The 72089-nt window shown below is 41.8% G+C and overlaps 3 protein-coding genes across 6 annotated transcripts; all 3 read right to left on the bottom strand.

Moving 5' to 3' along the window:
• Window positions 1-40803: 40803 nt before the first annotated feature.
• On the bottom strand, window positions 40804-50782 carry KCNE3 (potassium voltage-gated channel subfamily E regulatory subunit 3). 3 transcript variants are annotated; one of them, XM_036258943.1, is made up of 3 exons: window positions 50648-50782; window positions 43064-43121; window positions 40804-42157 (listed from the first exon to the last, which is right to left on the bottom strand). In XM_036258943.1, the coding sequence occupies exon 3, from the start codon at window positions 42116-42118 to the stop codon at window positions 41819-41821; it is 300 nt and encodes a 99-aa protein (XP_036114836.1). In that variant the 5' UTR covers window positions 42119-42157; window positions 43064-43121; window positions 50648-50782; the 3' UTR covers window positions 40804-41818. The 3 variants fall into 3 exon arrangements, with proteins under 3 accessions (XP_036114836.1, XP_036114839.1, XP_036114837.1); XM_036258946.1 differs by lacking the exon at window positions 43064-43121; XM_036258944.1 differs by lacking the exons at window positions 43064-43121; window positions 50648-50782 and adding an exon at window positions 43001-43059.
• Window positions 50783-51831: 1049 nt separating this feature from the next.
• LOC118628268 (thymosin beta-4-like) lies at window positions 51832-52364 on the bottom strand. The gene has a single exon (XM_036259110.1). It carries the CDS (start codon window positions 52310-52312, stop codon window positions 52178-52180), a length of 135 nt encoding a protein of 44 aa, XP_036115003.1. The 5' UTR covers window positions 52313-52364; the 3' UTR covers window positions 51832-52177.
• Window positions 52365-68466: 16102 nt separating this feature from the next.
• On the bottom strand, window positions 68467-70230 carry LIPT2 (lipoyl(octanoyl) transferase 2). Of its 2 annotated transcripts, XM_036259239.1 has the most exons (3): window positions 69726-70230; window positions 69582-69595; window positions 69165-69284 (listed from the first exon to the last, which is right to left on the bottom strand). In XM_036259239.1, the coding sequence occupies exons 1-3, from the start codon at window positions 70228-70230 to the stop codon at window positions 69165-69167; spliced, it is 639 nt and encodes a 212-aa protein (XP_036115132.1). The 2 variants fall into 2 exon arrangements, with proteins under 2 accessions (XP_036115131.1, XP_036115132.1); XM_036259238.1 differs by lacking the exon at window positions 69582-69595 and having other exon boundaries at window positions 68467-69284; window positions 69765-70230.
• Window positions 70231-72089: the final 1859 nt, after the last annotated feature.

The raw sequence follows: 72089 nt of genomic DNA, 5'->3' as shown, positions 1-72089 counted from the left end.
ATATTCAGAACTTGGTTGCATTTTTATACACCAAAAATGAACTATCAGAAAGATAAATTAAGAAAGCAATCCCCTTTTATACTTGCATCAAAGAATGGAATAAAATACCTAGGAATAAATTTAACCAAGGCAATAAAAGACCTGTACCTGGAAAATTATAGGACATTGAAAAAAGAAATTGAAGAAGATACAAATAAATGGAAGCATATACTGTGCTCATGGATAGGAAGAACTGATATAATTAAAATGGCCCTATGACCCAAAGCAATCTATAGATTCAGTGCCATTTCTATCAAAATACCTATGACATATTTCACAGAACTAGGACAAATAATCTAAACATTGATATGAAATCACAAAAGACCCCGAAAAGCCACAGCAATCTTGAGAAAGTAGAACAAAGTTGGAAGAACCACACTACCTGATAACCAAACTATACTACAAGGCCATAGTAATCAAAATAACATGGTACTGGCATAAAAACAGACATACAGATCAATGGAACAGAATAGAGAACCCAGAAATAAACCCAAGCCTATATGGTCAACTAATAGATGACAAATGACACAAGAACATACAATGGGTTAAAGGCACTTTATTCCATAAATAGCATTGGGAAAATTGGACAGATAGATGCAAAATAATGAAACTAGGCCACCTTCTTACACTATGTACAAAAATAAACTCAAAATAGATTAAAGATTTAAATGTAAGAGCTGAAACCATAAAATTTCTAAAAGAAAACATAGGCAGTCAACTCTCTGACACTGCTCTTAGTAATATTTTTTCTGATCTACCTTCCTGGGCAAGAGAATCAAAAGAAAAAAATAAACAAATGGAACTACATCAAACTAAAAGTTTTTGCACAATGAAGGAAACCATCGACAAAACAAAAAGACGACCTACTGAATGGGAGAAGAATTTTGCCAACAATACATCTAATGAGTTAACATTTAAAATTTATAAAGAACTTGCACAACTCAACACCAAAAAACCCAAAACAAAACAAATATTCCAATTAAAAATAGGCAGAGGACCTAAATAGACACTTCTCCAAAGAGGACATATAGATGGCCAATAGACAGACATATGAAAAGATGCTTAATATCACTAATGATCAGAGAAATGCAAATTAAAATGAGATAGCAACTCACACCTGTCAGAATGACTATCAATAAATCAACAAGTGTTGGCAAGGGTGTGGAGAAAAGGGAACTCTCATGCACTGTTGGTGGGAATGCAGATTGATATAGTCAGCATGGAAAACAATATGGAGGCGCCTCAAAAAATTAAAAATAGAACTACCTTAATACCCAGCAATTCCACTTTGGGGTATGTATCTGAAGAAACCTAAAACACTAATTTGAAAAGATATATGAACCTGTATGTTCATTGCAGCATTATTTACAACAGCCAAGAAATGGAAGCAACCCAAGTGCCCATCCATAGATGACTGTATAAAGAAGAAGTGGTACATATATACAATGGAATATTACTCAGCCATAAAAAAAATGAAATCTTATCATCTGTAAAAACATGGATGGATCTAGAAGGTATTATACTATGTGAAATAAGTCAGAGCAAGACAAATGTCATACGATTTTATTTATATGTGGAATCTAAAAAGCATAATAAATGAACAAATAAAATAGAAACAGACTCATAAATGCAGAGAACAAACATGGCTTCCAGATGGCTGGGGGATTGAGGAGTTAGGTAAAAAGGTGAAGGGATTAAGAAGTACAAATTGGTTGTTAGAAAATAGTCACAGGGATATAAATTACAGCATAGGGAATATAGTCAATAATATTGTAATAACTATGTATGGTGTCAGGTGGGTATTTGAATTATCAGTGGGATCACCTTGTAAATTATATAATTGTCTAAACACTGTACTACACACCTGAAACTAACATAAAATAATATTAGATGTCAACTATAATTGAAAAATAAAAAAAAAAAAGGACACCAACAAATATATATATACATTATAAATAACAAAGCTATTGGGGAAAAAAAGAGTAAAAGGTTTTTTCTCCTCTCATAGCTCTTTTTTAAAGAAGAGAATGACCTGTTCATGTTTGAAGACTGTAGATAAAGGTAGAAAACATTATACACATGTAAATATAAAGCTAGATGATAATTTTAAAAGGGAACAAATAAAATATATGAAAATATTAAAGATCCATCAATGTACTACATCACATCAATAGGATAAAGAAATCACATGATTATATCAGTAGATGTACAATTCATGAAAGAAAGAATTTGTTCACTGGGCTTCATTGAAATTAAAAGTTTCTGTTCTGCTGTTAAGAGAATGAAAAGACAAGCCACACAGTGGGAGAAAACATTTTCCAAAGACATACCTGATATAAGACTGTTATCCAAAATAAACAAAGAATTCTTAAAACTTGACAATAAGAAAATGAACACCTCAATTAAAAAAATAGACCAAAGACTTTTTTTTAATCCTCACCCGAGGACATTTTCCCATTTTTGGGTCAGATAGAGTGGGAGGGAGGGAGGGAGACAGAGAGAGAGAGAGAGAGAGAGAGAGAGAGAGAGAGAGAGAGAGAGAGAGAGATCAACATCGATGTGAAAGGGACACATCGAGTGGCTGCCTCCCGCATGACCCAACCAGGGCCGGGAACAAACTGCAACCGAGGTACGTGCCCTTAGTGGGAACCGAACCCAGGTCTCTCTGGACCGCAGGCTGACACTCCAACCACTGAGCCAAACTAGCCAGGGCTAGACCAAAGACTTTAACAGACACCTCACCAAAAAAGATACAGAAATGGCAAAGAAGCATATAAAAAGTGCTTCACATCATATGTCATCAGGATAATGCAAATTAAGACAACAATGAGGTACCACTACACACCTATTTAGAATAGCAAAAATTAAGAACACTGGCAATACCAAATGAACCCCTATGTTGACAAGGATGTGGAGAAACAGGTACTCCTTATTGCTGGTAGGAACATAAAATGATACAACTACTTTGGAAGACAGTTTGGCAGTTTCTTAAAAAACAAGCATACTCTTACCATCTAATCCAACAATCATGCTCCTTGGTATTTACCCAAAGGAGGTAAAAAAACTTGTGCCCAAAACCTGCACATGGATGTTTATAGAAGCTTTATTTGTCATTGCCAAGCCTTGGAAGCAAACAAGATGTCCTTTGGTAGGTGAATGGATAAATATACTGTGGTACATTTAAACAGTGGAATATTATTCAGTGCTAAAAAAAAAAAAAGAGCTATCAAGCCATGAAAGGACATGGAGGAAACTTAAATGCATATTACTAAATGAAAGAAGTCAATCTGAAAAGGCTACATACAGTATGATTCCAACTATATGACATTCTGGAAAAGGCAAAGTGTGGAGATAGTAAAAAGATCATTGTTTGCCAGGAGTTAGTAGGGCGTGAGGAATAAATAGGCAGACCACAGAGGATTTATAGGGCAATGAACCTATTTTATATGATACTGTAATGGTGGGTGCATGTCATTATACATTTGTCCAAACCAATAGAATGTGCAATACCAAGAGTGAACCATAATGTAAACTATGGATTTTGGGTAATTAAGATGTGTCAATGTAGGTTCATCATTTGTAACAAATTACTACTCTGGTGGGGGATATTAATAGTGGGAGAGGTTTTTTATGTGTTGGGGAATGGCGGGGGTACTTGGGAAATCTCTGTATCTTCTGCTTAAGGTTGCTGCAAACCTAAAATTGCTCTAAAGAAATAAAGTCTGTTTTAAGAATATGACTGTGCCACCTTAACATTTATCTAAATTCTAGGCCAGATGAAGGATAAAGGGCAAAAGGTATGTCAGCCAAGTCTGTCCACCTGTCTTTTTTTAATCAGGAAAAGCAACTGTTTTCCCATGAGCCCCTCCCAGCAGACTTTCCTGTATATCTCATTGGCCTTAAATATGTCATATGACCACTCCTGGGAAATAAAATTTCAAATGGTAAGGAATTGCCTTAGCATAATTCCTGTGGCTTCTATTATGAATTAATCAATGATATTTCTCAAACTAATGACACCACCCTTTGTCTCTCTTTTGACCTCCCAACCTATGAAGTATTTCCACTTGGATATCTCATAGACAAGTATTAAGTATTCTGATTTCATTATTTTAATACTACCTTAACACCAGTGTTTCAACCATGAGAACATCTTGAGTATAAAGAATGTCATCAGAATTAGGTCCATGTTGATGAATGTTCATTAAGAAAATAATTGTGGAATAAATTCTATCAAATTAATTTAATGTCATAACAAATTTTACATTTCAAACTATTTCTTTCAAGTTTTCCTGTCTTATTTTTAGTTTTTTAAAGTTATTTTCAAAATAAATTATTCTCTCACATTTTACAACAAAAATTTGATTCATTTATCAGTTTTCACCCATATCAAATGTTTTCATAATCTGTGCCATATTTTTGTAGCCATTATTTCCACAAAACCTATTTTTTCTGGTGTAGATATTTTTAATGTCGTTTTTTGAGAAACAAGTAAATTATAAGGAAAAACTAAGGAGAGAAAACTTTTTCTTAAAAAGACTTAAGAAAAATGTCAATCAAATGCAATCTGCATACCTTGTTTGATCCTGATTTGAACAAATCGACCATCAACCAAAATTATGAAATATCCTAGGAAATTGAACATTGACAGGACATTTAATTAAAATAATGAGTTATTAATTTTTAGGTGTGATAATTCCATTGTTATATTCTGAGTACTTATCTCTTAAGAAATAATTGCTAATCTTAGAGTTATTTCTTAATGAAATAATATAATAATAGGTTTTGGATTTACTTCAAAATATTCTAGAGGTAGGAAATGTGGTTGAGGAATAGAGGAAACAAAATGGACCTTGAGTTGATAATGTGATAGGTACATGGGATTTCATTATACTAATTTCTATACTTTTGAATATCTTGAATTTTTTTCACAATAAAAGAGTTAGATAAATCCTGCAAAGAAGATTTGATTATCTTAAAACAATTTTAGCCATTGTCAGTTTTATTCTGGTGTTAATTTTATCAATAATTTTTATTATAAGTTGTATAGAAAATAGATAGTGTATGTTTATTTCTTAGCTATCCATGAGAAACATGTGACAAATTTTGTTAGGATGGTTCGGCTGCCAGTAACAAACAAACCTTAACTCAATTGGTTACAACCATAGGGGAATGTACTATTTCCCATAACTAGAAATTCTGCATTGGGGCCTCACCAGGGTTGCTTTTTCAGAACTCAACTATCCTATGTATCACTCTTGTCCTCATAGTTGCAAGGAACTACTTCATTTCCAGCTATTACATCTGGACCCAATAATGTCTAAGGGCAGGAAAGGACCGTGTGTCTCTTTTTATTGGCATGAGAGCCCTTTTCCAGAGGCCCTTCAAAGCTTTCTACTTGCATCTAATTGCTCAAATTAGATACATGCCTAATCAATCCCTGGCAAGGATAATGAGACCACATGGGTGTCTTAGATCGGTCACAATTCCCTCCTGGAGTGGGCTGGAGCTAGAGAGCCTTGGGCAGGAATATGGAATCTACTCAAAAGTGGAGCTCTACCAGCATGAGAAAAGGAAGAAGTGGCACATGGAACAGTTCCAACAATATATGCTAAAGACAGGGAGAGACAGGAAAAATAACAAGGAGAGAGGGGGCAAAGGGTTGGGAGGAGACTAAAAGAGAGAGCAAGAGACAGAAGCTACACTATCCTAAGCTCTTGATGCACTGTGGTATCAAAATTTCCTGGGGAGGGCATCAAAACATCATACATCTCCCATAGGAACTTCAGGAGACAGACAAGTTAATGTAGAGATTAGTAGTTGCTCAATTCTTATTTTTGAATAAAATAAGAACTTTTACATTAGAGGAATAATTGGCCTTTTTCAAATATTTGGTATAAAGTCTGTCCCAAGAGCAGTCTGTTCACTTTCTGATATGTGCTCATGGAATACTTGGAGAAATTGTTTCTGTTTGATCTCAATCAAGGCAAAATAAGAAAGACGGAGTTCTGTGGACTACTTGCTTTTACTTAAATCATTCTTTATAATCAATAAATAAGATATTATTTGTCTGATGTGAGTTGAATTTCATTAAATTCTTTTGAGTCACTTTTGGAGTTTTTTTCATGAGGACTTTAAAACCTGAGGCAAGTAGTCTTAAAGGTTGGCTTGCAACAAGCCTCTTTAAAACAGATTGAGCCATTCTCCCCCACCCCTTTCTTTAACAATCAAGTTAAACAGTTAAAAATAACCTCACAGCCTGGCCTGTGTGACTCAGTGGATTGATCATCGTCCCATGGACTGAGAGGTCCCAGTTTGATTCCCGGTCAGGGCACATGCCCAGGTTGTGGGCTCAATCCTCAGTAGGGGGCATGCAGGAGGCAGCTGATCCATGTTTCTTTTTTCTTTTTTTAATCCTCACCCGAGGACATTTTTCCATTTTTTGTTCAGATAGAGTGGGAGGGAGAGAGAGGAAGAGAGAGAGAGAGAGAGAAAGAGAAACATCGACGTGAAAGGTACACATGGAGTGGCTGCCACCCGCACGACCCAACCAGGGCCGGGGACAAACTGCAACCGAGATACGTGCCCTTAGCGGGAACCCAACCTGGGTCTCTCTGGACCGCAGGCCGAACCGGCCAGGGCTGATCCATGTTTCTTTCTCAGGTTGATGTTTCTCTCTCTCTTTCTCTCACTTCCTCTCTCTCTCTCTCTCAAAAATCAATAAAAACATTTAAAAAGATTATCTCACAGATTGTAGTTTATTACATGCATTCAAGATGAAAAGAAATTAAGGGATCTCAGCAAGTCACCTGAGGATAGATCAAATTTTGTATCTGGCCTTGCTATGTGATTATTTCTTTGTACCTGCCTTTTGTTACTATGACAACTGGATAGCTCAAGGGGAGGAAAGATTATTTTGACTGCTGGACTGAAAATAGGAAGAGCTAGGACAGGTGTAGAAACATGGATTCAGGTCAGGAAACAATGAGAGCTACAAGCTATGTGAATGTGTCCATGTTAAGCATTTTATGTTATTTTGTAGGGAAGACAGGCATGATGCTGAATGATATTACAATGCAGAGCACACGTATAAGACATTGAGAACCTAAAGGCCAATGGGGCAGGAAAGTTTTGTGTAGCCAGGTGTTCCTTGATCTTCCCTACCACAGAATTTGAGTCCTAGTCCACCGGGACTACAAATGCCTGATCCACCCCACCCATCAGCCAGACAAGTAACAGAATAAAAATATATCCAATTAATAGCTAAGTAAAAATCTCCCCATCTCACTCCCTATTATCAGGGTGTCTAGTAGAAAAACACAACCAGCTTGAGCCTATTTTACTGAGGTGCCCTTCAGGGGAAGGGACTTGGGAGCAGAGTAGCAGCAGCTGGGCTTGACAGGGCCTTTCCAAAATACAGAAGCTAGCAAGTCCTCAACTTATGGAGCAGCCAAGGGGCATTGGGGAACATTGTCTCTCATAGCAACCCTGGGGATAGGTACTAGTAGCTGGCAAGCTGAGACTAACTTTGAAGAAGACTGTTGTTCCCAAGTTGGACCTGGCCTAATTTGGTGCACTGTGGTCAAGACTGGTCCTCACACAGGATGCCCTTTGTGGCAGTAGTTCATTCTGTTCTCTTCCACCCTGGGCACAACCAGCTCTTAGGCTCCAGCTGCCACAGGGACAGTTTCAGAATTGATTTTGGTTTCTATCCATCACAATGCAAAATCACTCCCTCATTTTTTATTTAGAAAAAATGTTAATGTTTAAAAAAACACACATTTTAATGTTTTTATGCGTTACTTTTTACCTATTGCAATACTGATTCCAACTAGGGGTAGAGCAATGTACTTGTTCCCTAAAATAAGAAAATTTTACTGCTGAAAATTGATGAGTCATTTCACACTCAGGAACTATTTCCTAATGAATCACTGACTTGAATTATGTCATATCTTTATTCTACATTTGTCTTTTGTGTAACTTCCTCTATTTCCCTGACCACTTGGTGAAAAGAGAGTTTGTATAAGCTTTGAAAAGTATATTCTTAGCACCATGTAATTTGAACATTATAATCCTGGCTTTTTATTGTATTTCTTTCCCACTTGTTCTCAGTTTTTATTCCTGAATATTCTGTAATCTCTCTTGCATGCTTGAATTACAAGTATACATAAAAGAAATGGCTTTTATTACATGCTAAGGCAGGGATGTTGTGTTTCAGCTTTATAAATAATAGCATTGGGGGAATATTTTATTTCAAAAAGACTGAATAGGTTCTATGTTAAGAGAATTTTGGCTAATTAAAGTTAAGGAGGTGAGCCCTGGCTGGTTTGGCTCAGCGGTTAAAGTGTCGGCCTGTGGACCAAAGAGTCTCGGGTTCGATTCTGATCAAGGGCGTGTACCTCCATTGTGGTTCATCCCCGTCCCTAGTTGGGGTCATACAGGAGGCAACCAGTAGATGTGTCTTTCTCACATCAATGTTTCTCTCTCTCCCCCTCCCTCCCACTCTATTTGAAGATCAATGGAAAAATATCCTCAGGTGAGGATTAAAAAAAAAGGGGGGGGAGGTGGAAAGCCTAAAAAATAATTATTTGACCCTATAGTATTTTAATTTAGCTATTAATTGAATATATTTTCACCCATTGTGTTTATAGCCTTATTAATACTTTGTTTTCAAATAGTCAGACAAAAATGGAGGTGCATGTTGGACTGATTTTATTGTATTTCATTATTCCTTTAGCTATATTATAACTATTAAAAATAATTTCATATTGGCTGATAAAGTATTGATGATACACATGTATTGCACAGTTAATATGAGATACATTTTGCATCTTTGAGTAACAAATTGGTCATCTGTTCTCCTGCCTCCTCTCTCTAGGCCATCTGCTTTCTCTCATAAAAGCTCTACTGTGTACATATTTGACATGCTGCCTTTGACAAAAATTTATTTATTCATTTACCAAACATCTGTTATGTCCAAAGCACAATTGTACATGTTTCAGGAAATGTAAAAAATAACATTACGTTATATACACTGTTGTAAAAAATATGTTTTGCAATGTGGGGTGGGTGGGAAGTAGTCAGGGGGGAAGGTAGGATTTGTTAGAGATGAACCCTGAAGTATATGGGTAGGATATTGCGAGGCAATTGAAAGGGAGATTTCATATGTAGAGATGTGAAATATCCTTGTCTCTCTCATCTTATTTCTCTCTTTTCATCCAAAGCTTGCTTCCTACATGCCTCCTTCTTCCTTACCCAAATGAATATGCACTTCAGGAGGGCAGGGACTTTGATATATTTTATTCATAGCTGCATATTCAGCACCAATAATTCCTGGCACATGTAGATGCTAAGTAGGTTTAGTTTTTGAATGAATAAGTGTATGAATAAACTGATAATTATCTGTAAGGTTTAGGGTTTCTGACCTTCTAAGATGTCAATTCTCTTTAAACTTTGGCCAATACAGTTTGTTGTCAAACTTCTAAAAAGTTTTTAATTTTAATTTATATCTTTAAAGTTGTGAGTGAGCCCTGATCAGTTTGGCTCAGTGGTTAAAGTGTTGGTCCGCAGACCAATGAGTTGTGGGTTCAATTCTGGTCAAGGGCACATACTTCGGTTGCAGTTTATCCCTGGCCCTGGTCAAGGTCATTTGGGGGGCAACCAGTTGATGTGTCCCTCTCACGTCAATGTTTCGCTCCCTCTCCCTCTCTCTCTCTCCCTCCCTCCCACTCTATCTGAAGATAAATAGAAAAATATCCTCAGGTGAGGATTAAAAAATAAAATAAAATAAAAAGTAAAGTCATGAGTGAGATTGTACATAATGTTAGATATTTTACAGTCATTTTTTAGTTTGCTATTGTTATTAACTTCTGTTTGTATCTTCTTCAATTTTTATATAGTTTTTCTCTTATTGATTTGTAAGTGATCTTTTATATTAAGGAAATCAATGTTTTGTCTATCATATGTCTTGCAAATATTTTCTCCAGCTTGTCATTTACCTTTTGACTTACTGTGCATTATTTATGTAGTCTTCTATGTAAATATTTTATGTTTTCTGAGTTTCTCTTTGATTATTTAAAAAAAAAATTACCCCATATTTTTTCTAGAATTTTATTTTGCTTTTTTAACTTGTATATATCTTTGATCTATTTAGGAAAATTTCAATTAAATAATCCATCTTTTATTGTCACTGATTTGAAATGCCATTATTATTAGATACTTAATTTCCATATGTATTTGGATCCATAACTGGCCTTTTCCCCATTTTATTGATCTCTTTGTCTCATTCATGTGTTTCAACATGCTTAGAATACTGTATCTTTATTAATATGCTGGTGTGTGTGTGTGTGTGTGTGTGTGTGTGCATATGCATAGGTCTATGCAATTTTATCTCATGTGTATATTTGTATACTCACCACTGCATTTAAGACACAGAACTGTTTCATAAACACAAAGGAACTGCCTACTTACTCCTTTATATTATCACCCCTGTCATGCTCCTGGCAACCACTAATTTGTTCTCCACATCTGTAGTTTTGTTATGTCAAGAATGTTCTTATTTTTTTAAGACTTTTTTTTTTTCTTTATTGCTCCCAGAAAGAGAGGAAGGGAGAGGGAGAGAGAGATAGAAACATCAATGAGGGAGAACATCAATTGGCCACCTCCTGCATGCCCCCCACTGGGGACTTGGCCCACAACCTGGGCATGCGCCCTGACCGGGAACCGAACTAGTGACCTCCTGGAGCATGGGTCGATGCTCAACCACTGAGCCACACCAGCCGGGCTCCATCCAGATTATTGTGTTTATCACTGGTTTGTTCCTTCTTATTGATGAGTAGTATTCCACTGAATGGACTTGCCAGTTTTTGTTTAATCATTCACCAACTTCAGTTGATGTTATTTGAGTTGAACATTTGGGTGATTTTCAGTTTTTTCCCATCACACTAAAATTGTTATTAACATTCTTGGTGAAGAATGTTCTTGCTCCTAAGTAGAGAGTATTGAGTTAAATATACTCCTCAGTTTATGATACACTATCATCACTGGTCCAGTGCAGAGCCCCGTTATTCAAATATTTACTTTCATTTATTTATCTGTACTAAATAAAAGGAACACCCATGAACCTACCACTTAAGCTAAGAACAAATAACTTACATCTCCCTATGTTCTCCATCTCTATTCCATCCCCTTAGCTTTTCCTCAAAGGTACCTACCCTCTTTAATTTTGTTTTTATCATTACTTAAGGAAAAGTAGTTGTTTTATTACATGCATTGTCTTTCTTATTTTTTAATTTATTATAAAATGATTTTAATAATCTATGTTATCTTCTGGGATTTTCTGTTACTAAAATTTTTTGTCACTTAATTTTCATTCCTGATTAATATTTACTATTCTGTTGTGGGCCCTGGCCTGGTCACTCAGTTGGTTGGAGTGTTGTCCTGTATAGCAAAAAGTTCGCGGGTTTGATCTTTGGTCGGGGTTCGTAGATTGATGTTTCTCCCTCACATCCATGTTTCTCTCTCAAAATCAATAAAAACGTATCTTCAGGTGAGGATTAAAATAATAATAATAATAACAGTAATAATAATAATAAATTCTGTTGTGAGAGCATAACATGAAAATTTAGGTTGTTTTCAGTTTTTTGCTATTATGAGCCAAGGTCCTGCTTCTAATCATTAAACTATAATTTAATAATAATAATGCTTTGCTTTAACAGTAATAAAAATAATTCTATAGTCTAATAATAATAGTAATAATGTGATTGCCCATAATGCCCCTGCTACACTGATGTGAGATGCTTTATGATAACCCTAGTCTTGTATTTAACTTCATAAATTAAAAAGGTCAGTGGAGACTTCTGGTCAAGATGGTGGTATAGGTAAACATGGTACTTGCCTCTGCCCACAACCACATCAAAATTACAACAGAACTACAGAACAAACATCCTTCAGAACTGCCTGATGTTGGTGGTCAGTGGGCACAGCCAGTCCTTGCAGCTGATCAGCCAGAGTAAATCCCTCCCATTGATGTGCCAACAGCCATCAAGACTCAATTACAACAGAAGGATGTAAAGTTCACACAAGGGGTGCACCTCAAGGGCTGAGCTGGGGTGACCAGGGAGGCTGTGCCACTGGACCCTACAGGACACCTCCTATAATAGGCCACCCTCAGAAGCCTAGGAGACATAGCAACTCTATCTAATACACACAAACAAACACAGGGAGGCAGCCAAAATGAGAAGACAAACATGTCCCAAATGAAAGAACAGAACAAAACTCCAGGAAAAGAACTAAATGAAATGGAGATTAGCAATCCAACAGATACAGAGTTCAAAACACTGGTTATAAGGATGCTCGAGGAACTTAGTGAGAATTTCAGGGAAGCACAGAGAGTCCCAAAAAAGATGAACCCGAAGAGGCCTACACCAACACACATCATCATCAAAATGCAAAAGGTTAAAGACAGAGAGAATCTGAAAAGCAAGAGAAAAGCAGTTAGTTACTTACAATGAAACTCCCATAAGACTGTGAGCCAATTTCTCAAAATTTGCAAGCCAGAAGGGAGTGGCAAGAAATATTTAAAGTGATGAAAAGCAAGGGCCTACAACCAAAATTACTCTATCCTGCAAAGCTGTCATTTGGAATTGATGGACATATACAGAGTTTCCCAGACAAGAAAAAGCTAATGGAGTTCATTACCACCAAACCAGTATTGTATGAAACGTTGATGGGTTTTCTTAAAGAAGAAGAAGAACAAAAATATAAACAACAAAACGGCAATAAATACATATCTATCAACAACGAAATCTACCAACCAAATGAGCAAGCAGAACAGAAACAGACTCATAGATACAGAGAACTTTTTGTTGGTTGCCAGATTGCGGGGGGGGGGGGGGGGGGGGGGTGTTTGAAAAAAGTGAGGAGATTAAGAAGTACAAATTGGTTGTTAGACTGACGAACTTTAAAAGGAAGGGGGGAAGTGCGGTGGGAAGAGATAAACCAAAGAACTTATATATGCATATATGCATAACCAATAGACACAATAGTGTGGGGAAGGCAGGAACAGGGTAGGGATGGGGAAAAGGAGGTCAAGGGGGAAAAAAAGAGGGACATCTGTAATACAGTCAACAATAAAGATAAGTTTAAGAAGGAAAAAAAGGTCAGTGGAAAACCTGTTAAGATCTAAATATTCTGCCTGTTCATGGTGATATTTATGTTTTGTAATAAGCCTCTCCTTGATATACTCTTCCAAGGTCAACTTTATGAAGTATTTGTTAGGAGTAAGGAATTATTTATATGTTTACACAGTTGGTCCAAGAAGTGAGCCACTGTACCAAATAGGACCAGAATCCTTTTACTGGTGTTGACATTCAGATGACGTGAAAAATAAATGCTCTCATTCTGTAGAGGTTGTCCATTTTATGTATTGGATGTTTTCCATACACTGCTCTAAATCTACCCTCCATGCTTTTTTTTTTTTTTTTAAGTATGTTTTTGTTGATTTTTAGAGAGAAAGGAAGAGAGAGGGAGAGAGAGATAAAAGAAACATTGATAGGCTGCCTCCACAGGTCCCCTACTGGGGATAGAGCCCTCAACCCACCCATTATGTGCCCTGATTGGGAATCGAACTGGTGTCCTCTTGGTGCATGGGTCCACACTCAACCACTGAGCCACTCAGGCTGAGCTACCCTCCACCCTTCTACAGTCTACTCTGTGCCTCAGGAGGTTGACCTGTGTGAGGTACATCCACAGGCTTCCTTTTCTCTTGCTTCCAGTCTAGTTGGCCAATGAGGAACACCAGCAGGTAATGCAGTCCAATTTATCCCTTAACACAGCTCATGTGAGGGGACCCCCTCCACACAGCCCTTAGGGTCTCCGATTACAGTAAGTCCTACGTCCCCTCATTCCTTCAGACTTTAGAGAGGTAACATCTCCCTACCAGGCTGATTCTAGCCCTGGGGCACTCTATTATCCTTTGTGGTATTTCCACCCATATCTTTATACATAATCTCTTTATTAAACTCTCCTCAGATTACTCAATCTGAAAGGCCTCTCTTTCCTGTCAGCATGCTCACTGATACACTGAGGTGGCAGGTGATCATTTACTTGCCACATAGTGGAAAAGGCATGTCTGTAGTAGAAGAGAATGAGAGTGAAAAATTAAGAGTGAAAGTCCTAGTGCCACAGAGATATGAATTCCAGTCCCCAAAGCACTCATGTCTGCAGCTCTTCTTTCCATTCTTTCAGTTACCTTAATATACTCCATGGCAAACAGGCAAGTAACAAGTCCATTAGTGTCTAGACCAAATTGGTCTAAGTTTGAGTTTAGATTTCCGTTATTTGCCATTAAGTATACTAAAGTAGCTCTTGGGTTAGTTAACTGCAAAATCCAGAGATGTGCTGTGCTACAGAATTAGTTGATTTAGAAGGTTTAACAATGTTATCAAAGATCCTGTTTGCCATCTACAGTGTCAGCTTCATCCTATGGCTGGTTTTGTAAGATGGCAGTTGTATCCATTCTCCTCACATCTGTTGGGAGACAGTTGCTTTCAGATATTTTTTCAGAAAATTTAGGAGATTCTTTGCCTGAAACTCTCAGCATACCTCTCCTTGCTTCTCATTGGTCCATATAGTGTCACATGCCCATCCTTGAACCAATAACTATGGCTGGAGGTGGGATTATGCTGATTAGTGTAAAAATCCTTCTCCTTGAATTAGGGTGGGTCAGTTTCTCCAAAAACACATGGGCTCCACATGGAGGTGGAGGGGGAGAGTGGGTAATAAACAACAAATAAGGGAGCTACCAAGACAAAAGGGAACAGGTTTGGGGCAGATAACCACAGTATCTTCTATACTTCCCAGTTGTATAAGCCAAAAGTTTATTTCCTGCTTAAACTAATTTATGTTAAGTTTTTTTTCTTGTCTTGGGAAAGCCCTGATTAATACAATTAAAAATATCCCAGTCCCAGAGAGTCCTGGGTTCAGTTCCCGCTAACCTCGGTTGCAGTTTGTCCCCAGCCCTGTTTGGAGTTGTGTGAGTGGCGACCACTCCATGTTCCCTCTCACGTGGATGTTTTTCTCTCTCTTCCTCCCTCACTCCCTCCCACTCTATCTGAAGATAAATGCAAAAATGTCCTTGGGTGAGGATTAAAAAAAAAAAAAGAAAGAAAAATATCCCAGTCCTCCCCTTGGCCAGTTTGGCTCAGTGGTTAGAGCGTAAGCCCATGGACCGGAGAGTCCCGGGTTTGGTTCCTGCTAAGGGCACGAACCTCGGTTGCAGTTTGTCTCAGCGCCAGTTTGGGGTTGTGTGGTTGGCAACCACTGGATGTGTCTCTCGCATGTCGATGATTCTCTCCGTCTCTTCCTCCCTCTCTCCCTCCCGCTGTATCTGAAGATAAAATGCAAAAATGTCCTCAGGTGAGGATATATATATATATATCTCCTGGTCCTGGTTCTAGCTCTGCCATTTCCTAGTTGTGTGACTTTGGAGATGTCATACAAGCCATCTAAGTCTTAGCTTCTGCTTCTATAAAATTAAGATGAATAACATCTCTGCCTCACAAGTTTTCAGGGAGCTTAAATGATGAGAGATATGAAAGCACTTTGTAACCCATAAAGGCTAAGCAAATGTAAGGGTTCTTTATTAGCAGTAGCTTTGTTCTTGCTATACCCTGGAGATCATGTCACTCTCTTTAGTGAGCAAATTAAATGCTCCCACCTGACTCAGAAATGCCAAAGTGCTAACAACCTCCCTAAGGTTTATCACCTTTCCTTTCCATAAGAGAATTCTCTCTGAGCTACTAAGAGTCAGAGTTGGATTAAATTAGAGGGTTTTCTCCACTGCCCTGCTGTACAGGTTATTCTAGTTGATCTAAAAGCACTTAATAAGCACTTTCTGGTGTTTCCTACTGTGCTAGATATAAATATAACATAACAAACTATTAGTGTGAATTTTCACAGAGAGAGCAACCCTCTTATACAGCTGGAGATTAGTCAAGCAGCATACATTTATTGTGCTATTTTCCAGGCATTATTTGAATTCTTATCAGTGTAAGGACTTTTATGAGTTGATAGTGATAAGGAGGAAAGCATCAAAGGATGTATGATATGGTTAGGAATTTGGCAAGGTAGGTTTTGTTAAGTAGACTGTAGAGACCTTTAGGTCACCTATGAATCTCTGTGTTTTCCACTCCAGTCCCCTGGGGATGAGAACTCTACTTCAGGAAAATAGTTACTGGGTTCAGTTGAATAAAAATAGCTCTAGGAATCAGAATATTTATGAAGATATGAAGAAAGATGCTTTCTTTCTACAACTGTACAAGCTGTTAGAGTTAACTACACTGAATAATCACAGAGCCTAATGCTATAGTGATTCTCACCAGGAAAATGTTTTTGAAATACCTTTCTATTTCACTTGCCCTCCCATACTAGAGTACCACAATGAGTAAGGGAAAGGAAGAATCAAGCCTGTGTATTTTGATAAAAATTGATTGCCCCCACCTTTGAGACCCACTAGCCTAAGATAATAAGTTTTGAAACCCCCCTCCCCTTCACCCAGTGTTTTCTTCCATTGTACCAGAGAAGCTCAATGGATAAGTAACTTGTTGGTCCAGAACCCCAGAGCCAGCACATAGCTTGGAGCCTGTGCTTCTAAATCCAATTTTCTTTTCCACTGTTCCAAGCTGCTTCATGCTCATTGTCCACATAAACTTCAACAGGTACTTTCTGGGAAATATGTATTGCCCTTCTGTTATGCTTAGTGCATTATGATAGAACTACAAATACATTAAATACATATGCATATATTTATACATGTGTATCTATATATCTCAAGGTCCTTGGTTTTATTAGTGTTTTTCATCTCATTAGGAAGACAGGACATTTCCTTAAAAAGATTTAAAAATAAAAGAGCATGGCCCGGCTGGTGTGGGTCACTGGTTGAGCATCAACACATGCACCAAGAAATCACCAGTTTGATTCCCAGACAGGACACATGCCCAGGTTGTGGGCCCAATCCCCTGTGGGGAGCATGTGGGAGGCGGCCAGTCAATGTTCTCATCGATGTTTCTATCTCTCTCTCTCCCTCTCCCTTCCTGTCTCTCTCAAGTCAATAAAGAAAAAGTATTTAAAAAATAAAAAAATATGGGAATGCAGACTGGTGCAGCCACTATGGAAAACAATATGGTGTTTCTTCAAAAAACTTAAAAATTGAATTGCCATTTGACCCAGGGATCTCACTTCTAGGAATATATCCTAAGAAGCCTGAAACACCAATCAGAAAGAATATACGTACCCCTATGTTCATAGCAGCACTATTTACAATTACTAAGATTTGGAAACAGCCCAAGTGTCCATCAATAGATGAGTGGATAAAAAAAGCAGTGGTACATATATACAATGGAATACTATGCAGCTGTAAGAAAGAAAGATCTCTTATTCTTTGAGACAACATGGAGGGACCTCAAGAGTATAATGCTAAGCGAAATAAGCCAGTCAGAGGAAAACAAATACCACACGATCTCACTTATTTGTGGAATATAATGAACAAAGAGGGCTGATGAATAAAATAGATCCAGACCCATAGAAAGGAGTATGGTTCAGACTGACAAACCTCAGAATAGGGGGGCAGGGGAGATGGGTAAGATGAATCAAAGAACTTATATAAATATATGCATAACCAATGGGCATAGACAAAAATGCTAGGGGGGTGAGGGGCGAGATGGGGAAGAGGGGGGTCTAGGGGAGAAAAAGGAGAAACATCTGTAACAAACATAAATTAATAAAAATTGGAAAAAAATAAATAAATAGAAGAGCATGTGCTTAGTGCCAAATGAGTGACTTAGACCACTGAAGCATTGTAAATAATTTGTTGCTAATAATGAGCAAATTTTGGAAATGATTTATCTTTATAAAATAAATTAGAGTAGCCTGGCCAGTTTGGTTCAGTGGTTAGAGCATTGGCCCGTGGACCAATGACTTGCAGGTTTGATTCCGGTGAAGGGCACGTACTTTGGTTGTGGTTCGTACCTGGCCCTGGTTGAGATCATGTGGGAGGCAACCAGTCGATGTGTCCCTCTCATGTCAGTGTTTCTCTCTGTCTCCCACTCTATCTGAAGATACATAGAAAAATATCCTCGGGTGAGGATTAAAAAAATTACAGCAGATTATAAGGATAATAAAAACATTCTTATACATATTTCAGAATGCTTTCTTAAGCTAGGGAGTGAGGGGTAGAATTATATGCAACTAGCCAAAAATTACAAATTGTTCATAATAACAATTTCACAGATAACTTAATCTACTAAGTTTTTTCTGTGGGGATGGGGAAAGGACTGGGAACAGTTCATTTATACACAGAAAGTTGGAATTTCTGAATATAGACAATTATTGAAGGCTAGTGATTTTGGACATTTGTGTAAAGAAGATGAGACTAGAGCTGCACTTTGAAGTATGAGATTTAAACATACTGTAGAGAGATTATGGAGAGTGGGAGGAAGGATTCATTCCAGGCCCTAGAAATGTCAAGTAACTATATGACTTAGAGCGAGGAAAACTAACACTGGATAATAGTTGTATGGCAGGGAGTTTGTTAGGTACTTGACATATATCATCTCATTTAATATTTATAAGAACCTGAGACAATTGGGATTACTTTTACAATGTCTCAGATAAGGAAATTGATCTCAGGAGAGAAAAAGTAAATTGCCCAAAGACAACCAGCTAGGAAGTGAACTAGATTAAATATGGCCACACATTCTTTTCAGCTCCTCTAAGTCCATCATACTAGGAAGCTGGTCTAGACTTATGGAGGATAAGAGGCCACATAGAAGGTGCCCCAGCAAAGCCAGATATGTAAATGAGGCAATGGAGAACCTTCTAGCTCCTCAGACCCTCTAGCTCAATGCAACACCATGAGTGAGTTCATTTGAAGCTAGCATAGGAACTTCCCAACTGATCCACATAATCATGAGAAATAATAAATTGCTATTGATCTAACAGCTAAGTTATGGAGTGGTTTGTTACATACACAGCCATAGATAACTGAAACAGCCAAGCTTTGACTTTAGGTATACCAAAGCTGGTATTCTACAAAATAATCTATAAGACTCCTTTGAATTTTTAACAGAATTATATTCTAGATGCATGGAGTTAAAAAAAGTCCAAGGTGTGTTTGGACAATAGGAGGAGGCCCATCTAAGATGGAAGGTTGTTGGAGAAAAAGTAGTAGAAAGCAGAGTCTGATAGCATAGTGATTAAGAGCAAGAGATGGATTTGAATCCTAGCTCCACCACTCGAGTTTTGTGATTTTGGGCAAGTCATATAAACTTTGTATATTGGTTTTCCCATCATTAAAAGGTAATAAAAATAGACCCTTTCTCCTAGGGTTGTTGCAAGAATCAGATGAGATAATGCATGTAAAAACTTACAACAGAGCCTGGCCAGTGTGGCTCAGTGGTTGAGCATCAACCCATGAACCAGGAGGTCGCCAGTCAGGTTGTGGGCCAAATCCCCAGTGGGGGGGCATGCAGGAGTTGGCCAGTCGATGTTCTCTCTCATCAATGTTTCTATCTTTATCTTCCTCTCCCTTTTTTTCTCTCTAAAATCAATAAAGGAAAAGAAAAAAGAAAAACAAAACAAAACTTAAAACAGAGACTGACTCACGGTGAGCACTCAATATATGAACACCAACTAGACTAAGGAAGAGACCAGCCCTTGAGGTGAGTGTACTGTCACAATGACAGTGCTTGAGTCTGGTGATATTTGCCTATGGCAGGGCGATTGTAACATTTAAATCTTGGAAACTTCTGCGGATGGACTGCTGAATTTTTTTTTTTCATCTTCATATCAGAAGCAGAGAGTTTTTATTATAGTGATAGGCGGTATAATGAGTCTTTTTAACATAATATATCCTTAACATCTACATAATATGTTCAACTATAAAGTATTCACATCTTTTTATCCTTTGATCACTACTGTGCATATAATTAGGAATCATGGAGTCAGAGTTCTAGTCATTGTGTTGGGCTCTTTGCTGGGTCCTAGAGGAAATAATAGTATAAGGAAACAGGAATAGTCTCTGTTCTCATAGAAGTTATAGTGCAGTTGGGAATAGAGACAAAGTGAGCAGGCAATTACTGTGCAGGGTGATTAATGTTTTGTTGGGGGAATTATGGGTGCTTATAGGAGGTATTCCTCACTCACACTGGGGATACAGACCAAATAAAATATGTTTCATTTTCTGAAATAAAGTGATCTAAATGGATATCTAAGAGATAAGTAGGAGTTAGCCAAGATAATGCCAGAAATTATGTTATTGTTAATCCTCACCTGAGGATATTTTTCTTTAAAAAAATTTTCTTTTTCTTTTATTGATTTTAGAGAGAGAGGAAGTGAGAGGGAGAGAGAGATAGAAACATCGATTGGCCGCCTCCTGCACATCCCCCACTGGGGATCAGGCCCACAACCTGGGCATGTGTCCTGACCGGGAATCCAGATGTGACCTCTAGGTGCATGGGTTGGACACTCAACCACTGAGCCACACCAGCTGAATGATCACCTGAGGATATTTTTCCATTGACTTTTAGAGTGAAAGGGAGGGAGGGGGAGGGAGAGGGAGAGGGAGAGGGGGAGAGAGGGAGAAAGAGAGAGAGAGAGAGAGAGAGAAACATTAATGTGAGAAACACTGACTGGTTGCCTCCCACACAACCCTGACTGGGGCTGGGGATTGAACCTGCAGCCCAGGTACTTGCCCTTAACTGGGAATCAAACCTGTGACTGGGCTGACACTCTAACCACTGAACAAAACCGGCCATAATTTTATTATTATTTAAAAATTTATCTTTATTGTTGAAAGTATTACAGATGTCCCTCCTTTTTTCCCCCATTGGCACCCTTCTTTCTGCTCCTACCCCCCCCCCCTTCACTGCACTCTTGTCTGTGACCATTGGTTATCCACATATGCTTATCAGTTCTTAGGTTTATCTCGTCCCATCCTTCTCCCCCCATTTCCCTCTGAGGTTGGTCAGTCTGTTCTCTACTAACATGTCTCTGGATTTATTTTATTCATTACATTCTACAAATAAGTGAGATCATGTGATACTTGTCTTTCTCTGACTGGTTTATTTTGCTTAGCATATAATTCTCCAGGTCCCTCAAATGTCACCTTAAAGAGTAAGAAATCTTTTATTCTTACAGACACATTGGTATTCCATTTTGTAAATGTACCACAGCTTATTTATACACTCATCTACTGATGGAACTTGAACTGTTTTTAGATCTTAGCTATTGTAAATAGGGCTGCTATGAACATAAGGGTGCATATATTTTTTCTGATGGGTGTTTTAGGCTTCGTAGGATATATTCCTAGAAGTGGGATCACTGGGTTAAATGGAAGTTTCGTTTTTAATTTTTTGAGGAAACACCATATTGTTTTCCATAGTGGCCAAACCAGTCTGCATTTCTAACAGTATACTAGAGTCGCTTTTTCTCCACATCCTCGTTTGCACTTGTTGTTTGATGATTTGTTGATGGTAGTTGTTTTAATTTGCATCTCTCTGATGATTAGTGATGTTGAGCATTTTTTCCTGTCTCTTGGCCATTGTATGCCCTGTTTGGAGAAGTGTCTATTCACGTTCTCTGCCCATTTTTTAATTGGGTTGTTTGTCTTCTTTTTGTTGAGTTGTATAAGTACTTTATATATTTCGGAAATTAACCCCTTATCTGATGTATCGTTGGCAAATATGTTCTCCCATATAGTGGATTCCCTTCTCATTTTGATGCTGGTTTCTTTTGCTGTGCAGAAGCTTGTTAGTCTATTTTTCCTTTGTTTCTCTTGCCATAGGAGACATATTGGTGAAAATTCTGCTAAGTGTGATATCTGAGATTTTGCTGCCTACGTTTTCTTTGAGGATTTTCATGGTTTTATAACTTATATTTAAGTCTTTTATCCATTTTGAGTTTATTCTTGTGTATGGTATAAGTTGGTGGTATAGTTTCTTTTCTTTTTTCTTTTTTTTGTATGTCCCTGTCCAATGTTCCCAGCACCATTTATTGAAGAGACTGTCTTTACTCCATTGTATGCTTTTGTCTCCTTTGTCTAATATTAATTGACCATTATGGCTTGGATCAGTTTTTGGGTTCTCTGTTCTGTTCCACTGATCTATATTCCTGTTCTTGTGCCAGTACCAGGCTGTTCTGATTGGCTTTGTGGTATAACCTGATATCTGGTATTGTGATCCCTCCAACTTTGTTCTTTTTTTTTTCAAGATTGCTGTGGCTATTTGGGGTCTTTTTTGGTTCCATATAAACTTTTAGAGTTTTTGTTCTAGCTCTGTGAAATATGCCATTGGTACTTTAATAGGGATTGCATTGAATCTATATGTTGCTTTGAGTAGTATACACATTTTATTTTTTTATTTTTTTATTTTTTATCCTCACCTGAGGACATTTTTCTATTTTTTGTTCAGGTAGAGTGGGAGGGAGAGAGAGGAACAGAGAGAGAGAGAGAAACATCGACGTGAAGGGACACATCAAGTGGCTGCCACCCACACGACCGACCAGGGCCGGGGACAAACTGCAACCGAGGTATGTGCCCTTAGCGGGGACTGAACCCGGGTCTCTCCGGACCGCAGGCCAACGCTCTAACCGCTGAGCCAAACCGGCCAGGGCAGTATACACATTTTAATGATGTTGAGTCTTCCTATCCATGAACATGGTGTATGCTTCCATTTATTTATGGCTTCTTTATTTCTTTTTTTGTTTCTTTCTTTTATTTATTTATTTTTTTAGAGAGAGAGAGAGAAGCCTCAATGTGAGAGAGAAACATCAATTGGCTGCCTCCCCATGCTCCCCATTGGTAATTGAACCCACAACCCAGGCATGGGGCCCTGATGGGAATCAAACTGGGACCTCTCAGTTCATGGGATTATGTTCAATCCACCATGCCACAACAGCTGAGCTCTTTCTTTTTTCAATGTCCTGTAGTTTTCTGAGAACAGGTCTTTTACCTCTTGGTTAAATTTATTCCTAGGTATCTTACTTAACTTTTTTGTTGCAATAGTAAATGGGATTATTTTTTTTTTTAAGTTTCATTTTCTGAGTGCTCATTATTGGTGTATAAAAATACCATCAAGCCTGGCTGGTGTGGCTCAGTAGTTGAGTGTCAACCTATGCACCAAGAAGTCACTGGTTCGATTCCAGGTCAGGCCACATGCCTGGGTTGTGGGCTTGATCCCCAGTGGGGGACATGCAGGAGGCGGCCAATCAATGTTCTCTCTCATTGATGTCTCTCTCTGCCTTTCCTTTCCCCTCTCTCTAAATATCAATAAAGAAAAATTATTTTAAAAAATAAAAATAAAATAAAATGCCATCAATTTCTGGAATGTTAGTTTGTATCCTGCTACTTTGCTGAATTCATATATTAAATCTAGATTTTTTGGTGGAGTCTTTAGGGTTTTCTATATACAATATCATGTCTTCTGTAAATAGTGATAGTTTCACTTCCTCCTTTCCAATTTGGATGCCTTTTATTTTTTATTCTTGTCTGATCACTGTGGATAAGACTTCCAGTAATATGTTGAATAAGAGTGATGAAAGTGGCCCAACCAGTGTGGCTCAGTGGTTAAGTGTTGACCCATGCACCAGGAGGTCACCAGTTCGATTCTCGGTCAGGGCACATGCCCAGGTTGTGGGCACAATCCCCAGTTGGGGGGCATACAGGAGGTGGCCAATCGATGTTCTCTCTCATCAATGTTTCTATCTCTCTCTCTCCCTCTCCCTTCTTCTCTCTCTAAAATCAATTTTTAAAAATTAAAAGAGTGACGAAAGTGGGCATCCCTATCTTGTTCCTATTCTTAAAGGAAATGCTTTTAGATTTTGCCCATTGAGTATGATGTTGGCTGTAGGTTTGTCATACATGGCCTTTATTATTTTGCGGTATGATCCCTCTATTCCCACTTTCCTGAGAATTTTTATCAAAAACGAGTGCTGGATTTTGTTAAATCCTTCTTCAGCATCTATTGTTATGATTATATGATTGTTATGTTTCATTTTGTTTGTGTAGTGTATCACATTTATTGATCTGCGAATATTGTACCAGCCTAGCATCACTGGGATAAATCTCACTTGATCATAGTGAATAATTTTTTAAATATATTTCTGGATCTGATCTGCTAATATTTTGTTGATGATTTTGGCATCTATCAAGGATATTGACCTGTAATTGTCTTTCTTTGTAGTGTCTTTATCTGATTCTGGAATTAGGATTATGCTGGCCTTATAATAAGAGCCTGGAAGTCTTCCTTCCTCTTGTATTTTTTGGAATAGTTTGAGGAGAATTGGTGTAACTCCTTCTTTGAATGTTTGGTAAAACTCCCCTGTGAATCCATCTGAATCAGGGCTTTTGTTTGCTGGGAGTTTATTGATTACTGCTTCGGTTTCCTTAGTTGTTATTGGACTATTCAGGTTTTCTTTTTCCTGTTGATTTTGGAAGCTTGTATGATTCTAGGAAGTTATCCATTTTGCCTAGGTTGTCCAATTTGTTGGCATATAATTGTTCATAGAATTTTCTTACAATCTTTTGTATTTCTATGGTGTCAGTTGTTACTTCACCTCTTTCATTTCTGATTTTATATTTTTGGGTCCTCTTTCTTTATTTCGTGGTGAGTCTGCCTATCAGTTGATCAATTGATCAATCTTATTTATCTTTTCAAAGAACCAGGTTTTGGTTTCATTGACCTTTTGTTTTTTTTTAGTCTCTATGTCATTAATTTCTGCTCTGATCTTTATTATGTCCTTCCTTCTAGTAATTTTATTATTATTTGAAATTGTATTTTATTGTTGAGAGTATTACAGATACCCCCTATTTCCCTCCCTTTGCCTCCCTCCAACGGCTCCCACCCCACCCTAGGCCTTTACCTGTCTATTGTCTGTATTCATGGGCTATGCATATATGCATATAAGTTATTTGATTAATCTCTTCCTGCCCTCCCTCCCACCTTCCCTCTGAGATCTGTCAGTCTGTTCCATGCTTCCATGTCTATGGTCCTATTTTGTTCATCAGTTTATTTTTTTAGATTTCACATATGAGTAAGATTTTATGTATTTGTCTTTTCCTGACTGGCTTATTTTACTTAGCCTAATAATTTCCAGGTCCGTCCAGGCTGTCTCCAAGGTTAAGAGATTTTTTTTTTTTAATAGCTGCATGGTATTCCACTGTGTAAATGTACCACAGCTTTTTTATCCACTCATCTACTGATGGGCACTTGGGATGTTTCCAGATGTTAGCTATTGTAAATAATACTGCTATGAACATAGGGGTGCATATATTCTTTCTTATTGGTGTTTCAGGCTTCTTAGGATATATTTCTAAAAGTAGGATCACTGGGTCAAATGGCAGTTCCATTTTTAATTTTTTGAGGAAACTATCCTGTTTTCCATAGTAGCTGAACCAGTCTGCATTCCCACCAGCAGTGTACTAGGGTTTCCTTTTCACCACATCATCACCGGCACTTGTTTGTTGATGGTAGCCATTCTGACAGGTGTAAGGTGATACCTCACTGTGGTTTTAATTTGCATCTCTTTCATGATTAGTGATGTTGAGCATTTTTTTTATGTCTCTTGGCCATTTGTATGTCCTGTTTGGAGAAGTGTCTATTCAGGTCCTTTGAACATTTTAAATTGGATTGCTTGTCTTCCGCTTGTTGAATTGTATGAGTTCTTTATATATTCTTGAAATTAACCCCTTATTAGATGTATCATTGGAGAATATGTTCTTCTATACTGTGGATTCCCTTTGCACTTTGAAGATGGTTTCTTTTGTTGTGCAGAAGCTTTTTAGTTTTAATCTATTTGTTTGATTTTTTCCTTTGTTTCTCTTGTCCTGGAAGATGTATCAGCAAAAATTCTGCTATTTGAGATGTCTAAGATTTTAACGCCTATGTTTTCTTCTAGGATTTTTATGGTTTCATGACTTACATTTTAATATTTTATCTGTTTTGAGTTTATTCTTGTATATGATATGATGCCTGAAATTTTGCCATGAGTCAAGACTAGTTCCGTTGAGGGGCAGTGAAGAGAATGCTATATGACTTGGGTGGGGGTGGGGGGAATCTCCGGTATCAGAATTATTTTCCTGATAGCTGGGGCTAAGACAATAGCTAGTTGACTGGGACCTAGAGGTGACTAAATAGTAATACAGTAAAATTGACCTAAATAAGTCATCTTAATAGAGGACCCAGAGAGACACAAGGAGCAAAGAAGGTGAGACTAAGGGATAGCTTGTCTTTCAGGTCATAAATGTGCAGAAAAACAAAGGGTGGACCAATGGGAAAAACGAGTGTCAGATGACATAAAGTCTGATCTTGGTTTGGCCATTGACTTTTAGTATGTGACATTGGATAAGAAATATTCCCTCTCTGATACTGGTTTCTTTATAAACTGTGTGGGTTAGTCTGTTTGAAAGGAGACAAGAAATGAACTCAACAGAACAGAAAATAAAAGTGGTCAGACAGACTAGCGTTACTCGAACCACACCCTGGCCCATGCACAGAGGATTTTAGGATCTGATGCTCAAAGGGGAAGTCAGTAGTTACCAGTTCCAGAAAGGGAACTTAACTTTCTAGATTTCTGGATCACTTCTCTGATTATTTATTAAAGGTTTACAGAGGAAAGTGGGCTGCGATTTTTTTTTTTTAATCCTCACCCAAAGACATTTCTCTATTTTTTTTGTTCAGGTAGAGTGGGAGGGAGAGAGAGGAAGAGAGAGAGAGAGAGAAACATCGACGTGAAAGGGACACATCGAGTGGCTGCCACCCGTACAACCTACCAGGGCCAGGGACAAACTGCAACCGAGGTACGTGCCCTTAGGGGGAACCGAACCTGGATCTCTCTGGACCGCAGGCCGATGCTCTAACCGCTGAGCAAAACCATCCAGGGCTGGACTGTGATTTTTATTTGATTGTCCGTCCCTCTCCCTGCTCCTGTCACCCTTCTGCTCTCCTCCTTCTGTTATAGGGAACTCAGAGAGGTATTGGACTGGCTCAGAATATATTGCTTATTTGTTCAACAAATATCATTGAACCTGAGCTAGAGCCAAGTACCATTCTCATGCCCAGGGTACTGTGTTGAACAAGACATAGTCACGGCCCCCAGAAAGCTGATACTCCAGTGTGAATATAGACTAGTAAGTATGTAATTAGAATAAATTACAGTAAATGTGATGATTGGAAGAGGACAGGGTCCTTCTGAAACGGATAAGACAGGCACCAAACCTGATCTGAGTCAGGAAAGGCCTCTCAGCTGGGCCACTACCAGCCCATATGGCACCTTTTTTGTGAGTCAGAAGAAAAAATAAATAAAGGTGCTTTTCCACAAAACACTTAACTGCCAACTGCTGAAAAATTGTCATAAGAATAAATCTTTAATACCTAAGCTGCAATTGGCATACCCTAGGTGTGCTCAGTGTGCAACCTGCATAACTGTGTGTGGCCCCTGCTTCCCAGAAGAAATAATATTTAAACTGAGGTCCAAAAGGTGATGGTGAGTTAGCAGGTTCCCTACTGGAAGAGCCCAGGCATGTTTGAGAATGGGGTCTGCTGCACAGTATGGCATTAATTATTCTGGCAGCACAGCCCTCCTGTGGGTGCTCTTGTGTCGTCATGGATGCCACGCCACACCCTTTCCCCTTCACTTCATCTGGTCTCCCAGGGAGTTGGGAGCAATCTTCCCTGAGGGTCATATAATCTCCCTAGACCTGTTTGTCTACCAGAGACTAAGATAAGGGTTTGGTTCCTGGGCCTTAGCCCCTAGTGGTGCGTTATTAAAAAAGGAAGAAACCCCAAGAGAAAACCTGATACTCTCTGGGAGGGGCTAGCCTGGAAGGTACAGTATCCAAAGCCTAGGGATTGTGGAGCCCTCTCCCGTTGGCTGCTAATTATGTCATACCTTTGACTGCAGTTTTTTATTTTTGTTTTTTAACTGATGTCTTCTTAATTCAAATAGAAATACATGAGAAGGGAGCATGGAACTCTGTTGTTCTTAGAATCTTAAAATATAGCCCTGGGATAATCCCATGGTATGCTTCCCCATCCCAGCATTTTTATCTAGGTGAAAATAAACAGCAAATGCAGACTTAAAGGGGAGTAGAAATGGCTTGCCCTTACAAGAGAAAACTGGAGGAGGGTTCAGTAAAGAACGGGACAGTTCCACAGTTCCATCTTCTTTCCTTTGGTACCATTGTGGCGGGGTGGGGGGGTATTCATGTGTAGATGAATATATATGAATCTCAGAGCCTTTAGAACCAGCTGACAGGTGGAACAATTTTCCTTTCCAGATCATCTGTACTTTGAAATAAAGATAGAACAGAGTCACATTTCAATGCCCTGGGTGTCTTGATCATGAAATGAGCTCCACTTTAGAGATGCATCACATTCCCAACACTCTAGTGCCTATGTTAGATTGTGTTGTGTTATGTTATGCTATGTATGTTATATGATATTATGTTATATTATTCCTGGGCTCACTGGAAATGTTTTTCATCCTACACTCCCTCTCCATCATGCCTCTCTACAGGCTCTAACAAATTTATTTTTAGGGGGCTGCTAGAATCTTATATTGTTCAAATGGAAGAACTTTAAAGAGTGTTTGTCCTACCTCTGCAGATTACAGCCAAGGAGCACAGGCCCAGAGGGGCACTGAGTGACAAAGGTCAGCCAAGCTTAGGTATCATGCCCAGTGTTCTTTCCACCACTGACACTATCTCTTTTGCCAGGTGATTAGGTTGGGGTGAATTTTGGCATTGTTCTGAAAACCCTGCTGTCTTATCTCTCTAACTACAAATCCTTCTTTCCCAGTTTCTTCCTTTTCCCTCCTTTCTCCCTCTTAAATTTTGACTCTGATCCAGGAGCCGCAACAGGTGTTTGGCCTGCTTCTCAGCAAATCCTGAAGTTTGGCTGACAGGGTCCAGGGGGGTGGAGCATGCCCTTGTGCCATCCAGTTGGCTGACAGATCAGTTTCAAGGTCTCTCTGTTTACTTCCAAGGCCGATTTGTCTAAAAGGCTCCTTCCTCCTTGTAATGTCCAGTAATGGGCATGAAGAAAATCTTCATTAGTCTCTTCTGAGCTCTCCAACTAGGGAGGAATATTTTATTATAGACTCACCTTGAGCTCCCTAAAGATTGTTCTCTTTTGTACTAAGCTTGACAAAGTATTAATATACAACAGAGATTATTAAAACTGCCTATTGTTGCCCTGGCCGGTTTGGCTCAGCGGTAGAGCGTTGGCCTGCGGTCCGGAGAGACCCGGGTTCAGTTCCCGCTAAGGGCACGTACTTCGGTTGCAGTTTGTCCCCGGCCCTGGTTGGTCGTGCGGGTGGCAGCCACTCGATGTGTCCCTTCACGTCGATGTTTCTCTCACTCTCTCTCTCTTCCTCTCTCTCCCTCCCACTCTATCTGTACAAAAAATGGAAAAATATCCTCGGGTGAGGATAAAATAAATAAATAAATAAAAATAAAACTGCCTATTGTTGACAATAGTGGTAATAAAAACTCACCCAATTATCTGAAACCTTCTCAGACTCAGTCATTCCACTGAAGAGGGTGGGGTGGCTGTAGTGCCAAGTGCAATACCTTTTGTATGCTCCATAAGTATTTGTAATAAATGTGCACAATAGGCCTCAACGTGAGCTTTAATTATGTCCACTTTTTGAATTTACACAGGTGTGTGCATACCCAGTGTGGCAGGCATGGGGAGTATACTGCTCAGATATCCCTCGTGGAGAGCCTGCTGAGAGGGTGGAGTTAGCTGACTGCCTCTAGCCGTAGCACCTTCAGATCTACTGCAATGTTTACATCACAGTCATGCTCTTCCTATCCTTCTCCCTGACAGTGACTGGGCAGACATGCTACAGCCAAGTCATTTCTGCCCAACACAGGGCTCTCCTAATAGGCAGTCATTGCTTTGCTGCTTCCCATTAGCTGGGCTGAGACTTTCTCAGAGACTGCATTGATGCTCCTCCTGCTCAGTCCTCCTTTCTTTCCCCTCTTCTTTCACAGGTGTCAGAACTGCATTGCAGTCTGAGGCTCTCCCACCTTATTCTGTTCCCTCTCCTCTTTATCCTTCACAGATGTTTCCTCCAATTAATCTCTCGCCCTTCTTACTCTTTCTTGGCATCTGCTTCCTGGAGGACCCAAACAAGGCACTTCCAACCTAGTAGGCCCAACTCATCAAATGTCTATTTTTCACGAGGGGCTTAGGTCTCTCCTGAGAGGGAACTCACCTTAAGTAAAGTGAGAAAGTAGGTAATGCAGGTCCAGTGAAAGAATCTTCAAAATCAAGGAGAAGTGAACCTAAGTTCAATATTAGGTTTATCAATGCAGATTTGTTTCCTGGCCTTGTTGTACTCCTACCTCTAACCCCCACCATGGGCTCATATTTAGCAATTTATGGAGAGGAATGGGAGTGAGGAGGAATGAGGAAAATATAGAAGAGCTACTTTACTAACAACTCTTGAGTCAAAGGGCATAAATAATACCCATTGAAAGCCCATGTGACAAAATAAAGCATGATTGGGGGAGAAAGTATCCTCCCCTTTGCACGATCCATATAATGGGCATTGTGTACTGGGGACTCAGAAAGGGTCAGTGTCACCTGGCATCTCAACAACTCGCATGTGAGGATCACTCTCTGGGCCGCCCAGAATTTAAGAGGAACATTTCTCAAGGAGCTAGGGTCCTTTATTAATGGGGAGGTAAGAACTTGCAAAACTATATACAAATTTGAAACAGACTATCAGAGCTGAAAGGAATTACAGAGATCATCTAGTCTACTTGTTCTCAAACTATGTTTCATAGAGATTCTCAAGGTCCTGGGGGAAGAGTACTGCAGATGAAATATAAATGTATGGTAGTTCAAATAAGGGAGAGGTTAATTTGATGCAAGAAGATTTTTAATAAAAGTAAAGGGATGAGCAGATGAAATAACCAGTTTAGGTCAAATGACTAACAAATGGAGGAGCTAAAATGAGAATCATGATTTCCTGGTTTCTTGAATGCCTTTGTGTATATGGGACTTTAGCTTGTACTTTTGTAATGTGGTGGATGTAAGCAAGTTACTCAGAATGGAAAGAATTTGGAAGTCATAGCCATGTTTTGTTTCTATATTCCTACTCCTGGGAGAGGGCAGATTGTATCTGCCTTTTGGATGCAACTGGGTGACTCTGAACAAGTATTTTTTCCTGTAGTCTGGTTTTTATTATTATTTTTTTTATCCTCAGGCTAACAAGTCAACCGGGGCAGAGATTCCGACAGAAAGGCCTAATGGAAGGAATATGTTTGCTTCTAATTTAAAATAAGAATAACCACACCCACAGATCAAAATCCATGGAAACTTCCACTGCTCTGCAGCAGTACATAGAGCAGCGTTTCTGAGTTAGTTCTAAGAGATACTTAATATGCTCCTGAGAAAGGATTCCATATCAATACTTCGGGGGATGTTCCATGTTCTATCCTTGTCTTGGAGGTTCATGTTGCACATAGGAAAGTATCTAAAGAGCTCTCTGCAAAAGGTGTCTATTTAATCTCAATCCAATGTTTTGCAAATTTTCTAGTTCGTGGAAACTTTTATTCATGGAATATCTATTATAATCATACAGAACACATTTGGGAAATGCTGAGGTGAAGACTACTAACTGGGAACAGAGGAGTCTGGGTTGTGTCCTGGCTCTGCCACTAACTTGCATTTTTTTCTCTTCTTTGCACTTCATTTTTCTCATATGCGAAAGAGGGTTAAAATCAGTGACCTAGAGAGTAAAAAGGACTACCATTTTTTGCATACTTAGTCTGTGCCAGGTACTGATATGCCCTCGGGGCATATTTAAAAGGGCTCCATACTTGGTTTAATCCTCTGCTGTAACCATCTTGAAATTTTTTTTCCCTTTATTGGTTTTAGAGAAAGAGGAAGTGAGAGGGATAGAGAGATAGAAACATCGATGAGAGAGAACATCAATTGGCCTCCTCCTGCGTGCTCCCCACTGGGGACTGGGCCCAAAACCTGGGCATGTGTTCTGACTGGGAATCAAACCAGTGACCTCTTGGTGCATGAGTCAACGTTCAACCACGGAGCCACACCGGCCAGACACCATCTTGAAAGAGCCCTGCATTTTCATTTTGTACTGCACCCCACAAATTATGTGGCTGGTCTTGTGTTGATAGATAAAAAGATAGATGATAGATAGATAGATACTATCTCTAATATTATCTATAAATCTTCATATCAGTCTAATGAGAATATATGTGCATTATTATTTGTGATATACAATATAAAAGCTGAGAATAAAAGAGGTTAAATACGTTGCTCAAGGTCACATAGGTAGTAAACAACAGAGCCAATATTCCAGTCTAGTCCATTTGGCTCTAAAGTTTTTGCTCTTTTCCACTAGACCAGCTGCCAGTGCAAACATTCTATGATTCAAAGGTTCTTTTGTTCTTCAAGCTGCTACTAGATCTATCTCATTGTTCCATAAATGTATTAATCTCATTCACTGCTTGAGTGAATATTTGGCTACATGAATTGGTGAGTGATGGACTAGATGTCAGTGAATGAATGACTGTAGAAGTTAAACATGGTGTCCAACAAACCTGGTTCTGACATTAACTAGCCATGTGGCCTGGGGTGACCCATTTAACTTCTCTGACTTGGTCTCATAGGTGTGTTGAGAGGATTACATGAAATAATACCTTGCCTAACACATGATTTAAAAAAAAAAGAATTAATGTGTTGGAAACAGAGACCTCTAAATGTTTCCCCCCTGAGGTAAAGAAAGCCTTCCAACCCACAAAAGACTTAACTGCCCTTACAAAAGGGTACAGAGAAAAAAAAAACTTAAATCTCTTTTTTTTTTTTTTAATCCTCACCCGAGGATATTTTTCCATTTCTTGTACAGACAGAGTGGGAGGGAGAGAGAGGAAGGGAGAGAGAGAGAGAAACATCGACGTGAAGGGACACATCGAGTGGCTGCCACCCGCACGACCAACCAGGGCCGGGGACAAACTGCAACCGAAGTACGTGCCCTTAGCGGGAACTGAACCTGGGTCTCTCCGGACTGCAGGCCGACTCTCTAACCGCTGAGCCAAACCGGCCAGGGCAAAAAACTTAAATCTTTTTACCAAGTGCATAGCAGGAAAAACTTAATTGATTTAATTTATTCAGTTATACAGTATTCTTAAACTTTTTTATCTTCTGTGAAGACTCCCATATCCCCTTTCTCCCTTGGCCACTATCATTCCATCTAAGCCTGCATGCCTTATCTTTTCTACAAACAGGGGAAGCGAAGGGGTATGGGAAAGTGACAGGACTGGACAGATTATATTACTGATTCTCCAGCTGGTGAGAATCATCACAATCAGTTGTTTGGAATTCCACATTTCTGATCTCCAGAACCCGTTGGGAACAAAGAGAGCTGTTGATAAAGAAAAACCTCAGTCTTTGGAGACTGATTTATGAAAATACATGTATAGGTAATGGCACAGAGGGCTTGGTGACAGGGTGTTGGAACAGGATAGGACACTGATGTCCATGGAATAGGTAAAAAAGAAGGAAGCATTGAGCCAACTATCCTCCCTCCCCCCAATGCAGACAGTTATTCTGGAGTCTGCCAGGTCAAGGGCAAAATTAGAATTCTGGTCTGAAGTAGCAGCAAGCTGTGGATCTGTAGTGCTGGGCCCTCTAGTGGCTACTTCTTATTCTATGACCATACTGGCTATTTTCTGCATGGCTTATCTGTCACTGCCTTGTCTTCTTTTTGGTTTTGCTAGAACAACTGCCTCCATCCATATATCATCCCATTTCTCTATCATCCTATTCTATCATTACTGACACCAACTTTGGAACAGGCTCAGTGTTAGGGAACAGTTCTTGAGGGAGCAATTGATTCCCATGGAAACAGACTGAGATGGAGTGTCGCATACAGGTTTTTTTGGGAGTGCTCTTGGGAGATATACCAGTAAGGAAGTAAGGAGGTAGAAGTGGGCAGAGGGAGAAGCTAACTTACACTGTGGTTGTAATTGAAGCCTCAGCTGATCCTATGGGGAGTTCTTGAGCTGAGATGGCCACTCAGAGTTGTCCCAAATTGAGGCCATGAAACAAGACCTTTGTATCTCTGCATCAGTCTGTCATTGTGAGCCGTCCTCTAGACGGGGTGTAACCTTGGGTGAAATAGTTCCCTGTGGCCCAGGGCAATGTACAGTGAGGGATGCAGCTGTGAGCTGTCAGCAGCTCATGTTCCCAGCAACTGGGTAATGGATACAATGGCCCCAAGTATCTGAGCAGAGCTGAGCTGAGCACCACTGTATTCACTACTGGAAGTTTGCAATCACATGGTGGGCTCCCAGAAAGCTCTCTCTCTCTCTCTTTTTTAATGCTAAGAACTTCGAGAACATTTTATTATATCTTCTTTTGTTAGTTTCCCCTTCACACAGGGAGGAAAAGTCCAGAAACGGAAGTCAGGAGATAGATTCTAACTGACTCCTGCTATGTGACCTTAAGTGCATCACCTACATTATCCTGGCCTCAGGGTTAACAAGAGAGTATAATAAAATCCTTCACTATTTATAATTAACAAAAATGCTCTCACATCCACTTTTAATTGAATCTACTGTACCAAACTCTCTAAATCAAATGAGATAATGGAGATGGAAATACTTTGAAGGGTTGGAAGCACAATACACATATGAGAGATTATGTTGCACAATACTTATGATAATGTTGATTCATTCCACTAATTTTTTTTTTTTTTTTTAGAGAGAGGAAGGGGGAGAGAGAGAGAGAGAAACATCGATGTGAGAGAGATAGATCGATCAGTTGCCTCCTGCTCGCCTTCTACTGGGTTCAAGCCCACAACCCAGGCATGTGCCCTGACTGGGAATTGAACCGGGACCTCTTAGTCCATGGGATGACACACAATCCACTGAGCCACACCAACCACATTGATATTAATTAAGCATCCACTTTGTGTCAAGCCTTATCCTACTGGATGGGGGCATAGAGATGCATTAGACATGGTTCCTGCCTGCACCCTTGTACTATTTCTAGGAAAGGGAAAAGAATACAATGTGATACAAATTATCGTAAACTTATAAACAGTGTAGTAAGTTGAGTAAAAGAAGCTTCTTTTACTTAGAGGGGAGCTCAAGGGCAGACAATGTAAAGCTTCACAGAAATTGAAAATTTATGAGTAGAAAAACTGAAGTGGGTGAGGTATTCCTTGCCCCATGAAGGCAGGAACGGTTCTTGTCTTGTTTTCTTCCATATTCTTAGAGCCAAACACATTGCCTGACATCTAGGTACTTAATAAATATCTGTTGAGTGAATAATAAATCAAGAGCAGAACTGTAAGCCTGCAGCTATCCTTCAGAGCTCTTTTGAGATGAATTTAAATAATCTCCTCTCCCCAACTGAAGGAGATGCACCAATGATTCTCATTGGGTCCTTTCTAGAGATCAAACCTTCCCAATCTCCCAGAAAATGTTGTGGCTTGGCCTCTTTGTTTCCTTTGTTCCCAGTGTTGAGAGTCAGTGCCTTAGGGACTCAGGGACCCTCACATAAGAGGTGCGCCAGTTAGTTTACTGTTCCCATAAGCATTGTGACAATGCCATCTTCTTTTTTTAAGGCACTTGGCTGGGGGTCAAACGATCTGGGCAAGGATGAGATTCTGACTAAAATGTGACTCTCGAAGCTCTAGTGGGGAGAACCTGGGCTTGAATTCAGGCAACTTTGTGTTAAAAATCTAGACAGCTCCTCATATTAAGTGTAGTTTAGACAAGGTAGTTCACTTCTGAGCTTCTGTTTTTTCATCCATAAAATAGGATAAAAAATAATGACCTTGCCCGGCCGGTGTGGCTCAGTGGTTGAGCATTGACCCATGTACCCAGAGGTCGCCAGTTTGATTCCTGGTCAGGGCACATGCCCAGGTTGTGGGCCCAATCCCCAGTGGGGGCCGTGCAGGGGGCAGCCAATTGATGTTCTCCCTCATCAATGTTTCTATCTCTCTCTCCCTCTCCCTTCCTCTCTCTCTAAAAATCAATAAAGAAAAAATTTTTTTTAAAGGATGTGTATTGTTAATAATAATAATAACCTCAAGAGTCTTTAAAAGGGTGAAATAAGGTAACATGCAAATTCCCAGCACAGTGCCTGGCAGAATTGACTGCTCATAAACTGTTAGTTTTTCTTCTTTTTTCTTTTCTGTTCACTACTTTCTGACTCTCCTGCTCCCAGAGCTCATTCTCTGTCACAGTTTAACTACTGCCACAGATGGGTTCTCTGATTACATGCAAGCAGATCACGTTCTTGTTTCCCAGTGGCACCTGAAAGAGGAGTCTTTTTCCTATACAAGGTTGGCTGAAAGCCTTGCACTGTCTATGTCCCCTAGGCCTAGACCAATGTCTTAGACATTACCATTCCAATGAGAGGAGAGACCAGTGCCAGAAAAAACTGAGCAAAAGTCACACTCCCAGGACAGGTTTAGTTATACCCACAAGGCTCCCCCTACCAAAGAAAAAAAAACCTGATCAAATCAGAGTAGCAGCGTTTCTTCCTTCTTGGCAGAGCCACATATTTTTTTTATGATGACCAGTCTTGGGGGAAGGGCGAGAAAGGTGGGATGAAGACTGCTAGCTGCCCACCAAAGTCCATTTGTTCCTTCCATAGTAATAGAGATTTGGCTGGAACATAACTGCCTAGACAAGAACCTCATTTGCCAGCGCCCCTCGCAGCCAGTTGTGGCCATGTTACTAAGCCCTCATCAATGGATGTGAACAGAAGGCTTGTATGCAGCGTTTGTCTTGCTTGTTTAAGAATAAATCTTTGGCCCTGGACTTTGGTTCTTTCTCTCTCCTTGCTAATTAGGAATTCTTACACCATAGTAAACTTGGAAGCTGCATGTTGAGGGTGGTAATCATTATCCTTGGGCCCCTGAATGACTGAATAGAACAGAGCCATCCACATACTCGGAACACCACCTTAGACCATACTACATTGGACATCCTAGTCAAATCCTACCCGTTCTTCATATCCTTCCTCACATCTCCAGGAAATATCCATGAATACTTCTCTTCCTCTTCTAGACTATCACATTTAATATCTGTTCCCCACGTTTTCAGGTACTTAACTATATTGTTTCCTATTCAGTTCTATTTGGTGTTATCTTGTTTTGTTCTCTTTTTATTTTGGGGTGTGTGTGTGTGTGCCTCTTGTCTCTTAAATTAGAAGGAACTCTCAAGATGTGACACTTTGCTTCTGCTCCTGTTTTCCCAAAAGCACAGCTGCAGTGCATGCTGATAGAGCCCCTTTCCACAGCTGCTGTGAATGTTGGCTCAGAGGTGCCCCATCACCAAAGACTTGGCCTCCGCCAAATGGGATCATCCTATGAGGCTAATTGCCCCCTCTGGAGGCCAGCAGCCAATGATGACTGACATGGGGTAGAAGAGGATAGTCACAAAAGGTGGGGCCAATTCTGTGGTGGAAATTGAGCTTTAGAACCTTCCTAAAGAACTAGGCTATTGTTAATCTCCAACCAATACAACTTCCTTGCTTAGCTTTCTTCCTCTGCTCCAGCCTGCAATAGCTCACAGGTTCTACCCTTCTCCGGAGAGCGGCCCTTAGCTAATGGAACCTCCTTGCAACCCTCCTCTCGCCCCTGCTCCCCACATGGATGGCCCTCAACCAATGACTGACTGATGTGGAGGCATAAAAAAGACCTGCCCCCTTAACTCAAGGGGGTGTGATCCTGTCATGTGTTGTATGCCCCAGCCAAGTGGAACAGTTCCCTCTGGATCAGGCCAGGGCTAGACATGACCTGAGACACACCGTGTTTGGCTTTCCCCCTTTTCTATCCACTTCACTCTCTCCCTTGCAGGTTCTCTCTGAAAACTGATCCCTCAATAAATGCCTTTCTCAGTCTCTGCTTCTAACTTCAGTCTACTGGTGTTGATACACTGCCATCATTTCCCCAAATCACCGTCCCATTCATATCTGGGGACTCTTCAGATCCATGATCTGGGGTGTGTGTGCCAACACGCCGAAATTAGGTTGAAAGTGCTGAAGGGGCTAATTGAAGAACAAGTGGGCTTTACTAAAGTAATTGTAAGGAATCTACTAAATAGGGTTGTTATGAAGGTTTTAAAAGTTAAGTGAGTTAATGTGTGTAAAATGTTTAGACCACTGCCTGATATGTAGAAAGTGCTCTTAGTTATTGGGCAGCGGTTTCTTTTATCTTTTTTCTTTACTTAAGTATTCCATGTGTGCCTAAACGAGTGCTTGGCACATGGTAGGCATTCAGTAAGTATCTGTTGAATGAGTGATTACTGAAATTTGGCTTTGAGGGCTCAAGGTGACATGCTGGATCTGGCCAGCAGAGGGCAGACCAGTAAAGACAAAAGAGCCCCTGGGCTGGAGGAAGTGGGATAGCACTTCCAGACAACTGAGGTGTGGAGGACTCATGGGAGTACCTGTATCATAGAATATTTGAGAGTTTAAATTATACCACCTTAAAATCCTATAATTTTATTTAGTCCAAGCCTGGGTGTGTGAGATATACTGAGCCCCTACTTCGTGAATTCAGATAAGTAAGTAGTTTCAGGCCTGGAGATCACTGGAGTTGCTCTGCTGTCTTTTGAGCTTGTTACTACTCCCTACTCCTCTCAGTAAATCCTCTTTTGTGCTTATGCTAATATAATTGGGTTTTTGTAACTTGCAAGCAAAATAATTTCTATTATTTTATTATTAAGTCCTGTGAGTATAAGGACTGTGTGAAGGGGAGCCTCCTCCCTGTATGAGGACATTGAAATCCAGTGCAGCCACAATGGACCTGCTTTTTCTCTTCAGGGCATGGTCTTGCCCCATTTCTGTCTCCAAGCTTCCCTTGTCTTGTTCCCTTCACCCACTCTGCCCATTTAGATCTGTCCTTTCAAAGCCCAGTTCAAATTCTACCTTTCCCTGACTCCTAGATCTACTCAATCTCATTTCTCAAAACTCTTTAAGCATCCATCACCTGCCCATTCACTCTTTTTTATTTTTAGTTTTTATCCTCACCCGAGGACATTTTTTGCATTTATCTTCAGATAGAGCGGGAGGGAGAGAGAGAGAAACATCAACGTGAGAGAGACACATACAGTGGTTGCCACCCACACGACCCCAACTAGGGCTGGGGACAAACCGCAACCGAGGTACGTGCCCTTAGCAAGAACCAACCTGGGCTCTCTGGTCTGCGGGCTGATGCTCTAACTGCTGAGCCAAACTGGCCAGGGCTCACAGCTTCTTAAGCAGGTCTCAAGAAGAGATAAGGAAAGGCTTGAGCACATGTGGTCTTAGCACAGATTTGCAGGAAGTGAACATAATTGCTCATGGGACCAAACATGTTCTGTGATCCTCCATTCAGGAAACACATAGGCATTAACATATATGCATATATGCATAGCCCATGGACACAGACAACAGTGTGGTGAAGGTGGGGTAGGTGGTAGCTGGGTGAAGAGGAACAAATGGAGGACCTCTGTAATAGTGTCAACAATTAAAAAAAAGAGAGAGAAGGGAACACATAGGCATTTATTTTTATTTTTTCAAAGTAGAAGTAGCTGCCCCCATTATTATACAAGTGACATAAATCAAATAGTACATACAATTTTAAAGTAGAAAGAGAACATTACCTGTAATCCTTCTCCTCAGAGATAACTGATATAAAAATATTCTTTCAGAGTTTTTGCTATACATGAAAGTGTATGTTTCAATAGGGCCTTTTCGAGACCCCATGGAGACGTCTTAAATAGAAATCAAACTGGCCCTGGCCGGTTTGGCTCAGCGGTTAGAGCGTCAGCCTGCGGTCCGGAGAGACCCGGGTTCGGTTCCCGCTAAGGGCACGTGCCTTGGTTGCAGTTTGTCCCCAGCCCTGGTTGGGTCGTGTGGGTGGCAACCACTCGATGTGTCACTTTCACATCGATGTTTCTCTCTCTCTCTCTCCCTCTCACTCTATCTGAACAAAATATCAAAAAATGTCCTCGGGTGAGGATAAAACAAAACAAAACAAAAAAATAGAAATCAAACTGAACAGTGGAAGGTTCCAGCCTGGGATTGTAACTTGTAAAGTATTGTACATATTAGATTGAACCATATAAAACTACTGATATTCAGCTGTTTTTGACTCACAAACACAGCAATTTTATTAATTCATTTTTATTATAGATGTTTCTCCTTTTTCCTCCCTAGGCAGCTTCCTCCCTATCCTGCCCCTACCCCCAGCATTGTTGTCTATGTCCATTGGTTACACATACATGCATATAAATTTTATCTCATCCTCTCCTCTGCCCCCGTCTTCTGAGGTTTGTCATTCTAAACCGTACTCCTTTCTCTGTCTCTAGGTCTGTTTTGTTCATCAGCTTTTTTTGTTCATTATATTCCACAGATAAGTGAGATCATGTGATATTTGTCTTTCTCTGATTGGCTTATTTCACTTAGCATAATACTCTCCAGGTCCCTCCATGTCATCTCAAAGGATAAGAAATCTTTCTTTCTTACAGCAAACACAGCAATTTTATATGGTTCAATCTACTGTACATGAAGCCTAGAATGTCAGAACTGCTATTAGAGACTTTGAAGTCTAACAAGTCCACTGTGCTGAAGAGGGAAAAGGATCAGAGAAGTGTTTAGGCAGTGTCATATACCACATTAGTAGTAGAACTGGACTGGTTTTCTTTCTACTGAACCAGGTACTGGCCTTGCACACTTTGTTTCTTTTAATATGATAACATTCCAGATGTGATAATAATCTTATAGAAGCAAATTTCAACTTGGTATCAGAAAATTTCTCACAGAACTAAATTGAAATGGGAGGCTGCTTTAGCGGTAGTGAAATCTCATGACTGTAGCTGTGGCTGGGAAGGACACTGTGACAACTGTGATGTGGCTGGAGAGGCACGTGAAACATGGAGCTCACGAGGCTCAACATTCAGAGGCCTGTGCATGCACGACTCCTCTTAAGGTCTTAGGTGGGGTCATGGGAATGTATGAACATGGTAATCTATTTTTATAATATTTGCATAAGTAGGATATTTTTGAATTCTTTTTCTTAAGGAGGGCTCCCAGAATTGTGTGACTTTTAGGCCTGGATCCATTCCTGTGTGGCACAGTTTTGAAAAGCACTGGCAAGGAGACCAAAGCTCCTGAGTTCCAGTCATGGCACTGCTCTGGCCCAAATGGGCAGAAGGGCACTTGTCCTGCTTCTCTCACAGAGGGGTAAAATCACAGACGTTAAGTGGGTTGAAAATATAAAATGTGAACAATTATAAATAAGTAACATTATACCTATCTGTGTTATGGGATAATCATTGTGGCTTCTCATGGTCATTGAAGATAACACACACAAAAATGTGTCCTCAGTACATCTTCCTGTTTCATTTCCCTCTGCTACAACTTCTTTTTCTCCTTCCTCAAGTCCCTAGTCCTCCAGCCCCCAATATTCCAGCCACTAGACCAGTCATTGATTATTATCTTTTGCTGCTTCTATATAATTGTGCATGGTTCCCATTGTCTATCAAGTCTATCTTTGCCGGAATAAAAACCCTTTCCACAAGGTCCAGATCTGCCCCTCTCCTCCCAGCCCAGGGATAACATCCCTTAGCACTGTTTCTTGTTGATCGTACAGACAGGAACACTGATGTGACCCATGACTGAGTTATGGAGGTCCCAGAAGACAATTCTCAGGTGTCTTGATCTTCAGCCATCCTGGGTTCCTAGCATCAGATCATAGACACACGGTTCTTGATATATACGTGGTAGGGGTCACTGCGCTTGTCCACTTTGCGGGAGCGGGTGTATCCCAGGATGAGGCTGCCCACAGTGGCAGAAAATAGGAACATGACAAAAAGAATATACATGTAGGAGTTGTCATCACGGCCAGGTAAGCTGGCCCGCCGCTCCTCAGTCAGGTTGTCTGGTCCTGGCCGGCAGAGCAAGTTGCTGTGAAGAGTGGCATTGAGAGCCTTCAGAACAGTGTGCAGACTATGATACCAAGTCTCAGTCCCATTGGTTGTCTCCATAGCAACACAGATTTTGGTAGGAAAGAACTGGAGGACACTCTGGTAGCAACAGAAAAGAGGAAGATGGATTCCATTACCTGCAGGTTGAATGACCTTCTCCCTTTCAGACCCCAGCTAAAATCTCAACATCAGAGTTTGTTCTACTTCTATACTCATCTATCTTTTTCACTAGACTGCAAGCTCAATGAAGGCAGGGACTGTGTCTGTTTCACTCACTGGTATATACAAGCACTCATGACAGCATTCAATAGATGCTCAATGAGTACCTGTGGAATAAAGCCTTCCTGGACCATTGTAACCCTGGTTGACGTGTCCTTTTTTTTTTTTAAATTCTGTATATCACTAAGTTTTAGGCTAGAAGGAACTGAGGGATTATTTAATCTACTTCCTTCTATTTATACAGGGAAACAGAGACCCAGAGAGAGTTAAGTGGCTTGACCGTGATCTCAGAGGACATTTAGAGGTAGAGTTGAGACAGAGTCCCGCTTTTTGATGGGCAACTCAGCTTCTCAACTCCCATGCAAGCCCTTGGCAGGACTGTGTGGCATTATTGGAAGATATGCCTCAGAACTCTCCTTTAGCACAGTTCTTCTTTTTATTTCACAGACACCATTTAGATGTTTGGGGATGGCTTAGATTCACCCTACCTGGAACCAGAGGCTGGGCCATTTGCCCTCTCAAGTATCCTATGTCCCAAGCACTCTGGGTATTCTTCACTATTTAGGATTTTGCTGGAAAGTATTCTGTAGGAAATTCTGTTGGGAAGGAGTTGTCTGGGAAAGCAGAGAAAGGCTGATAACCACTGCAGGCATGGAAGAGAGAACAGGGTTGGACCTGAGGGTGGAGAGTGACAGTGGCACTCAGTCTGGCTTGGGGTTTTACCTGCCCCAGAGAGAGAAGACACAGCACCTAACCATCCTGCCTTCTGACACAGTCACTGCATACCTGGCATATGGTAGATGATAATAAATGTTCCTTTTCCTTCTTCTCAGAGATCTTTGGTCTATAATATAAAAAAAAATCCAACGAAAGTCTTGTATCCTGGTATTGAAAAAACCATGTCATTCCCTTTAAATAAGGCTCCACACCCACTTCCTTCTGGAAACCTTCACTGAGGGTTCCCCACCCCTCTCCACAGCTTTATCATTATAGCCTTGCCTTTGCCCAGCACTTACACATAAGGCAACTTGTGGCTGTTTTCTTGTAACAGCCCTGCTGACCACATGCTCCTGGTCAGTAGGGCTGTATCTCTTCCCCAAATCTAGGGGGCTAACCTACTCTGAGATTGGCTGGGAATTCTCCTTCCCTCTATACCCTCTAGTGAAGATGGCCATGTTAGGGACTTCTTCATAGTCTAAGCACTCAGAGCTCACTAACTGGCTCCAAAGCCCTCCTTTTATCTAGCTAGAGATGTCAACCAACCAAAGTTAACAATTTGATTATCAACCATAAGGTCTCTTTCCCAGAAAAGATAACAGTTAGTTATGACCATGATAAATCTTCATGGACAACTCTAAGAATGCAGAAGTTTGGGGGAAGAGACCAAATAATACAGCAATTACCCAGAACTGGCCCACATTTCCTGCAAGGCCTTTGGAGCCCCATGCTATGTAGCACATGGGCTACTTTATCTGGATGGGGGAGGGGAAGAGAACAAAGGACTTGCTGAGTTAAGATCTGGGAGGCATAGGTTCTCATCTACAACCCCCCTGTCTGGAAAGAAATTTGTGCCTTCTTCTTCCCTCAGATGGGCCAATGGAAATCAGGAGCAGCACAATGCAATTAATGGCTCAACTAATCATTCAACCAGTCATCATTTATGGAGGCCTACTCTTGGACAGGCTCAGACCCAGTCCCTGTACTTGTGGGCACATTGCCAGCTCTTCTATAATACAGGGGACAAGCCAGGGTCTACTGGGGCTTAAAGGAAAAAGGGATGGATTTTGATCAGGGCTCAGAGACTTCACAGTGATGGAAGCATTTCAGTGGACCTTGAAGGGTTTTCAGGAAGTAGAAAAGGCAAGAAAAGGAAACAGATAAACAAAGGCCTGGCAACAAGAAAGCACATAAAATGTTTAAAAGAATGGAAAGTAGCATAAAGAGGTTAGAGTGTAAGATGTATGGGAAGATACAAGAGGCTGTGGGATGGAGATACTAGTTGAACCAGATCATGGAGGGCCTGAGTGCCAGACTACAGAGCTAGAACTTAGCCTGTAACTGGGGACAAGCCATGAAACAGTATTTAAAGAGGGGATACAAGGACCAGATCTGTGCTTGCAAAGGATGCTGTGGCTGCTATGTGGACTGAATTGAGAGCATGATTTAAGGCAGAAAGCCCAGTGACAAGGGTCTTGAAATAGTTCATCTGGAAGACACTGAGTCCTGAGCTGGGGCCTAGGGAATAACAAGGTGGGGGCAGGCACAGATGTGAGACATGAGAGGCATTTGGGGGAGGGAATGGCTAATGCAAGGGTTGAGGGAGGAAGGGGCCTCAGCCAGTTTTACAGGTAGACAACAGAGATGGTGTAAGGCCCTGGAAGAGCCCCACTTTGAGAGAAATAAATGTCTCACCTGTTTGGGCTTTAGTTTCCACATTTACCAAAAAAGATTAACACGAGGAGTTGTTGTTTAGTTGGTATAGAGTTTCAGTTTTGCAAGATGAAAAAGTTCTAAAAAACTATTGCACGACAATGTGAACACTTAAAAATTAGTTAACATGGTCAATTTTGTGTTATGTGGTGTGTTTTTTTTAACCACAATTAAAACAACAAAAAAGATTATCGTCACTGCCTTGCCTCCTTCCAGGCTTGCTTGAGCATATACTTTTATTACGGTGAAGAATATTTTTAAAATGTATTTTAATATAAATATGATTTTCCATTAAAATGAACATCTATTTTTCATTTTGGGGAAGTAAATATGTATACACAGGATAAATAATGAAGGTGATGTCTCCATTTCCTAGTGGCTCAGGGCTCTTTCCCAGGCTGTCACTGTTACCAGTTTTCTTAGATATCCTTACCGGGGATTTTTAACTGACAGGGCAGAGGGAGGGCAACCCCAATCTGGAAGACCCACTAAAATAGCAGACACATTTCCTCTGGCTCTGAGTCTGCTTCAGGAATCTCCTTTGGGTGCCTTAAGGCTCCTCAGGCCCTCAGCCACTTCAGTATGTCTCTGGACACATCTGGGGTGTCAGTGTTCACTTCAGGAATTGGGAAGGCCCAGCACTGGAAAGCAGGGGAGAGGGCAGGAAAGGAAGGAAACAGACACATAGAAAAAACTTCAGAACCAGGGTGGATCACCGAAGGCTGGGCCTCAAGGGTTGTGCAATAGCCTTGCTGTGGGCTTTGACCCCTCCTGTTTCTCCTCCCCTTCCTGCAGCAGCTGGGTTGGGTCAGCCTAGGTTACAGTTACAGGAACTGTACAGTGGCCAGGGACATCTGATTGCTGTTCCCTAACTCCAGGCCCACATGTTTCAATTGGGTGACTTCATGAGGAATCTCAGTTTAACATGTGGACTCCTGCTCAGGGTCTAGCTACTAGCACAGCCTAAAACATTCCCTTTCTCAAGGGTGCTGGTGTCTTAACAGGAGCCTCCGAAAGGCTGAAAGGGCCTGTGAGCTGAGGGAATGATGTGAGTGGTAGAATGGCAGTTGGCAGTTGGGTTGAGATTGTACATAGGAACAAATGATATTCCCAATCACCGATTTGGGTAGACTGGGTATAAACATGGTCACAGGATCAGCACAACCTGTAGCATAGCTCATTGTGGAAATTGAAGAAGAAAAATATGCAGTGTCTGGCACTAGACACTCCACAGACATGGTGGCGGTTTTATTTTTGCAGAATAGAGGCTGGCAGGGCTTTCCATCTAGTCCAGCGGTTCTCAACCTGCGGGTCGCGACCCCTTTAGGGGTTGAATGACCCTTTCACAGGGGTTGCCTAAGACATAACAGTAGCAAAATTACAGTTATGAAATAGCAACAGAAATAATTTTATTGTTGGGGGTCACCACAACATGAGGAACTGTATTAAAGGGTCACGGCATTAGGAAGGTTGAGAACCACTGACTAGTCTAGCCTCTCTCATTTTACAAAGAGAACGGAAACTCAAGGAGCTGTCTCGGTTCAGCTGTTACATGTGTGACTTTGGGCATGTGACTTCCCTTTGTGGGCCCCAGCTTCTGGCTGCATCTATAAATTGAAGGAGTTTTACTGTAGGTTCCAGTCAGCTCTAACATCCCATGAGGGCATGCATCACAAAATCACACTGTGAGATTATGGGAGATTGGATAGGCTGGTGGGACAGGCATTTTGGAGGCTCTCTAGAGATTCTCAAATCACAAGATAGAGAAGGCTGCAGACTTTTTCCTTACAAGTTAAGATTCTGAACCCTGGGACTGAGTTACACTCAATGTTCAACCTAGATAAATTGAAAATTGAATTGCTTGACTTGTTCATTTTTCCTCTTAACAGTTCACCTGCCAGGGTGACCTAGCCTGGTGAGGAGACAGAATCTGTGCAGAAAGCGGGGACAGGGGAACAGTATGGGGAACAGGAAAAGCTTTGAGATGAGGTTCAGTGAGAGGAGTAAATGTTCATGAAACCATTTATCCCTCAAACCCTCCTTCTAGGACTTCTCTGAGTAAATCTAGATGCTTGTGGTCTGATGGGAGAAGAAAAGAAGCCACAGTTACTTATCTTCAGGTGCTGGATTAGGGTGGGAGAGAAGGCCTGGGTGCAAGGACATCCTGTTCTGTTGGGTCAGGAGAGGCAGAGAGTTGATAAAGGGACAGGTTGGTTCTGTATGACCCGCCTCTAGGTCTCAAGTAGGGTATCTGGCAGTTGGCAACATTTGGAATTTTGTTCCTCTTTCTGAGCTCCTTGGCTTCCCTCTTCAAGATAGTCACTGATTATGAAGTTCATAGCAATGAGGGAGACAGAGCTCTTGCCCTACAGAGTCCTTAACTTGAAACAGGAGATAGACCAGTCAGGAAGGAACTGACAGAGATTTTAAGGATCATTTAGATTCTAGGCCAACCCCTCCATTTTGTAGATGGGGAAACTGAAGCTCAGGAAGGGAAGTAACCTGTTCGAAATGACAAGGCAGAGCTCGGACCACAGCCCAGGGATTTGGGAGTGCTGTCCAGGTGCTCTTTTCACTACTAATGGCAACATCCCTTGACATCTGAACTGCATATCACACCAAACACAGTCTCCTCATGTCCTGGGCATCATCTCCTCTAACTTCATAACTACTGCTTTTTTCTGCACTTCAAAATCTCGCCCATCTTAATCAAGGATCCAGTAGGGGCCAAGGTGATAAGTTTTGGAGAAGGAGCTGACCTTCTTTTATAGTCTCCTCTCCCATGGTCCTTTCTGCTCCAGACCTACTCCTGGTCCCCTGAACAACCCAGGCACTCTCTTCCTCCACAGTCCATCGCTATTATTTCCTGCACATTGACAGGTTCTCCCTAACTGTTCTTTACTTGAACTTGCCTGACCTCTAACTTGGGGGTGGAGGCACACATTATGATCTGAAGGATAAACTGGGTATATTAGTGAGATTTTCTTTTAGGTTTCTCTGGGGAAAAGTAAAACACCACCAATGATTTTTTGGTTTACCCTTTGCTCTGTTTCAGCCACTCTTCCAAATGAGTGTCTTAAGTGCCTGGAAATGTGATAGAGAGAGGTGGAGTGGTGGTGGTGGTGGTGGTGAGGGGGAAGCCCCATAAAGCATCTAGGGAATGCAAAGATAACTCCTGGGATGTACAATTTTGCCTCTAGTTCCTCTGGAGATCTTCTTACCACCATGACTAGGGAGACAATGGATGGGAGAAGAGGTGCAGGAATGGATCTTAACATATAGTTGGAAGGAAATGCAGGAATAGAATCTGAGCTAGAAGGGATCTTAAAAATCATGTCATTGGTGCAATTCTGTCATTCAATCAGTGGGAAGAAATCACTTGCTCAAGGTCTCATAGCCTAGGAAGGGTAGAGCTGGGACCAGAAACAGGTATCCAGTCCACAGATCTTTCCACTATAAGTTCTCTGTTGCCTGTAGGACAGTCTAACCTTTTATTATCATTCAAGCTTCTTTGGATGTGACCCTGCCTCTAGTCCCATCTCACCACAGCTTTCCCCAGTGTCCGATAGCCCATGATACTGTGCTATGGACCATTCTCAAAATATTTCTTGCACTTGCATATGTCTTGCCTTTTCTCATGCTGTTTTCTTAGGTAGGAATGACCTTCCTCTTTATACCTCCACAGAAAAGTCAAGTCCTACATCCTTCAAGACACAACTGCAATGTCTTCTCTGTGGATAGTCTCCTCAGACATCCCTTCCCCACTCTAGCTAGCTAGTCACTCCCTCTTGTCTGTTCCTAAAGTGTTTTGCATAAATCCCTATTAGAGCACTATACTGTAGTGAAATTACATATATACACACACTGTGAGGTGTGAGGTCTGGGACTTGTCTTTATTTCCTGGGCCTGAGCACATAGCAGGCATTGAAGAATAAATTAATCAGTGCATCTTCTTCTTAGACCATTCTCCTTCAGTACACACATACACATTCATGCAAACAGCTTACATTACTTAGGAAACAACTTCAAGGGCAGGCCAAAACAGATCCCATTTGGTCTGGAAAAGGGGAGGCTCAAAGTAGAGATACCATCTCAGATGGGTGGGGAAGTGAGTCAGGGCTGGAAGAATTCTAAGCCTCTTTTGGAAACCCATACATTCCCTGACCTGAACCCCATTCAATCCAAAGGGCAAACATTCTTCGCCCCAAAACACTGGCAGTGGCTTTGCAACCCTCTTTCCTGTGTACCTACCCAGGGTGTGGCCATACACACACACCCACTGCACACACACAACTCCCAGTCATCTAGCCTGTGATCTTGCCTTTCAAGTGTTCCTTTCATGGTCTTAATCTTGGCTGTGTGCTTGGCTATGTGACCTTGAGCACTGCACTTATATTCTCTGTAACTCGTCTATGAGATGGGGATAATTACCCCTGATTACCTCACATGGGAACTGGCGGAGACATTAGAGGAAAGGTTTTTTAGAAATTGCTAAGTATTATATAAGCATAATAAATAATTATTGGGCAGCCTGGTCACCTTGTTTCCTTACCCACCCAGGTACCTCAGTATTAGCAAGAACAGCCATCCCTATGTCCCTTCTCCCCACCCTTGGTTCTCCTACTTTCAGAAGAACCCAGAGATTCATATTCTTCTTGATTCTTCAGAAACCTTCCTTGTTTTCATCCTCTCTGATCAGTCCTGTAGTCTCTTTCCATTTAGGAGTACCATTCTATAGTCCTGTCATTGATGGAGAACACACTAGAGTGGGAATTAAGAGACCTGCCCCTATTTGCCAACGTGTCTAGCCATGTGTCTTGGTTAAATTGCTTCTCCACTTTGGGCCTCATTTTCCCCATTGGTAAGATGCAGTTTCTTGTCTTGCTTTCCTCTTAGGTATTTTGAGCATATAGCCATCAGTATATGGATAGAAATGTGTTTTGAGAAATGTGGCATGAGGATGAAGAAGGTTGTTATTATCTCAAGGAGTCAAGAAAAGGTGAAAACAATTTCAATTGCTCAAGCCTTGGGTCTCCCCCATTTGGAGAAACAGAGCAGCTGGGTGCAGGGAGGAGCTTACACATTTACAATGCACCTTTTTAGGTGAACTGGAGAAAGCCCAGAGCTAGGAGTGAGGAGACTTGGATTCTTCTTTCTGTTCCCTGGGAAAGTCATTCCCCCCCTGGGCCTAAGTTTCCACATATAAAAATTGGTGAGGAGTAGGTTGGGGGGATAGAAGGAGACAGTCTCCATGGGTTGGCACACAAGGGTCTGAACTCACCTACTTTCTAAAAAAGAGACTCCCAGGTCCAGACTTCTTTCCCCTCATGTCATGGAGTGCATGGGCAACAGGACCCGGAGACCCATTTTATGGGTGGTGATCCAGGAAAAGAAAGGATAAGGCATAGAGTGGGTGGGCGACTGGCACAGGTTTACAACTGTAAACTAGAACTTGTCTCCTGGATCCCAGCCTAGACCTATGTTATTAGCAGCGGAAGACGCTTTGGGTAGCTCCCAAGCTTTCCTGAGGACTGGTGTGCATATAGGGAGTAGCCAATGGGCGCGTCAACTCTGCGGAGCAAGCGGCTCCGGTCAAGCAAGAAGACCGCGCTGGGTCCCGGAGTGCCATTTCCGCGTGGGGAGACTCGCTGCTGACCCACAGGTGTTCGCTTGCAAATCTGGATGTGGAGGAAGCTTTCGTGACGCGGTCACAAGCCCCACGGTCTCTATGCCCAGCTCTGCACTCCCACGTGCTCCGTCTCGGGGAGGACACGGCCACTCTGTCCTGGGGAGGACCCCGCTCTCCTTCCAGGGAAGGGTCGGCTTAGTGTCTGAGCCGTCCCACCCCCTCGGCTCCGAGGTCTCAAGGGAGACTAGAAGATACCTCATTTCTACTCCCCGCGCCCGCTCACCCTTCCCAGCCCTGCGGGTGCCATTTACCTGCCTCTCCACAAGGCTCCGAGGGGCGCGGGTCTGCTGGTGGGACACCGCGCCCTGTGCTGGAGGTTGCACCGCACTGCACCTTTTGCTCCGCAAGTTCCTCTGTGTGCAGCCCGCAGCCAGCACCGCCCGGGCGCCCCCTCAGCTCTGCGTACAGACCAGCGCTATGCTCCCTTTTTCCTTCCCTAGGGCGTCCCCTCCCTCGGCCCCGCCCGCCCCCCCAGTACACCCCCTTCTCCCCGCCCAGCTGCAGGGCCTCACCCCCCAGCTGCATAGCCTCACCCCCCAGCTGCTTGGCCTCACCCGGCTGTGGGCTCCGACCCTTCCGTCCCCTGCAACGCCTGCTTCCTGGACCTGAGGCAGAAAGCCTCTCACTTGCTTCAGCTTGCCCAGCCTGAGGCCAGTCTCCAGAAAATGAGGCTGAACATTGGGTGCTGGTGGAATCAGGCTTTGTTTGCTCCAAGTGGCTGCGTGGTGGTGGGCAAGTCACTGCTCCTTACTGGGCCTTGGCTTTCTTGTGATAAAATAGGTACAATCCTGCGTGCATCCTTCATAGGGTGATGGTTAGGGTCAAATGAGATCTTGGAATCCAAAGTATTAAAGCCACTGGAAAAATCTGATTCTAACACAGGCCCAGTTGAGGAAGGGAATGGCCCAGGCTCACCAAGGAAGTGAGTGGCAGTGCATAGACTCAGAATCTACTACACCACCCTCTCTCCTTCACCCCAACTGATGTGTCCTCCCTCCAAGTCTCAACAGTTCTTCACATGTCCAGACAGTAGGTGTCCAGCCTCACACCTCACTGCTTCCTATCCCAGAACATTCTTCACTTTCTGGCTACCAGGTTCACCCAAACTACTGCTTCCTTGCTGGTGACTCTGCAGGCTCCAGAAAAGAGAAGCAGCCGAAGACAGCTAGTGAATGGCCAGAGGGCTAAAGGCAGGGGAATGGGCAGTGTCTAGGGACAGCCTCTCTGGGACTCTGGGTGGGGTGAGGGTGGGGGCATTTATCAGATCCCTCTTTACCAGCCTACAGCCTTGGAATAATTAATAACAAACAGGTCAGCTCTTTCTTTCTTTCTTTCTTTCTTTCTTTCTTTCTTTCTTTCTTTCTTTCTTTTTTCTTTCAGGTTTTAAAACTTCTTATTTGCATATTTTAAAAAATTGTGCATTCCAATAATTAAAATAATTTGAACAACAACAAAAAAATGGCACTCTGATTAAACTGCATTTTACAGCCTGCAGGACCCCCTGGACCAGCTTGGTTTTTACTCTAGATTTCACTGCCCTCCCACCAGCTTCTTCCTTCACCAACATGAAAGTTCTTTTTCTTCCCTGCCAGCCAGACAGGCAGATGGGAGAGGCAGGTGCAGCCTTGGTTGTCAGTAGTTCTCTGATGTGAAAAGGGGCAGCACAGTCACTTAAACTGATCCAATCTCTTTGCATCTTACAAAGTTAAACAGCTAAAAGAAGTAAAATAAGAAGGCAATGCTTGTGGAATGTACAGTGCATATTGGCGGTGCGTGCCTCATTAGGATTCGCCTGCTTGCTTCTCCTGTTCAATCGTTTCTTTTGAAGGCAGCAGATTTTTCTCTTGCGTTTCTGTCTTCTTCAATTTCGACTTATCGAATTTTTCAATCTCAGCCATATTGGGTTTGTCAGACATGATTGCAGAGGAAGCCGAGCGAGGTGCGCGAACTAGAGGAGTCGGATCTGCTCAGTGACCACCGCCAAATCCAGGCCAGCTCTTTCTCCCTTGCAAACAAAGATCTGTTCCAGGACATCTGAGGCACATACCTTCAGTCACAGAATCTCAGATTACATCTAGGAAGTGCTATCATTTTAGAAAGACCTACCACACAAAGGGAATGTTGTGCAAAATTGCTCATCTTCATCAAAACATGTTACTTCTGTGTTATCTCTGTGGGTGTGTATTTTGACCCAGCTACTCCTTTTTCTCAGTCTGAAAATCACCACTCAGGGAAGTCATCCTGAGCCTGGACAAGGTCTCAAATTTCATTCTGCCTAAAACTCACCTGTAGCTCATTTTAAGAAAGTAGACTTTTGGGTTCTACTCCAGAAGCTCTGATTCAGGAGATCTGGAATGTAGCCCAGAAATTTGCATTAAAAAAAAAAAGATGCCCAAATGATTCTGCTGCAAGTGGTTCTTGAGAATAGCCTTGAGGAAACAGCCCTGGCTTAGGATTCCTCCCACATCCTGGTTAGGGCCTTCTATTTACACTATAGGACTACTTACTACAGTTCTCAAAAGTAACTATTTGCCCACCTCATCTACTAAGTTGTGGTTTCTTTGAGGATAAGGATTATCTTTTGTTCTAATGAAACTTTATTTTTATTTATTTATTTTTTATCCTCAACCAAGGACACTTTTCAATTTTTTGTTCAGATAGAGTGGGAGGGAGAGAGAGAGAGAGAGAGAAACATCGATGTGAAAGGAATACATCGAGTGGCTGCCACCCACACAGCCCAACCAGGGCCGGGGACAAACTGCAACCGAGGTACTTGCCTCTCTGGACTGCAGTCTGAGGCTCTAACCGCTGAACCAAAACAGCCAGGGTTCTAATGAAACTTCAGAATCATAGTCTTAGACTCAAACATCTTATAGTTCTCGAATTATTTAATGGTAGAACCTAAGTTGGAAGGACTCTTGGAGTTTTCTGGTCAAATCCTTTTTTTAAGACTCCCCTATATTTCATTTTGACATGAAATTGTCCAGTTTCTTTTGCACACCTCTAGTGACAAGAAACTCATTGCTTCTGAGGCAGCCGAGGCTCTGTTAGGATGTTCATACATATATCTACTTTTTTTTTTTTTTTTTTTTGGTACGTGTCCCTAGCAGGAACCAAACCCTGGTCTCTCTGGTCCACAGGCCGATGCTTCAATGCTGAGCCAAACCGGCCAAGGAGGATGTTCTTACATTTTGACAAAAACTGCCTCCTATTGACTTCTACCTTTTGGTTCTTGTGCCTGTTGGAGACAAAGTATATGCCTAATCTTTGTTCCCTTTTTCAGTTCTTCAGAAACATAAGGTTTCCCCCACTTCCCCTTCTCTGGAGTGAGGATGGGGAAGGAACCCTGTCAGGAAAGGCAGCTGGCCAAGGGGCCATTGGAAAGTGGCAGTTTCTGTTGTTATTAGATGAGAAAAGGAAGGATGAAAGAGAATTCCTATCCTGGGGAGACCATAGTCTGAGAAGAACCTTCAGGGAACTCTCTAATCCAGTGGTTCTCAACCTGTGGGTCCCAACCACTTTGGGGGTTGAACAACCCTTTCACAAGGGTCACCTAAGACATAACAGTAGCAAAATTACAGTTATGAAGTAGCAAAATAGTTTTATGGTTGGGGGTCACCACAACATGAGGAACTGTATTAAAGGGTTGCGGCATTAGAAAGGCTGAGATCCAAATAAATTTAGGACAAGGGCCTGACCTTAGGATGAGTCGGGGGGTGGGGTGCTAACTGAAGGGGTCAGGGGAGGAATCACCTAGAGATAAAACTTTAATGCCACCTTTTTGGTGCAGCCTTCCCTGACCATCCTATTTATAAATTCTATTCCCCCTAACCTCCTTCCCTGCCTTGTTATTCAATAACACCTAACATCATTTTGTATATTTAACTTACTCTTAAAATCTTTTGCTGTTGTTGCTCTTGCTGCATCCCTCAGCTGAAGCTCACAGCTCCTGTTCATCAGTCCAGTCTCAGTGCTCTCTACTCTCCCCAGCTCTGGATTCCTGTAGCTGCCCCCTTTTCTCTCCCTTTGAGGACTGGGGAGGTAATAATGCCCAAATGTTTCAAGCCCAAGGGTACTTCACCACCCCTTCTGGATGCCCTATTCGCTGCCCACCCCTTTGAATAGAGAGCCTCCTCAAATTACTGACATGGGATGGCCATCTGCTTCCTACTAGACTGATACAGAGGCCCATTCTCCTGTAGCCCCTTGCTTTTGCCTTGACCACAACACTAACATTCTTTGTTATAATTGTCTACTCTGTTTGTTGACTCCACACCTAGAACATAAGTTCCTTGAGGGCATTAAGCCAACACTAAGCCAATACAGAGTAAACATTACTGAGAATGTGTTAATGAATGAATGAATGTCATGAAAGAAAAGATCACTAGGAATTATAGTATCAGGGAAAGCTGTCAAGAAGAGTAAACCTGAGAAAGTCTGAAAGGATAACAGGATGTTTTATCAGCCTCTAGACCAGACTTCGCCTCTGAGAACTATACTCCTATGTGTAGCTACCTACTTGACATTTCTATTGGGATAGCATATTGGGGCTGAAACTCTTGACTTCCTTCTCTGGCTTCCCTCAGTCTTCTCTCAGTAAATGGAACCATCATCCATCCAGTTCTCTGTTTTATTCATAGAACTCAACCCAGTCATCTACTTATCTGTGTACTGATTTGGGGTCTGCCTTTCCCATTTGACTGTAAATACTATGAGAACACAGACTAAGTATGTATTTTTATCATAGAATAACCAGCATGTAACCCAATGACTGTCTAGTAGGTGGGGGAGAAGGGTTGGGAGGTAGGGTGAACATGGATGGTATCTCTCAACCATCTCAGAAACTTGAATCACCAGGGGGAAATAACAGCATGAATCACAGAAGAAGTTTAATGACCACATCAAATTATTTTATTCCATTACTCATCAGGAGCCCAAGTCTGTGCTTCCGTGATCTTGTCTCCTCTTGGCCTGTCAGTTGTGACCCTCAGGACACTTTGTCTTATTCTGTGCTTCACCCTTCTCCTTCCTCTGCAGGCAGCACAGAACAGTGAAAAGAGATCTGGAGGAGGTGGACCAGGGGTGGGATGGTGTGGTGTCAGAAGACAAGATCATGGAGTCAGATCTTGGTGACCTCTTCTCCCCATCTCACCCTCACACATGCTATGTCCTGGGAAGGTGGCACAGTGGTCTAGAACATGGCCTCTGGGGTCCTACAGACCTGTGTTTGAATCCACTTATTGGCTGTGAGAGTTTAACCTCTGAGTCTTAGTTTCTTTATCTGTAGAATGGGGATAAAAATACCTACATTTTATGGTGGTATGGATTACGGTAAGATATTATATGCAAAGTGTTTCACCTGGTAACTGGCACATAGCTAGTGCTCCATAAAGAATAACTATTAATGAGGGCATGTGTGTCCATAGTTGTGTAAATATGGACTTTTGAATCTTATGGCTTGAACAATAAGGGCTATGGGAATGCAGAAGAAAGTGCAGTCAGGGAGGACTAGGGTTTGCAGAGGAGGTGGGTGTTATCAGTCAGGAATCTTAGTTGCAATAGACAGAAATCCCAACTCAAACTGACTTAAGTAGAAAAAAGAAGTTATGGGCTAATGTAATTTATGGGCACTGGCTGGATCCAGGAGCTCAGATGATATCTTCAGGAAGTTGTTTCTTTGCATCTTTGTGCTTTGCATTTTAGACTATTACTCCATACTCAAGCAGGATTCCACTTTGTAGTAACAAGATGGCTGAGTTCTATGTATACACTCTTTTGTTAGTAAAACCAGTAGAAAGAGCTTCTTTCCTCCACAACTTTCCCAGCAGAAGTCTTTGTCAGACTCTTATTGTCCTGAAACAGGCGCAGTTCCCATCCCTGCACCAATCACAGAAGTCAAGGGGAAAAGATGGCAGGGGCAACATCTGTATCCAAATGACATAAACCTGGGTCAGAGAAATGGTTGAAGGTGATCAAACTTCGCCCGGCTGGTGTGGTTCAGTGGATTGAGCATTGTCCCATGAACTGAGAGGTCCTGGTCCGATTCCTGGTCAGGGCACATGCCTGGGTTGCGGGCTTGATCCCCAGAAGGAGGTGTGCAGGAGGCAGCTGATGGATGTATCTCTCTCACATTGATGTTTTTTTCTCTCCCTCTTCAAAAAACAAAACAAACAAACAAACAATAATAATAACAACAAAAAACATTAAAAAGGTACGAATTTCTAGTTAAAAAAATAAGTCATGAGGATATAATATACAACAAAGTGACTAGGTGGCTACAGTTAATAATACTGAATTGCATATTTGACAGTTGCTAAGAGATCTTAAAAGTTGTCATCACATAGAAAAAAGCTTTTTGTAACTGTGTGTGTTGACTGATGTTAATTAGACTTATTGTGGTGATCACTTTGCAGTAGATAAAAATATCAAGTCATTATGCTGTATACCTGAAACTAATATAATGTTATATGTCAATTATACCTTAATTAAACAAACACACAAACTTGAAGTGGGTGGTGGTGGGAAATGATGCCCTAAGGGAAATTTGGATGCTATTATGAGAAATAGGGTGAATAGCCATACAGGCTGAAACAAGTATCGTCTACAGTGGGCCTTGGAAAACAGATATGATTTGGGCAAACAGAGAGGAGGGAGGAAGACACCCCAGAGATTCACTGCCAATCAAAAGTGAGAAATAAATGTGCTGTGAGCATGATTCACACCTTTTTGGTAGAGGGAGCAGGCTTATTCTGTGCAGTCCTAGAGAGAAGACCTGGGACCAAGTGGGCTTGGGGATGGGGGGAGTCACAGGACCCAGATCTCCGCTCACTGGGACCATGGAACAGGCTGCTTCTGGAGGGAATGGGCTTCTTATCATCAGAGGTGTGCAAAGAGAGTTTTTTTTTGTCAGAGTGACTCTCAGAGAAGCCATCTAGATGGGCTCTGAGATGCCTTGCATTCCCCCAATCTGAAATTCTATAGCCAGGAAATTAGCTCTTCCCCCCAACCCCATCCTGATCCCCACCCTTTTTGTCTCTTCTCAACTCCTAAGGGGAATGCTACATCCTTCTCTGGGATATGTTTATGAGTGTCTGAGACATTCTGGATTCCAGTTCTGGCTCCTACAGCAAATGTGGAACCTTAGGGGAACCACTTAGTCTTCTCTGGGGCTGTTTCCCTCTCAGCACAGGAAGAAGTGAGGCTGTCTGAGATCTGGGGCCCCTGCCGGCTCTGCCACAGACTCCTGGGGAGGGATAGGACACACCAAAGTTCTCAGGCCCACCATGTGTGTTGGTTCTTCAGGGTCTCAAAAGCACCTTCACACTTGCTGTCTCATTTGAGCCTTTCACTTGACCTTGAGGAAAGCACAGTGGAAATCTGTTTAATGCACAAGCCTTTGGAGTTCAGACTCAAGTTCAAAACATGAACCTGCCTCTAACTACATGAACTTGGGCAAGCCTCCACCTGAGCTGATTTCCTCTTTTGAAAATATGGTCAGTAATTCAACTTTGTGGGTTTGTTATTTGTTGTGAAGATTAAATCATGTATGTAAAGTGCTTAGAACAGCCTCAGGCCCTTGTGAGTTGGTCTGGAGAGGGGTGGGTGTGGTGGAGTTGAGTTGAGCTGAATTAGAATAGCTCCCAGCAAGCACTGAGCATTTCACAGGGCATAGCACACCCCAGCCCAGCCTCTGCCTGCAGATTAGGGCCTTGTGTCCATCAGGGTTCTGACTGGAAGCAGATGGCACCTTGAAACTGGCTAATTTGAAGAAAGTGTGAAGGAGTGTTTAGGAAACCAACAAGGAATAGTGCAGGTATGCCTGGCTAGCATCGGTGGGGAGGGAAACTACTGCTATGCTGAGAGGGCAAGGGGGAAAGCCATTATACTGGAATCTAGGAGAGGCAAGGACCCTAGTAGGGTCAGTCATCTGTCAAGGCTGCTCCCAGGGCACATGGATTCTCCTGCACTACTAGCCTGACAAATGGGTAGACAGCTCCCACTCCTTACTCCCACACAGTCTTCAGATAAAAGGTGCAGATGCTGGTAGTTGGAATTTGGTTTATAGCACTGAAATGGTGTGATATTTTGATTTATAGTAAGAAACACATATTTGTTCTTGTCCTGGTCCTGGCCCAGAACTCCTAAAACCTTTGGAATTTCCTAAGTGACAAAGGTGTCTTTTATTATCTTAAAGAGGTGACTTTTGAAAAGCACCTGAGGTTTGGTTGCCAGGGGAGCCAATAGTGTGGTTAGATGGTTGGAACTTTCGGTCCTACCCACCCACTCTGCTACCTCCAGTGAGGGTAGAAGAGTTGGAGGTTGAATCAGTCGCCCACGGCCAATGATTTAATCAATCATGGCTGTGTAATGAAATCTTCAAAACGCAAAGGATGAGGTTTGGAGAACTTCTGGGCTGGTGAATGCACAGAGATTTGTGAAGAGCCGTGTGCTCAGAGAGAGGGCAGAAGCTCTGTGCCTCTTCCCACTTACTATGCCCGGTGAATCTGTTCGTTTGGCTCTTCTTGAGCCATTCATATCCTTTTATAATAAACTGGCAATCTAGTAAATAAACTGTTTTCCTCAGTTCTATGGGCCATTCTAGCAAATTAATTGAACCTGAATAGGAGGTCCTGGGAACCTCTGATTTATAGCTGATTAGTCAGAAGCACAAGTGAGAACCTGGACTCCTGATTGGTGTCTGAAGTGGGGGTAGTGTTCTAGGACTGAGCCCTTAATCTGTGGGATTTGATGCTATTTCCAGGGAGATAGTGTCAGAATTGAGTTAAATTGTAGGATACCCATTACTGTCCTCAGAGTATTGGAGAATTGCTTGTAATGTAGAAAAACAACAACATACTGGAAATGGAAAGGCCAAGGAAATATTTGGGAGGGGCCTAAAGCACCTGCTATAGTCTGGAGCAAGGCAGGCACTTGAGTTCTCTCAACTGCTTCACACTTCAGAGACTAGCATGCTTCTCCCTCTTCCTGGAATATGCTTGTCTACCCCAAAATTCCTTACTTATCATTTGAGATTGCAGACATCCGATGCCTTGGCCTGCCCAGAATCCTTTCTTTTGGGAACAGAACCTCTCTTTTCCTTTTGGGGAATCTCCTTTCTTTCCATTGCTCTCAGCCCAAGCAGTTTAGGTACAGCTGAGGCCCACCTGCTGGTTCCAGGCGGGCACATGATTGGCTCAGTCCTTCTTGGGCCTTAGGCTGAGTGTGTATGAAAGTAGGGGTGGCTAAAGCCATAGAACTGAAGCATAGTATTACCAACAACCATCTTTGTTACCATATAGGAGAGAATGAAACAAATTCCGAGGTAAGCAGAGCTAAAGGGTGCAGAAAGAAAAATGAAGTCTGGATGCCATTGTTTGAACCCCTGGATCAATCTATGCCTGAAAGTCTATCCCCAGACTTTTTAGTTATGGGATCTAAGATAACTCTTTTCATTTGAGCTAGTTTGAGTTGGGTTTTCTCTTAAACCTAGAGTTCTAATTAATTCTATCTTACCTTGAATCTTTTCTGCCCCTCCTCCCTTTAAGATTTGTTACTTCTTTTATGTTCCTATATAGTACCCTGTGCAAACTTCTCTCATGGTACTTGTAACAGTTTATTGCAAATATTGTTTACAGATATGTCTCATCCACAAAGCTGAGAGCTCTTTGAATATAGGGACCAAGTCTGATCCATCTCTGTGTTCCCTAGTGCCCAGCACATGCTGACACACCTCACACTGGCTAGACCATACTAGGCATGTTGTTTTCTTCTGTTCCCAGAAAGATAGATTGAAGGCACATTAGCCAATTGAGCCTGTTGAGATGAAGGCAGTGGTGTGGAGTCTGGAATCTGGAACCCACCCATGTTCTATGAAGAACAGAAGAGCTATCAGGAAAGTTTAACTTGAAAAAGAGATTGCTCCTGGGACAGAATTTATTCTCTGGCACAGACTATTTCTGGGCACCTCTGCAATGCCAGGCCCTGGTCCAGTGCTGAGGGGTCCACAGATGATGTAGCTACATCCCCCTTGCCTGGGGAGCTCACAGTCTGGATGGGGTCAGACATGGAAACAAGTAACTACAATAGAGTGTAGCCAGTGCCACCCGAGGGGATACAAGGGGCGGCCAGGAAAGACCTCTCAGAGAAGGCCTTGTAGGAGGGCAGACTTATGACAATGTTGGGGGCAGGTTTCAGTTTAGGTTGAAGAATAACTTTCTAACAATCAGAATTATGCAAGAACGGAGGGCTACCTGCTCCGTGTCTGGAGGTGTGTGAGCAGGGCTGGGATGATCACAGACTGGATATTGATGTCTGTCAACAGAAGGGCCAATGTAGAGGCTGCAGGGAATTCCTCATAATAACACAGTCATTACACCACTGCTTCCTTTTATGTGCGAAGTACTGGGATACAAAGACAAACAAAGAAACAGTCTCTGGCTTAGAAAAACTCAGTTTAGGTAAATTAAAACAATGTAACACTATGGCCTTATATCAGTGTCTCTTGAACTTGAATAACGTTATGAACCCCCTTTAAAGGAAAGAAATTATTGAGGTACTCAGTGCTGACAATTGGAGGAATATGAATAGTAACTGAATATTTATTGATATGAAATAAGCATTATTTTTCTGTGTGATATGATATTGTGGTTATATTTTTCTTTTTAATAGTGCTTATCTTGCCATGGCCAATTTGGCTCAGCAGTTAGAATGTTGGCCCGTGGACCAAAGAGTTGCGGGTTTATTCTGGTCAAGGGCACGTACTTTGGTTATAGTTCAGTCCTGGCCCTGGTCAGGGTCATGCTGGAGGCAGCCAATTCATGTGTCTCTCTCACATTGATGTTTCTCTCTCTCTCCCCCTCCCACTCATCTGAAGATAAATGAAAAAATATTCTCGGGTGAGGATTTAAAAAAAAAAAAAATAGTGCTTATCTTGCTCTGCTCGGGTGGGTCAGTTGGTTGGAGCGTCATCCTAAACACCAAAAGGTTGTGAGTTTGATTCCCGGTCAGGGCACATACCTAGGTTGGGGTTTTGAACTTTGATGGGGGCATGTGCAGGAGGCAACTGATCAATGTTTCTCTGTCTCTTTCTCTCTCTCTAAAATCAATAATAATAATAATGATAATAAACATATGCTTGGGTGAGGATTAAAAATAAAAAATAAAAATAAATAGTCCTTATCTTTTGGGAATATATATTGAAATACTTATGAATAAAACAATATAATATCTGTGATTTGCTTCACAATAATTCAGATAGGAAACAGGAAGTGGGTACTGGTTTAGATGAACTAAGATTGACCATGAGTTGATGATTGTTTTATCCACATAATTGGGTACACAGGGGTTCATTGTTGTATGGTTAAAATATTTTATACTAAAAAAAACCTTTAAAAATGAAAAAAAAAAAAACTAATATGCTGGAATATTAAAATTGAGGCATCTCCCTTGTAGATTGTGGATGGGAGTACAAGTTGGTGTAACTTTTATGGAAGGCAATATGACAATATCTAAATAAAAATGCACATATACTTTGACTCTGAAAATCATATTTAGTAATGCAACCTCTGTACTCACCATGTGTCATATAACACACACACACACGTACATACACACACACACATCTATATGTGGATTCTCATTACAGCCTTGTTTATAAAGGGAAAAGAATAGTAATAGCCTAAATGTCCTCAATAGGGTACTAGCTAAATAAGTCAGGGTAAATCCACTGAATGGAATACTCTATAGCTGTTTTTAAAAATGAGAATGCTCGTTATGTATTGATCTAAAACAATCTCCAAAGTGCAGTGCTGTGTGTATAGTATACTACTATATAAAAAAGAATATATATATAATCATGTATGCTTATATATGTATAAAATATCTCTAAAGTATATTAAAAAAGGTATTTTCTATCATTTAGGCCTCCAGGAAAGGGAACCGGGTTTATGGGGGAAAGGGATAGGAGCAAGACTTACATTTCATTTTTATCATTTTTTTATCTTCTTAATTTTATTCCATGTATATGCATTATGTACCTATATTTAAAAACAAACAATTTAAGTTTTAAAAGAAATAGAAACAAAATAAAGATATTCAATAATATAAAGGCTCTGTGGCAATATGGGAAAATAACTGTAATATTATGCTTGATTTAAAGAGTATACAAAATTTTGAACTTTTAGTCAAGATGGCGGCATAGGTAAATGTGGTATTGTGTCCTCCCACAACCACATCAAAGTTACAACTAAACTACAGAACAATCATCATTCATACAGAACAATCACCGCCTGAAATCAAGCTGAATGGAAGTCCTACAACTATGAAATTAAAGAAGCAGCCACATCAAGACTGATAGGAGGGGCGGAGGCTGACGGGCTGGTCCCACACCCACGAGTGGCAAAAAAAAAATTAGAAGGATACCTCGGCTGGGAAGGTCCTCCCTGAGGAGTGAGAGGTCTCCGTCCCACACCAGGTGCCCAGCTTAGGGTTCCAGTGCCAGGAAGAGAAGTACCCATAACTTCTGGCTGGAAAACCAGCGGGAACTGAGACTCAGGAAAGCTGAGGCAGCTGGGGCCCCAGGCAGCTCCTCTTACAGGGCCCACGCATGGACTTACTTGGACTTGCACCCTCCAGGCTCCAGCGTTGGGAGGCAGCTTGAAAGGCACCAGAGACATGAGGGGAACTGAATTGCTTGGTATTGGGGCGAGGTTTTGGAGAGAAGGTTTTCTCCTGGACAGACATACTATCAGAGGCCTTTGTTCCTTTGGTGAGACCTTCCCAGGGGCGGCAGACAGCCGCCATATCTGGGACTCAAGCAACTTGGCTCACACTGTTTGCCCCGCCCTGGTGATTCCCTGAGGCCCTGCCCCACTCAATTTTCAGGCCCAACCAAGCTGTTGCCAGTTGCTTAACCATAGGATTGGCCTGTCTTGGATCCTATTTCAGGTTTTCCTAAAATCTTTCAAACAAGCAGCATCTGGTCTCAGCTAGCCCCATACCTCTCCTTAAGTAATACATAGAAACAAACACAGAGAGGCAGCCAAAATGAGGAGACAAAGAAACAGGTTCCATATGAAAGAACAGAACAGAACTCCAGGAAAAGAACTAAGCAAAATGGGGATAAGCAACCTAACAGATGCAGAGTTCAAAACACTGCTTATAGTGATGCTCAATGAACTTAGTGAGAACCTCAGTGAACTTAGTGAGGGCCTCAAGAGCATAAAAAAGGACCAGTCAGAAATGAAGGAGGCACAGTCAGAAATGAAGGAGGCACTAACTGAAATAAACAATAATTTACACAGATTCAATAGTACAGTAGGTAAAGCCAAGAAGTAAACCATCGATTTGGAGTATAAAGAAGCAAAAAACACCCAATTGGAACAGCAAAAAGAAAAAAGAATCCAAAAAAATGATAGTATAAGGAGCCTCTGGGACCAACATTCGCATCATAGGGGTGCCAGAAGGAGAAGAGAGCGAAGAAGAAATCGAAAACCTATTTGAAACAATAATGGCAGAAAAATTCCCTAACTTGGTGAAAGAAACAGACATACAAGTCCAGGAAGCACAAAGAGTCCCAAACAAGATGAACCCCAAGAGGCCCACACCAAGACACATCATCATCAAAATGCAAAAGGTTCAAGACAAAGAGAGAGTCTTAAAAGCAGCAAGAGAAAAGCAGGTAGTTACCTACAAGGTACTTCCCATAAGACTGTCAGCTGATTTCTCAAAAGAAACTTTGCAGGTCAGAAGGGAGTGGCAAGAAATATTCAGAGTGATGAAAAGCAAGAACCTACAACCAAGATTACTTTATCCTGAAAAGCTGTCATTTATAATCAATAGCCATATAAAGGGTTTCCCAGACAAGGAAACGCTAAAGGAGTTCATCCACCAAACTATTATTATATGAAATGTTGAAGGGTCTTCTTGAAGAAAAAGATAAAAAATATGAACAAACAAAATGGCAGTGAATACATATCTGTTGACAATGGAATCTACAAACAAAATGAACAAGCAGAACAGAAACATTGTCATAGATACAGAGAACTTTTCTTGGTTGCCAGATGGGAGAGGGGTTAGGGGAATGAGTGAAAAGGGTGAAGGGATTAAGAAGTACAAATTGGTTGTTAGACTGACAAACCTCAAAGGGAAGGGGGGTTGGGGAGTGAGAAGAAATAAACCAAAGAACTTATATGCATAACCAAAGGACACAGACAATAGTGTGGGGAAAGGCAGGAGGGGGGCAAGAATGGAGAGGAGGGGGTCAATGGGGGAAAAATGAGGAACATCTGTAATACATTCAACAATAAAGATAATTAAAAAAAAAATGAGTATACAAAATTTTATCCACATAATAATTAAAAGTACCTAAAATGTGTCTGTTCATGATCGACTACTAGAGACACGCAAATGAAAGGGATGTGTTGTTAGGTGGGAGTACAAGTGCTGCTTTTTAAAAAACTTTATAGGTGTTATAATATGGTATGATAATGCACATGATAAATTAAAGTTTGGTAAAAAAAAAAAAAAGTCAGATTCAGATAGCAAAATTCTAATTTTCTTAGGGTTTTCAGAGAGAGGCCTTTTCCATGAAGTGAGGTGCGCCTGGTCATGCTCGTTCTGTTTGGTTTCCTGCCAGCCTCACCAGAGGAACAAGATGCTGGATCAATCACTGCAGTTGGTCACGTCCTCATGCTTAGCACTCGTTCACCTGACCCTGGACAATCTGTTTATTTATGGAGAAAAGGCTCTGCGCAAACAAGAGGAGGATTTCTGGATGTGGGAAAGCCAGGGTGTTAAATATTCTTCTTCATATGCTCAGCTTCCTTCCTTGAGGAAGGGCCCCAGTGGGAAACCGGAGGTGGCCTCTGTCCAGGCAGGAAGGAGAGTCAGCCAAACTCTGGCCTTCTGCTCTGCATCCTCCCGAGCTCTGTCCACCTGTTCCTGGAGGCATGTCTCCTCCAGGATGCCTGCCCCGCTCACCCTTCAGAGGCAGCGGTAGAAGAGTAGAGAGACCCAGACTGGGAGTCAGGGACTGACTCTGTCCCTAAGTGCATTATCTCAAACAAGTCACTTAGCCTCCCTGAGCCTCAGTTTTCTCATCCATAAAATAATCCTACCTATCTTGCCACGCTGCCAGAGAGTAAATGAGATTGTCTTGTTGTTTCATTCTAGGCCCCACACTATTTTTCTGCCTACTGCTTCTCAGTCTCCTTGGCCTGTACCTCACATTTATCAGTCCTCTGCCCTCCTATTCTCTCTCCATGGGCTTCCAGGCCGAACCCATCACTCATCACACCCATGCTCCAAATCCACACACCTAACTGGCCCTTTCCACTTGCATCTCCCACAAGTGTCTCAAACTTATCTAAAATAGAACTCATCTTCCTCTCCAAACTTAGTCCTCACCCAGTGTTCTCCATCCAATACTTCTAGCACCCACCCAATTGCTCAAGCCAGAAACCTGGGGATATTCCTTGTCTCTACTCCAATATGCATGGATGACAGCAGCAGCAGCAGCAGCAGCAGCTATCTTCCACCGTGGGGCTTGGGAAACAGAGAAAACTAATGGAAGGAAGAAAACACACCAAGAAACCTGGCAGAGAATAGGAAAGACTGTCAGGGTTCATAAAAGACTACATGCTCTGATTCTGTTCTTGAGCCTGTGCTTAAGTTAGTTTCAGTTGGATTTCTATGCTTGCAAATACAAGAGTCCTAACTGATGTAAACACTGTCTGTCAGAATAGGCTAGGTTATGCTGTGGCAATTAACCCCCACATTTTGGTGGCTGAATTCTACTACATGTACATCAGCAGCAGGCAGCTCTGCTCATTGCAGTCCCTCAGAAAGTAGTCACCACCTTGAATGTTGTTGGTCACTGTTTCAGAGGGAAAGAGAAAATATAAGGGGTCTGATACCAGCAAGTCACTATTCCAGCTCAGAGGTGACATGTCACCTCCATTCATAACGCATTGACCAGAACAATTTACCTCACCCCACCCAACCACAAGGGGGCTGATCCTGCCCATTACCTGAAATATTTGGTGAATTACCTTAATAACTGCCATACATTTCCTGCTGCCTATTCTGTGCCAAGCTCTGAGCCTAATGAAACTGAGGCTCAGGAAGGTTAGGTAACTCAGCCACTGCACCATGCAGAATCATTCTCAGTGGTCTAGAAGGATGGGACAGACTGTTGAGTGAGAGACTTATTTAAGAGGGCTAACACATTACCTGGTACTAAAAATAAATGCTGAGTAAATGTTTGTTTCTTTTTCAGTTTATGGAGGCATTCAAGAACAGGCTTGTGTGGTCACTTATTAGGGTGCTGAAGAGGGTAGCCTCGACCAGATGGGTAGCAGCACTGTTCACAGCCTTCCAAGCATGAGAATCTAACTCCACTTTTCCTAGAATAACCATTTCCCTTTTTGGCAGTAATTAACTACTGGCAGTAATTAATATGGCAAGGTAATTAACTACTCCCCACCTCCACACTCCTACAATAGCATTGTTGGCTCCCTTAGGGGGAAATTAAGGCCTAGAAAGGATATGGGCAAATTATGGGTGGACAAACCAATCAGCTAATGCTGAGTGTCCATGGCATGAGAAGCATATTGTCCTGAGCTCTTAAGATAGCGTTTATAGCAGGAAAAGAGCACAAGAAGGAGGCTTATACCTGGGACCTAGTCCTGGCTTTGTTAATTTACTATGTGGCCTAGAGCAAGTTTCTTCCAAAATCTTGGTTTTGTCTTTACACAACGAGGAGACAGGAATATACCTCTAAAGTCTTTTTTATCTTTAGTAACTGGTATAATTATGTGCAGAGTCAAAAATCAAACTTCAGATGTGGGAGGACTCACCTTCTTAGAAGCCAGTGAGGCCATAGAACCCTGGGAAATAAAAAATGAATTTAGATATGATATTGTCTAAAGGTCCATCTTTCAATATGGCAGTCACTAGCCACATGTGGTTAGTGAACATATGAAGTGTATTACATAATGAGGTGTGCTGTAAATGTAAAATACACACTGAATATCTGGATTTAGTATAGAAAAAGTGAAAAACAATTTTTTTTTCTTCACCCGAGGACATTTTTGCATTTATCTTCAGATAGAGTGGGAGGGAGGGACAAAGAGAGAGAAACACCGATGTGAGAGAGACACACTGAGTGGTTGCCACCCACACGACCCCAACTGGGGCTCGGGACAAACTGCAACCAAGGTACTTGCCCTTGGCGGGAACTGAACCCAGGACTGGTCTGTGGGCCAATGTTCTAACTGTTGAGCCAAACCGGCCAGGGCAAAAAAGTGAAATATTTTTATATTGACAATATTTTGGGCCCACCGAGTTAACTAAAATGTTAGTAACATTAATGTCAACTGTTTCTGTTTCCTTTTTTAATGCAGCTACTAGAAAATGTGAAATTATAATGAGGCTCACATTGTATTTCCATTGGACAGTGCTTGTGTAAGGGAAAACTGAAACCCAGAGTAGGTAAAGGATTTGCTCTGGAGCCAGCACTGGAACCAGGGTTACCTGACTTCTCATTCAAGGCTCTTTTCACCTTAACCACCTGTGGTAGCCAGTCTCCAAGATGGTCCCTAATGATCCTCACCTCCCATCCTGGTGTAGTCCCTTCCACAATAAGTAGCCTCCTAATAAGTAGGGCTCACTTATTAGGAGGCTAAAGGAATGACTGCAATTTCCAGTGCTGGGTCATAAAAGACATTGTGGCTTCTACCTTGTCTCTCTGACATCACTTGCTTTGGGGGAAGCCAGTTGTTGGGTCATGAGAATATTCAAGTAGCTCTATGGAGTGGCCCACATGGTGAATAACTCAGGCTTCCTATCATAAACCAGCAGCAACCAAGCATGTAAGTGAACTATCTTAGAAGCTGATCCTTCAGCCCCAGGCAAGCCTTCAGGTGACAGCTGTCCCAAAACCACCCAGCTAGGCTTCTCCCAAATTCCTGACCCACAGACTATATATGTGATAATAAATGTTTACTGTTTTAAGTTTGTTTTGGAGTGATTTGTTATGCAGCAATAGATAACTAATACACAGCTCTGTATACTTAGAGATCTTATATAGAAAAACCCACTTCTGTCTTTGGGAAATGTTCTTATCTTCCCCCCAGTATCTAGCCTCATTTAGGAAACCTAACTAAAAATAGCTATCAGGCTGAAGGAATGCAATCCAGGAAGACAGGATCCTATTCTATTCTTTAAAGAGATTTTCCCTTTATTGCAGGAAGTACCACATCATATCACCTTCACCAGGGTCACCCAGAGACATGATTCCCACAAAATCAAAGGAACCAGAAGCCCAAAATTGCCCAACTAAATACAGTATTGAGGAAGTAATAAATAATGGAGAAATGACACTCTAATCTTAGAAAGTGGTATCAATAGTAGTGCTAATGCATCATATTTAAAAAACATGTTACTTTTCATGTTTTCACTTCTATATCTGAGGTAGGTGGGGAAGATATAAATAAACCAGATTACATATAAAAACAATGGCTAAGAGCTCTTGATTGGCCCATAGTCTCATGGTGAGTGAATGACAGGATCAAATGTAGAATCTGGGTTTCCTTGACTCTAAGTCTGGCTTGATGCTTTCCAAGGTAGGACCTCCTGGCTGTGATAACATGAACGTCTTTCAGTTGGAATTGTCCTCTGAGATCAAGGTGCACTTATAAGTCTCCTTAAAGGCCTCCAGGAAAGGTGGTATTACTTCATCTACAGTGACGTGCCTTTGGAGCTCCTTACTCAGGGAAGTGACGCCTGTCCCAACCAGCCCACAGGGCACAATGTGCTCAAACCACGTGAGGTCTGTAGAACAGTTAATGGCCTGGCCGTGGGATGTGATGTGCCTTCCACAGCGGACTCCTGCAAGACAAGCCAAAGGGTGTTAGAACAATACGTTCCCTCCCCAGGCTTCAGGATCCCCCCAGTGTGTTGAGGGAACTGGACTAGATCACTGACTTTCCAACTGTCTGGAGCACCCAAGGGGTTGTGCACAGATTGGAGAGGGGGACAAAGTGCGGGGAGTGGTATGTGGCTCCACAACAGCTGCACTTAGGGAGATGAACAAAAATGTCTTCAACACAGAGATTGTTGCTTAATAGTAATAAATAATAATAATAATAATGTGTGAGAACTACTGACACTGAAGTAACCTGGCACTTCACTTCTCATGTCTCTCCATTTGGAAAGTTGTACAAGATGACTTCTGAGGGCCCTTCTGGCTCTGAATATAACACATCAGTGATAAGGCTTAAAAACTCTTCAGCACAGCGGGTGGTTCTATTCAAAGCCCACGCCTGACACACCTCCTTTGGTCCAGCCCCGCCAGGCCCGGACGCTCACCGATAGCACAGATCTTCCGCTCGCCCAGCCAGACGCCGGTGTAGGGCGGTGGCCGTGCGCGGGCGCCCCGCAGACCCTGGAGCTCGCACAGGCGCACGGCGCACGCCTCCAGCGCCGCCACGTGTGTGCGCAGGCGCAGGCCCAGGCGCCGCAGATCGAGTACTGGGTGGCAAAGCAGCTGGCCCGGCCCATGGAAAGTGGCCAGGCCGCCGCGGCCTGTGGCCTGCACCTCGGCCCCCAAGGCCCGCAGCCGCGCCACCTCCTCGGACGTCAGGCCGCCGCGCAGCCCCGCAGTGTACACAGGCCCCGCGGGCTCGCAGACCAGAAGTGCACCCGCCTCAGTCCTCGACTGGGCCTCGATGGCCGGCTCCGCTTGCAGCAGCCGCAGCCAGCGCTCCTGCAATGCCAGTAGCTCAGCATACGGCACCCGACCCAGTCGCACGAGCTGGACTACCGGTAGTCGCATGGTGCCCGCCTGGGCGCCCGCGCGGCCCCGCCCCCTGCATGGGCGGGGGACGTGCCGGGAGGGGCGGGGCCTAGGGAGCAAGTCCGGAGCCACTGCTCCAAAGTGCTTGCTACAGGCTCTTGAGAGACTGTGATCCCAAGATTCAGTATAGGGTGTGTCTCATTCATTCATTTCAGCAATCAGTATTTCGGGCCTGCGTGTGCCTTAGGCGCTTGATACAGTGGGACACAATGTACAGGGGAATAAAAGATCTGCCTTGGGAAGCTTACATTCTTACAGCAGAAAACAAGCAAACATTAAAGCATGAAAGAAAAATAAAATAGGGTAATGTGACATTCTCGAGGAAGAATCTCAAAAGAAGATTAACGTGCAGCAGGTTTATTGGGGTTGGGGAGATGGGGTAGAAGAGGGGAGATACTTTCAAGACCATGCCTGTGAAGAGCGGGGTAGGAGCAGGATTCGGCAGAGGGAGAAGTTAATCTCAGCAGAGGCCTCAGCCAATCCCAAAGAATTCTCTGAGCCTGGGATGACCTTTCAGAGTTGTTCCAAGTTAAAGAAGGGGACCAGAAATGAATAATTTCGTATTGACCAGTGATAGATAGAGGCTGTATCTGGAGAAGCGCTATAATTAGCAAGGCTGCTTCCTTCGTGGAGGACAATTCTCAGTGAGGAATTATGAACCGTGAGCAATCTACTCCCAGAAACTGGGGACATAAATGACTGGCTAGGTCCTGAGGGTGGATCTGGACCACAGTATTCATTATGTTGTATTGGAATGAATTTATTAATTCAGTAAAGTTACTGGGTGCCAACGATGTGTTAGCCCACTGCTAAGTGAAGAGGATATACAAGGCCATTACACCCCTGTACTACTAATAGCATGCAGAACCGTTTTTATGTCTTCAGTGTATCTTCTGAATCTGTCTTCCAAGCTACAGCTAAGGATCATTCAACTGAAAAGAAAGAAGAATGAAAAGGAGAAAGCAGAAAAGTATAGAGAATATTATAACATTACTGTTTACCCATCATCCAGACTTGCTGAATATTAATGCTTCTAAACTTTTTGCTCAGGTCTTTTTTAATTTTAGAAACTAATAACACTGATCACTCCCATAGATATCTGAAAGATGTTTCATTAATATATACATTAAAATCATAAGAAAATATTAACAAATTGAATCCAGCAACATATAAAAGGATTAATACATTACGGTGAAGTAGTGTTTATCCCAGGAATGCAAGGCTGGTTTAACATTCTATTTTTGTTTTTTTTTTAATCCTCACCCGAGGACATTTTTCCATTTTTTGTACAGATAGAGTGGGAGGGAGAGACCCGGGTTCGGTTCCCGCTAAGGGCACGTACTTCGGTTGCAGTTTGTCCCCGGCCCTGGTTGGTCGTGCGGGTGGCAGCCACTCTATGTGTCCCTTCACGTCGATGTTTCTCTCTCTCTCCCTTCCTCTCTCTCCCTCCCACTCTATCTGTACAAAAAAATGGAAAAATATCCTCGGGTGAGGATTAAAAAAATATATATATATACATATATAATTCATTATAAAGGAGAAAAACTATATGATTCTTTTTCATAGAGTCAGAAAAAACAGTTGCCAAAAATCAACACCTACTCTGCCTAAAACACTCAGCAAATTAGGAAGAGAAGAGAAATTCCCCAATCTGATGAAGGGTATTGCCTCAATCAGCGTTCAGATGAGAAAGAAACCACATAGGTAATATTTTAATTAAATTTTTTATTTTGAGAAAATTGAAGACTCACCTTGCAATTGTAAGAAATAATACAGAGAGATCTTGTATACCTTTTACCCAGGTTCCCTCAATGGTTATGTCTTGCCAATGCCACAAT

Source organism: Molossus molossus, unplaced genomic scaffold, assembly GCF_014108415.1.
Source record: "Molossus molossus isolate mMolMol1 unplaced genomic scaffold, mMolMol1.p scaffold_m16_p_13, whole genome shotgun sequence".
NCBI lineage: Eukaryota > Metazoa > Chordata > Mammalia > Chiroptera > Molossidae > Molossus > Molossus molossus.
This window is presented reverse-complemented; position numbering and strand designations above follow the sequence as displayed.

Bases quoted from the DNA above. Each gene is read 5' to 3' on its own strand.
- KCNE3 (XM_036258943.1), bottom strand. From the start codon at position 42,118: ATGGAGACAACCAATGGGACTGAGACTTGGTATCATAGTCTGCACACT.
- LIPT2 (XM_036259238.1), bottom strand. From the start codon at position 70,230: ATGCGACTACCGGTAGTCCAGCTCGTGCGACTGGGTCGGGTGCCGTAT. The intron at 69,285-69,764 runs GTGAGCGTCCGG...CTTGTCTTGCAG, and splicing joins GCGGAAGATCTGTGCTATCG to GAGTCCGCTGTGGAAGGCAC.
- LOC118628268 (XM_036259110.1), bottom strand. From the start codon at position 52,312: ATGTCTGACAAACCCAATATGGCTGAGATTGAAAAATTCGATAAGTCG.